The sequence below is a fragment of the Anabrus simplex genome, chromosome 1 (genome assembly GCF_040414725.1).
Source record: "Anabrus simplex isolate iqAnaSimp1 chromosome 1, ASM4041472v1, whole genome shotgun sequence".
Classification (NCBI taxonomy): domain Eukaryota; kingdom Metazoa; phylum Arthropoda; class Insecta; order Orthoptera; family Tettigoniidae; genus Anabrus; species Anabrus simplex.
In genome coordinates this window covers 429303964-429376052 of record NC_090265.1, presented here as the reverse complement: position 1 = coordinate 429376052, position 72089 = coordinate 429303964, and the positions used below count along the sequence as shown (strand labels likewise).

At 40.5% G+C, this 72089-nt stretch overlaps 1 protein-coding gene across 2 annotated transcripts; it reads left to right on the top strand.

Moving 5' to 3' along the window:
• Positions 1 to 28658: 28658 nt before the first annotated feature.
• LOC136856901 (collagen alpha-1(III) chain) lies at positions 28659 to 67592 on the top strand. 2 transcript variants are annotated; one of them, XM_068224998.1, is made up of 10 exons: positions 28659 to 28770; positions 41424 to 42569; positions 53937 to 54467; positions 56881 to 57066; positions 58661 to 59606; positions 59733 to 60280; positions 60374 to 60519; positions 63042 to 63310; positions 65198 to 65358; positions 66618 to 67592. In XM_068224998.1, the coding sequence occupies exons 2-10, from the start codon at positions 41433 to 41435 to the stop codon at positions 66882 to 66884; spliced, it is 4191 nt and encodes a 1396-aa protein (XP_068081099.1). In that variant the 5' UTR covers positions 28659 to 28770; positions 41424 to 41432; the 3' UTR covers positions 66885 to 67592. The 2 variants fall into 2 exon arrangements, with proteins under 2 accessions (XP_068081099.1, XP_066991229.2); XM_067135128.2 differs by having other exon boundaries at positions 58661 to 60280.
• The last annotated feature ends 4497 nt before the right edge of the window (positions 67593 to 72089 follow it).

Genomic DNA, 72089 nt, shown 5'->3' with positions numbered 1-72089 from the left:
GAACGGTACTAGTAGGTGAGGTAATGCCGTAATACAGCGCCCACTCAAACACCTGGAACTCGGGGTCCTTGTGTCAACTAGTGAATCATCTTTCCATTACGAAATGAGTCTACCATGAAAGGCGTTTCTTATCTTTCTCTCTTTCTCTGGGTGGAGGAGTTAGTGGTCGAGTATCTCAGGCTAGCTCTTGGTGACCTAAAAAGTTTGTCTCCAAATTCTTGGAAGTGCAACATCATTCTCTCAAATTTTCATCTTGTAACACTTCTTCAGGTTGTACTGAGGGTTTCAGAAATTCGCCGTTTATTGTGTACTTAGACGTAGAGGTTTTAATGATCTGTACAATGAATAGATGCTTTTGAACACGTTTATTTTTGCTAACGCATACATATACCTTCATGTGAGTTTTATTTTTTAATGTGAGAGGTACAATTTTTGCTTGCTTCAGTTTTGTAATTTTTTTTTTTTTTGGCTAGTTGCTTTACAGTACGTCGCACAGACACAGATAGGTCTTATGGCGACGATGGGACAGGAAAGGGCTAGGAATGGGAAGGAAGCGGCCGTGGCCTTAATTAAGGCCCCAGCATTTGCCTGGTGTGAAAATGGGAAACCACGGAAAACCATTTTCAGGGCTGCCGACAGTGGGATTCGAACCTACTATCTCCCGAATACTGGATACTGGCCGCACTTAAGCGACTGCAGCTATCGAGCTTGGTAAATTCATTTTTCATTCCTCCAATAACTATAAATTCTACTTAAATAATTGTGTGCTGAAAATACATTTATTACATTCATAAAACAATGCCCAGGATTTTTAAAAATTTAGCAATTACCTGCGTTTTAAATTAAATGTGTATAAGGCCAATAAACTTATAATGTTAACAAGAATCTGCAGGACGCACATGCTTGCTCAGCTACCGCAACGGTACTAGGGTGACCAGCCGTCCCGCATTTTAAAATATTTTGTAAATGTCCCCCGTGGGACGTCAATCATCCTGCAATTGTTTCGTTTTCTATCGGAATGAATTTTCATAATACGCAACTGTCCTACCGTCTAGCTTCTACTAAACATAGCGTAACCGTTGCCAACAGCGCGCGTCAACATACACGCCTTGTATTAATTGGAGTTCTTTAAATTTTCGTGATTTTTGAAATGGATTCGGCTTTGAATAGTGACGACTGTATTTCTACTTCGTCACAAAAAAAGAAAACCATCATTTAAACCCGAGAAGGCAAACGGGAAGAATAAACGCATGTGTTCATATAATGCAAAGTGGGAAAACACGTCATACTTATCTCCTGATCGAAGTAACGTCCACAAGGCGTTTTGTAAACTTTGCAAGAAGACGTTCGGTGTTTCTCATGGATGAAGGGTTTTCAACCCACAGAATGGAAATGAAATTGTACACTAAAGATGAGTGGTTTTTTTTATTCCTTCAGCAAGAGTACTCTTGGTCCAAAAAAGGGGTAAACTGGCAACACAATGCTTTTGAAAATGTTACATTTTTTTGTCGTTATATGGATCGACCTTATTTATAGCAACAGGGTCCACTGGTTTACATGTCATCATTATTTTGTAGTTGTCACCCAAAATTGTGGAATGTCCCCCTTATAACGACAATATGGAAGCTGAAATGAATTGCACTAAAATGCAGTAACTTGAGATTATTATTAAGAATCAGGAAGCACTCAACCGTGATTAACAAGCAAATGTTCACATTTATTATTAGTGTCGAAATCTGCCGTCTGTCGTGATGAAACGCAGGTTGACTCAGGGGTAAATTTAGCTACTTGACGCCCCTCGGAAGAGATTAATATTTCTAATAATAATAATAATAATAATAATAATAATAATAATAATAATAATAATAATAATAATAATAAAATACATGCATGTTGAATTCCCCAAACTTAATTCAGGTAACGAGAGGGCTTTTTTTCTTTTACAATAATGGCCTGTGGTTATACACCATTTGGCCAGCTGGTAGTGATAAGGATAGGGGTGATGCTATGTCTTCTCGCCATGAGGCTAGTCATGGCATTGCTACAGGGTGGGAAGGCCATGGTAGAAAGATAGTAGTTAATGGGGTGTAACAGTTAGGAGATTATCTTTATTAACCATTTCAGTTGGTGGCTTCTGCATCAGGGTTTATATAGTTAGATTGGTGTCTTGTAGAAACTGGATCAGTACTCTGTAGATTTTGTTATTGTGGTCTTGAAGAATAATGTTGACATTTGTGGGGAATGGGATATGTAATGACCGAAGCCGTGCAAGTAACTTTGTTCGTTGTTGCTCATACCTGGAACAAGAAAATACTATATGATTCAGATCCGCACCATTGTAATCGTCATGTGAGCAAACTTTCGAGGTAGTCACTCCGATGCGGTGGAGGTGTTGAGGGTGGCATCCGTGTCCAAGCCTCATCCTGATGATGGTTGTTAGATGTCTCCTTGCAATATTGTATTTCCAGAACCAGGGTGTTTGCGGTATTGTTGTTTGCAGTGTTGCGTAATGTGTTCCTCGTTGGTGGCTAGTTCTTGCCCATTCATCTTTCCACTGGGTATATGTTCTTCTTTAAACTAGCGGAATAAAGTAGCTGTATCCCTTGAAACATATCACTGATTACACTTCCTTTCGTGAGGTGATCTACAACTTCATTGTCCCTTATTCCACTGTGTCCTTTTATCCACAGAAAGTGTATTTGACTACCGGATGTTATAGCTTCTTAAATCTCTTGAAGTACCGGTAGATCATAAATGTAAGGGTTTGTGGTACTGTTTTGAGTTGGGTGCTGCAGTTTTTCCAAGACACTTCTCGCGTCAGTGAGTATGTTCTGAAAATGGTTAGAGGGACCATATTTTACGGCAGAAATGATGGCTAGAGTATCGGCGGTATACATAGATGTTTCTGTAGGAAGTTTGAGTTGGCCATATTCTTCCCTGAGTGAGCAATAAAATGCACACCCTGTTCCTTCAGAGGTTTTTGAACCGTCGGTGTAAATCTGGACATAGTTGGACCAGGTATTGTTGACAAAATGTAAAACTGCATTGTTGAGGCTTTTAACTGCTGCATATATTGTGGAAATAATAAACCGAAGGCTTCGGAAGTGTAAGGTTAGTCATATTGGAAGGTAATGTTGATTGAACAATCGTCGTCAGTGATGGCCTGTGTCAGGCTCTCCAATTTGTTCTGTAATGGGTGTTCTGACATGAAAGCTGTACGAAGTATGAAGACATCCGTAAAAACCTGACGACATAGAGCTAGAGGCATTTCTGTGGCCTCAATCAGCAAAGCGTTAAACGAGAGTTTTATGGCGTGCTTTTCTTGTTACAAATTTGTCGATCACGTTGCCATAGTCTAGTTGCTGTGTTAAGTCACAAAACATGAAGAGAACGGTAAGAATACTGACTCGATCTGCGACATGAGTGATCGTAAATAATTCTTGAGTCGTTTGAGGCGTGAGAAAGACCGCTCAGTTGAACAATTGGTTTCAGCATTTGACAAAAATATTCATAATGAAATCTTTAAATTAGGAAACATTTCTTCAAACAACACTCCATACAGTTTACTTACGGAAGATGCTTTTATTTCATAGTTCTTAATATATGCTTTAAAACGATTAACCTCATCACTCAAAAATATTTCAGAGTGGTCTTTGTAGTTTTTCAATACATTAAAATAGTTTAAAGTTGTCTTGTCTAGGCAAATTACTTAGGAACTCAAATTTTCTATAAAACTTTTCACAATTTCCTCTTTTTTATTGCCTTGTATTTCGCGAGTTTCTGATGTTGAGAATCACTAAGCTTTTACCGATGGCCACTCTTCTTAATTAAAATTAAAATATTTGCTTAACATAGGTATTAAATAACTGCATTCTTAACCGTTTCAAATTAAACTGAACTGTCAGCCAAGCGATCGGCTGCTTAAATGGTTGGTGGTATTTTCTTTGAATTTAAAGTCTGAATGGACATTATTATTTTTATTATTATTTCGTGTCAGAGAGTTGGTACAATACAAATATACATAAACATAACATACACGTTAGAATTACACAAAATACATGCACTTTACAGATATAATTTGTTCTGTCAGACAGAGCCCGTCCAATAATCAGCGACAGCAATTCCTTCTTTGGTCGCTTGAATGAGGCCATGAAGTGTACATTGGACAAGGCATATTTGACAGTTATCCACGCGTGGAGTTGTTTGTATTTTCCCGAAATCACAAAGTTCTGTCTGTTTTTTTCTAAATACCCCACCTCTTGAGGTTGTCCATAGATCCTCCAACACAACTCCTCAAACGATTAAGTGACCTCCAAGTAACCCAGCTGAGCTGATGTCCAGGAGGTGAAGGTTCATGAGGTACCATCCACTCCGAAAGGTGTTGTGTCCGATTTCGCCACAGGTCTCTGATGATGATGATGCTTGTTGTTTAAAGGGGCCTAACATCGAAGGTCATCGGCCCGCCACAGGTCTCAACGCGCTGTTGCTGCTGATTTAAAGTGGTAGAGACATTGAGGAAGCTCTTTCTTGATTTTAATCTTTTAGGAAGCGGTCGAGGACCAAATAGCGGGCGACTCTTGTTGTTCTCCGCCTTTGTTTTCTCATATCTTGCCGTGGTTGCTTTCAGACATCCTGTAACTACTCTACGTTTAAGTGCGGCCAGTATCCAGTATTCGGGATATAGTGGGTTCGAACCCCATTGTCGGCAGCCCTGAAGATGGTTTTCCGTGGTTTCCCGTTTTCACAGCAAGCAAATGCTGGGGCTGTACCTTAATTAAGGCCACGGCCGCTTCCTTTCCCACTCCTAGCCCCTTCCTGTCCTATCGTCGCCGTAAGACCTATCTGTGTCGGAGCGACGTAAAGCAACTTGTAAAACAAAGCCGCTATGTATGAGCCGAATTGAATCACACAGGGTTTTCGCATTCTGCCGCAGAGAAACTGAGAGTCAAAGCAGATGTCCTCAATACCAGGCATCGTCAATCGAGAGCGAAATGCCTTCGGAGACAGTTTGCTCCCCGCTCTAGAGGAACCAGAGCAGCTTAGCGAGCAAGTAGAGGAAGAAGTAGGGGAAGTGCATGACGTAGTATGTACTGAAGACGAGTGGCGCAAGTACAGTACGGCGACGGTATGCAACCCGCCTGACTGCTGCTCTCTTGTCACGTGACAAACACTCGTCCCGAGCGGAGCAAGTAACACCGGCTCCCTAGAGCAACTACGTGATGACGCCTGCTCAATACTGTTGGATGTGCGCCCCACTTGGTCGAACGAAGTTTACGAAAGGATATTGTTCCGAGCTGAGACCTTTTGTCAGTATTCGTACAGTGTGCCCTGTACGTTAGCGCCCTGTCCTGGGTTACTGCAAGGTATTTTGGTAAAAAGTAATGCTCCCTCCCACTCTACAATAAATTGTCTCTTAGCTTCCCGATTCCTAAGATGAAATGCACACACCTGGATCTTAGCAGGAGTTTTAATTAACCGATTTTTCTTATAATAAGATGATAGTTCTTCAAGTGAGGAAGCCATTATTCCTTCAATAGTCTGGAAATTATCACTCGGGACTGTTAAAGTCAGATCATCGGTATAAATGAAGCTTCTAGTGAGAGAGAGTCGTGGTTTGTCATTCGTATACAGTATATGTTAAGAGGATTAGGCAACAGAACACTACTACTCTGTGGAAAGCCATTCGTTTGGCCACTCCATCTACTATTCCTTCCTTGAAATTCAACAGAAAGACTGCGGTTCTGTAAGAGAGTCTCTATGATCGATGTGAAACCATAATCCTTTGTTATGTGGTACACCGTATCATATTCCTCAGTGAGGTCTACGAAAGCCACGCCAGTTACCATGCGTTTCTCGAATCCGTCCTCATTGTACTGGGTGAGATTTAGGACCTGTGATATACAGTTCCTATCCGGTCTGAAACCTGCTTGTTCAGGAATAAGACGTTGTTCTACCTTCAAAACCATGCGCTCAAACAGGATCCTCTCAAATATCTTAGAGGTGACACAACAGTGATATCGACCTATAGCTCCTGGCACTTAATGCATCTTTAAGTGGTTTTAAGATGGCTGTCACTTGGGTCTTCCTCCAAACTTTTGGTATTTGTTTACTCCTTAGGCAGTTATTGAAGAAAGAAACAACCCACTCCTTCGCCCAGGCACCGAAGTGTTTAATCTGCTCCACTCTCACATCATCCAAACTCGATGCCTTGCCTATCTTGTATTTCTTGATGGTTCCTTCTAGTTCTTTCATGGTGATGTCTTCTGTGAGGTCACTAGTCTCCATGCCGGATTATCTTTCCAACTTTGCTCTGATTATGCGCCCTCTGATTTTTCCGTTGAGCAAAAGGAGACGAGCAATATCATCTGGGGGCAAGTTGACATGCACCAAACTTATTAAGCCTCTTCAAGAGTCTCCGAGCTTTCTGACAACTCTTTGACATACACAGTTCTTTGAGGGTGGAAATCCCACGCTCTCTTTTTTCGCGGCTAATGATGTTGGCAAATCCAAACTTTTACGAATGGTTTCTTCCCCAAATGCGTCTCGATCAAATAATTCTATAAATTCACATAACAGAACTGACGTGTCTCTATTGAGTCTAGGAACATCGTTTGTACGACATCCACGAGGAGTTGGTAGCCTAGAGCTCTTCTTTACAAGTTTCCAGAAACAGATCGTAATCATCTGCGTAGTTGTCTATATCAGATACATCATCTTACAAACATTTAGTTTGAATGGGCATTGTTGAGTACTGACACTGATTACTCCTATGACGGTGTTAGCAGCATCTCCCATCACAAAGCTTATGATTGTGAGGAACGAGATTTGCTTTCCCAGTAAGTTCTTTAAGGTTATCACATAAGAAAACACAGCATTTAAAAAGAAAGTGCTAATGATCGCATTTCGACGACGTGACGTTTATTACTATAACAAAACCTGTCCTCTTCCCGGTGCCAGACCGTTATTTAAATTTGAGCTGATCGTTGCCAAAGTTAGTTCGTTTTCAAGAGTTTTGAATAAAACGTTCAAAATTGAAATAAAAATAAACAGTTACAGATTAAGAGCCGCCCCTAGGCAGCGGCATAGTACGTGTAGGCCTAAATACGCCTCTGTTTAGACGAATAGGCCGATAATTTCAGTTTCACAAGTCTCTCATTCATCTTTCAAATTGCATCTTTCACAACATTCATAATTCTTGGAAGTGTTTTCGTCTGTATTTCCGGTTTTCTGCACCCTGATGTGTTTTACGGGTATTAAATAATACGCATGCTTGATACAAAATCGATAGATTGTTGTTTAATTTCTTCTCTTCACCATAAAATACGCAAGAGTCAACTGTTTTTCATCACTATCAACATACAAAATTTGCTGCATCACAATCGCCAACACAACCAGCCGAGCGAGTTGGCTGGGTGGCATGGATTGCACAGCCGTAAGCTTGCATTCGGTACTCGGGAGATAGTGGGTTCGAACTCTACCGTCTGCAGCCCTGAAAATGGTTTTCCAAGCTTTCTCATTTTCACACCAGGCGAATACTGGGGCTGTTCCTCAACTAAGGCTACGGCCAGCTGTATTTCATTTTCAAAACAATTCGAGGTTGGGGGCTCGGGGGGGGGGCGGGAGGCATATATAAAAATAATAGGCTAATATAGGCAAAATATCGAATTTGCCATATAAGGATGAAACAAAACTCAATTTAATTCTCTTGACGCAAAGAACAAAACTCGGTAAGCCCTACGGGCTCGAAAACCATGTTTTAAGGCCCTAAAACCAACCGTTACGGAGATATTGGCACCACACTACCCCTGCTCTAGGAATCGGATAAAAGAAATGAACTGCCGTAACCATGGTAACGTTAGCTCCAGGATTCTAGAGCAGTGAGATTATGCATGTACGTTTAGGCATAACTGCCAACCAAAATTGGTACACATAAGACTTACTATCTGGAAAAAATATATCTGTAAGGCACTCATAGGACTCCTTTGGGCGGGAATGGAAAGGGGGTGAAATATAAAAGTCTTACTATATATAAAAATGGATGTGTGTGTGTGTGTGTGTGTGTGTGTAAATGACACATCTCCTCGTAAACCACTGGAGCAATTTCAACCAAATTTGGTACACGTCACTATCGGGAGACGAGCACTGTGGGGGTAAGCCATCTCTAGCTCCCTTAAGGGAGGGGGGTCAGGGAGAGTTAGTTATAAAACATCATCGAGGATAGTGTCGAATTCATAGTTTTCGGGGTTGCTGAGTTGAAAAGTAATACTCCAGAATTTTCAAAAGTCGGGGAGCGAAGGAGGGGTGAGATATAGAAATAATTAAAAACAGTTTCGAATCCATAGATTTCAGGGTCTCTGAGATGAATAGTACGGATTTTTTCAAGTCCAAGTGGGGGCGAAGGGGGAGAGATATAAAAATTATCGAAAAACTATATATAAAAATATCTTCTTCTTACTATATACAAAAATGGATGTATGTGTGTGCGTGGGCGGGTGTGTGTGTGGGTGTGTAAATGACACATCTCCTCCTAAACTACTGGAGCAATTTCACCAAATTTGGTACATTTATCACTTAGTATCAGGAGACAAACGGCATGGGGGTAAGACACCCCTAGCACGCTTATGGGCAGGGGGCGAGGGAGGTGGTATAAAAATAATCTAGAATAGTATCGAATCCATAGTTTTCGTGGTCGCTGAAATGAATAGTGACACTCCGAACTTTTTAAAGTTCATGTTCAGCACCCTCTGGAGTGAGGGTGAGGGGGGAGTGAGATATAAAAAAAAATCGAAAACAGTGTCGAATCTACAGTTTTCGGGGTCACTGAGATGAATGGTGACAATCCAGATTTTTTTATCTCTTATGGGTGGGGGGCGAGAGGGGGACAGTCTCATTGACAGTTGAAATCCTGCACATCGTATCTATAGTGCGACGGCTAAATACATAGTTATCACTTATTGATTTTTGACAGGATCAAATACTTCCCAGTCAATTCGAGCTTCCATAAGGACGAAGTTTCACTCGAAAATTAAACAATCTAAAACCTGAAATCAGACACATCCAAATAATTCTAAAACTACATAATAGAACGTAACACATCAATCTGCAAGTCAAAAAGGAATTCTGTAAAAATTCACTTCACACGTAACTAACTGGTAATGCAAATCTCAAAGGTAAATATTCAGAAACCATCCGGGCAACGCCGGGTACTACAGTTTGTCAATATTAAAGATAGGAAAAAGCGAAAATTAAAGATTTTAGACCTGACAAACCAAATACTGTCGAGATCGAAAGATAACAAGAGTTGTCCTAAGCCTTTCAAATAGCAAAGATGAAATTTAGGAGCCTGACACAAGCAAGTGGAAGTTACAGTCCGTGGGGACTACGCTAAGGCTCCCAAGTTGCGAATCCCTACGGGGGCTGATCAATTTATGTAGAAGACATTTCTTAAATATAATTGCCGTAGAAGAAAATCAAACCATGAGTTTACACGTCAGTAGACAGGCCAGTGGGCTAATTCATTCGTGGGATTCAACGATGCTATTAGAATAACAAAAAAGTTTAGGAGAACAAAGAAGTTATGGTCAATTTATTCTCATCCTACTACAATAACAAAAAAACAAAAAAATCAGCATGACTCCAAGCTCACGATGCAGCAACTGTGGAACGAATCAAAAGATAAACAATAGGTCCAAGTGGGCGTTGACTTCAGGGGATCCACCTCTTTCTTGGTGATCTGAGCTGTAGTGATACATATTCTTATCTTGTATGAGTAAGGGACATCGCGATCAGCAATCCCATGTACCTGATAGGGTAAAGCACAGCATTTTTTCAAATACATAGGCCCTATTGAACCTTCATGCCATATAAATATTAAAAGGTACATTGATTTCCTCTCTTCGAAGCTGTAATGCGAAATGTTCTTCGTTCGAGACTCGCGGTTCCAGTCAGTCCGTCAGTATATGTCTGAGATGAGGATAGGTTTTGTAGGTGGTATTGGTGGTGGTGATAATTGTTTTAAGAGGAAGTACAACTAGGCAACCATCCTCTATATAACACTAATCAGAGAGAAAAAATGGAAGGGGTCCGACACTGCGAAAAATGAAGGTATCGGCCAAAGGAAGTCAAGGGCCTCGAAGGGCGTGAAAATGAAACACTCCCTAGGCTTCCATACGTAATACCGTCGGGGTCTGAAAAGAACAACAGTTGACCAAGGGAGGTCGGATAGGATAGATGAAAGTGAGGAGCCTGGCACAAGTAAGTGGAAGCAATGCCAGGACTCAGATGAGGGCCCCGTGATCACAACCCACGCTCCAAAGTTCAGAGCTCCTGAGGCCCCTTTTAGTAGCCTCTTACGACAGGCAGGGGTTACCGTGGGTGTTATTCTACCGCCCCCACCCACAGGGGGTTAGGTTTTGTAGCTGATACTCGTATAGAGGAAAATACGATGACACAATTTTAGATGTTTTAATCGAATGTGATATCGATACTTTTCTACGGGTGTGAGATGTGGAAGGTGACTGGAGATTTAACAAATTAAGTCCAGACTTTTAACAACAAATATTAAGGAATCATTCTAGAAATGTTATGACCTGCCGTTATTTCGAATCTAGAATTGTGGAAGCGCACTCAACAATGGATGTCTGAATCCAGATAAAAGAACGTAAGTAGAAATAGATACGTCACACACTGCGCCGAGGTCCTGACAACATGTCGAAACAGACTATTCATTGAAATTTCCTAGGAGATAGAAGAAGAGAAGAGGGAGATGAGGTACAATGCGTCGTCCGACAGTGGAAGGAAAGGTGGCGGCGGTTGAGAAGTCCTGGAAGAACACCATAACAGTGACAGCACCGAGAGGGATTGAGAGCTCTTGTATGTGCCCTATGCTCCACCTACGAGTGACAGGAATTAAGATGAGTAACAGGGAAAATATTGATATCAACTGTTGTATAAGAAAAGTGAGTTAAAATACATAAATTACTTTACGCCCGACAGATGCCACAAAATAATTAAACAATCGTAGTCCATTGGAAATCTATCCCTTAATAAAGCAAATTAATCTTCGCACAGGTCATGAAGTCCCTTCGAGGAGTGGAAGGTGAAAGCTCCCACTATCCGCAACCTCGGCGCTAAGTGAGGTAAAGTAGTCAGTTCCATGCACAGCCGCCTTTGCCTGTAGGAATTAACCTGGTCCAAACAGGTGTAGGCTGAGTGAAGTTCAGGCCATGTGCCTCTCCAGAAGGAGAGACTTCGTTTCTAAATTTCCCGACTTTCTGAAAGGTAATAGAACTCACATCCTTCCGGGTGAACCCAGTACGTCTTTACCGCCCCGACTAGGCAGCCCCTAGCCTGTCCCTTAGGTTCGTGACAACTTATTGATACATTTGTTAACAAGTTCTTGACATCTCTTCACCACTTCACCATTTGAGAGAGCTGAAGACTCATCCCTTTCCATAAAAACTAGCCTAGTGATTGGAGGATTTTACCACTTGATGAAGTTACATTGCTGTACACTAAAAACTACAATAGCTGAGAACCAGGCATTGGTTGCTTCTGATTTTATGGCTTGATTTGGTGGAAATGTATCCTCGTAAAGAAACATGCCCAATATTGTCCTTGTCAAGTTCCTATTTGTACGAAATAGCTATAATAGCCAAGACGTCTGCTGCCCAAATAGATTGCCTGCAGATATTGGAGTGTCCGTAGCTTCCCGTATCAGACAGCTTCTCACGAGGCTGAGTGAAACCCCGTTCTAGCTTCTATCCAGAATTATAATACCTGGACTGGTCGGGATGCGAACCCGGCGCATCCAGGCAAGAAGCAGGCTCGCTGCCCTACACCACTGGACTGGCAAGAAGTAGCTACTGTGACAATAAAATCCACGAAGAAACAGAGTCGGTGAGATATGTCACAGTTACATGATAGTGTTTAGATAACAATGTACTGTATTGACGGTGTCGCTGTAAAAGACAGTATTTGTATGGAGTTGAGGGCAATGTTCGATGCAAATATGCGATTTATAGAACCAAGTAGGATGAAGTTTACATGATATTCCAATTAATTTGTAAGTACTTTGTGAGTCGTAATCTTGGCTCGTATCTAGTAGAGCGCAGATCCTCACGATTATGCTTGTGATGCTTGCTTGTTGTTTTACGGGGCCTAACATCGAAGGTCATCGGCCCTCACGATTATGACCACACCCAGCAGAATCTTTCTGTTCCCTCTGTACCGGTGTAATTTTTGAAACAATGACCCACACCTCCCATCTACATTATGAACATAAACAGCGCTGCGAACCGGGTGAGTCACTGCAGTTAATGCAAAGTCATCTCCGAACAGACCATGGAGGGCCTTAGGAAAGTGGAAGATAATGGCTTCCCTGTTCGTAACCTTGGTATTTGAAGGTGCTCAAATACATCAGCCTCGTGTCGGTAGATTTACTGACACGTTAAAAAACTCCTGTGGGACAACATTCAGGCACCTCACTGTCTCCGAATACCATATGTATCTTTTTCCGACCACAATTCTGACGTCGTGTTTCGTGGCCACGTGTAGTAGGAGTAAATCACTGCTTGTAGACACGTAGAACAGTCCGTTGTGAAACACCAAATATCCAGCAACTTCACGCACCGTATGGCCATGGGCACGGATTGCCCCTTTTTGCCACTCTGTCACATTCTTACATGTACACTGTCCACTTGAAACATCAATATCTCACTGATTGCTGCTGCCTTATGTTCACGTAGAGGCAGTGTTTAACGATCCATCTGTGATTGCATACTAAGGTGACTAATGTTTTGTCCGGTGAGCTTATTAAACACTTCATCCAGCATACGGTAGGTCTACAACCATGGAGTGCGGAATCTAATCGTTCCCACAGGTCGAGAATGAATTAACTTCGATGAAATGTCGTATGGCTTTTAGTGCCGGGATATCCCAGGACGGGTTCGGCTCCCCAGGTGCAGGTCTTTCTATTTGACTCCCGTAGGCGACCTGCGCGTAATGATGAGGATGAAATGAAATGATGATGAAGACCCTCTGAACCGAAGGCCAGTACGCTGACCGTTCAGCCAACGAGTCGGACAATTAACTTCGATCTCACACACTTTCAACTGAGGTTCTTCAAGATTCTGGACTACGAACCCATTGGAGTAAATAGCATAACAAACTGAAATTCAGGCTTACCGAGTTTGTTTCTGACATTCAGATCAATATTTTACATGTGAAACTAAACACACAGTACAATCATAGCATCCCTGAATACGGTACTCGACATTGGGTCCAAAAGAAATTTACTTTATTTAAATAAACCTTCACAGATGCCTATAAGTCCGCCTCTGTGGTGTAGTGGTTAGTGTGATTAGCTGTCACCCTCAGAGGTCCGGGTTCGATTCTCGGCTCTGCCACGAAATTTGAAAAGTGGTATGAGGGCTGGAATCGGGTCCACTCAGCTTCGGGTGGTCAACTGAGTAGATTCCCTCCTTAACCATCCTGGAAGTGATTTTCCGTGGTTTCCCACTTCTCCTCCAGGCAAATGCCGGGATGGTACCTAACTTAAGGCCACGGTCGCTTCCTTCCCTCTTCCTTGTCTATCCCTTCCAAACTTCCCATCCCCCCACAAGGCCCCTGTTCAGCATAGCAGATGAGGCCGCCTGGGCGAGGTACTGGTCATCCTCCTCAGTTGTATTCCCCGACCCAGAGTCTGAAGCTCCAGGACACTGCTCTTGAGGCGGTAGAGGTGGGATCCCTCGCTGAGTCCGAGGGAAAAAAACCGATCCTGGAGTGTAAACAGATTACGAAGATGCCTATAAACATTATCAGTTTTAAAATTTCTAACTACCGGGCGAGTTGGCTGTGCGTGTAGAAGCGCGCGGCTGTGAGCTTGCATCCGGAAGATAGTAGGTTCGAATCCCACTATCGGCAGCCCTGAAGATGGTTTTCCGTGGTTTCCCATTTTCACACCAGGCAAATGCTGGGGCTGTACCTTAATTAAGGCCACGGCCGCTTTCTATCTGTGTCGGTGCGACGTAAAGCCCCTAGCGAAAAAAAATTTCTAACTAGCTGAAACCCGTCAAGAAATGAAGGTCAATGGGGTAAATATTTATTGAAGGATTTCCTTATATGCAACATTACTCGTACTTCATATTTTTACAATTTTCTTTGCGTCACGCCGAAACATGTAAGTCTTATGGCGACGATGGGATAGGAAATAGCTAGACGTGGGAAGGAATTGACCATGGCCTTTATTAACGTATAGCTGTAGCCAGCATTTTGCCTAGTGTGAAAATGGGAAACCATCTTCCGGACTGCCGTCAGTGGGGTTTGAACTCGCTATCTCCCGAATGCAAGCTGATCGCTATGTGACCCAAACTACGCAGCCCCTTTTTCGGTGCATTCCTTGTATCTTTCGCCACTATTGCAACTTGACATTACGACATTTAACGGGCCATGGCTCAAAACTAGAGCCTCCGTGGCTCAGGCGACAGCTCGCCGGCCTCTCACCGCTGGGTTCCGTGGTTCAAATCCCTGTCACTCCATGTGAGACTTGTGCTGGACAAAGCGGAGGTGGGACAGATTTTTCTCCGGGTACTTCGGTTTTCCCTGTCTTCTTTCATTCCAGAAACACTCTCCGCTATCATTTCATTTCATCTATCAGTCATTAATCATTGCCCCAGAGGAGTGCGACAGGCTTCGGCAGCCGGCACAATTCCTATCCTCGCCGCTAGATGGGGCTTCATTCATTCCATTCCTGACCCGGTCGAATGACTGGAAACAGGCTGTGGATTTTCATTTTATGGCTGAAAACTGGCTGAGGTAAACAAGGACCTTAACGTCCCTTGAGTTTACTGATCGTGATACAAAATGCCAAGTGAATTGGAAATTAATGTCTCTTGAAAGAAAGTAGAAGTGTTTTTTTCAGATATTGTTAAGTCAATTGGAGGGATCAGAGCTCTCTGCCCTGCTTTATCTTAACGTATTATTTCCAACTCTAAACAATTTACGTTCATAATTATTAGAATTAGGCCCTAATCTGGTTTCGTTTATGAGCCGTTGGGAAACGTTCCGTCTTTTAAGGAGCATACCTACGGCTCCAATGTTTAGAATAAGAATATGTGGGGGCAAACAATTAATTCCAAGGAATTCAAGAATTATGTAGGAATTGAAGGATTTCATCTTAAGTATTAATTTGTTGACGGTAGAGTACGGTTTTGAATTACCAATGACTTTCAAATTAATTAAATAATAATGGCAACTTTCGAGAAAATTATATTTATCTCAGAAGTGAACGTTTTGCTATAAATTTCAGTTACGATATCATTAAAGCCCGGATGTTTATGCAGTAACAGGTTAGATTGCAAAAGTAGTTTGGTTAGTAGGTAGTGTCGGTCACCCGCTCTTCAATAATGTAGCAAGAGTAACATAAATTATAGGGATTCTGATGAACCGTATCCCTAATGTTTATGCAAACCCCAAGCACAGTCGTTGTGAAGGTAGACTATACTTGCTACTCGCTGCAGTAAGTTTACATTCTAACCTATTAATGCATAAAAATCCGGGCTCTAGATATCATCATGTGCTAGAATTCTAGCTGGTAGATGAAAACATTTGATCCGCCACCTTCTACAGAGGGGCAGTCACCGTTACCGATTTCTTGCAAAAAAGAAAGTCTTCTTACAAAATTGTAAAAAAAACCCTATTTTAATCCTCATAGTCAATACTATATATTTTACGTCTAATTAAGACGAAACTTCACACATAAATAGACATGTTTCGACCCGGCATTGGGTCATCCTCAGTAACATATGTATGATGAATTAAAAAGGAGACATAAAAAAGTGAAATGTTAGATAAAAAGTTTTAAAAAAGCATGATGATATTTAAAAACTGTGAAATGTTGATCGTTAAAACAGTCTTGAGCTGGAGGCCTTTCTGTTTCAATGTTTTTGTTGTCCTTTGGTGTGGTTCAACTGGTATCTGTATCCTGTTGGCTTAGTTGTTGTGTTCCGACATGGGCTGATACACATAAGTATTATTGAAGTTGAACCGTGTTCTCTGACTACGGAGTACAGCTCAAGCGGGCCTCGTAACACTAAAAATCAGACGGTTCAACTTCGATAATACTTATGTATATCAGCACATGTCGGAACACAACAACTAAGCCAACAGGATACAGATACCAATTGAACCACACCAAAGGACAACAAAAACATTGAAACACAAAGGCCTCCAGCTCAAGACTGTTTTATCAACATTTGACAGTTTTTTAACTGTCACCATGCTTTTTAAAAACCTTTTTAACTAACATTTCATTTTTTGTGTTTCCTATGTTTTTAATTCATCATACATATCTTACTGAGGATGACCCAATGCCGGGTCGAAACATGTCTATTTATGTGTGAAGTTTCGTCTTCACTGGACGTAAAATATATGGTATTGACTAGGATTATTAAAATAGTTTTGTTCAGTTTTGCAATAAGTTCAACCGTCAATATGGATTTAACATGAGATTCTTAGCCTGTAATAAAAAGAAATTCAGTGAACTCCATTTATTTATTTTTTTAGTTTTCCCCGCATATTTTATGTAAATTAAGTGGCGTATTTTGAAAAAGGTTCAGAGAGGATATTATTTAATACAAGTATAAATAACTTAATTGTGTGACGGTAAGCATGTAGCAAAACAGACCAAATCTTTACGAAATTTCTCCCAAGAACAATAATTGTCCCACCAGGAATGGAAAGTCGTTACCTATAATAATTTTTAGAAGACGATCCACACACATTATTGAATGACTATTTACTACTGGGGCTTTATTCCATATTGAGCCGTGCTAATCGAATATTGCCAGCTGTTTTGGAATCTAATTTTAAACCAGTGAATCTAATGTGCACTGTTCAACAGCTGGGTAACAAAACAGCCTTTATTCTTATCCACGAAGTACAGTACAGCTGACCAGTAAGACAGTGATTGTGCATGCATGCCTACTCCCCTTCCGCCTCCCCTATCGTGCCTGCTGCTCTGCGCTCTCACGGTTCAGGTGAGCTTGAATTACTGGCGAACGCATTAGCCAATCAGAAGGCAACATTTTCCTTTAATAATTTTAAAATATACGGAAAGACATTTTATGCTTTTAAAGACGCTCTGCAAATCTACTGGCCAATAGCTTTCGTTGGAATGCTTTACGATGTGCAGTCGGTTCAGCCGTTCTCTCAAAATCGATGTAACAAATATCAGTCTAGTGTTTTAAATATATAGTTTTCTCCCAAACCTACAAATTATAGCAAGGAGACATGAAAACAGCATTGGCTATATCACGAAACACGGCAATATTTCAAGTGAAGAGACTGTGATACCGAAAAAAGAAATGAGGATTACATTGGGATGATCAGGGAAAAACTTTTTCTCTCCTACGCACATATGCATTCAGAACTGTAAGAATCTAACTGAAAGTTGAACTACGGTAGCTTAGAGCATTATAGCATTATTCACCGTAGGAAATATCCATAAAATAAATTAGGTTTGAATCTCTCATTGGCCATCCTTGAAATTAATCTCAGTGATTTCTTCATTTTAAGTTCCAACAAAAACTGTAGAACAGTAGATCCGTCTTTCCCATTCGTAATCCTAAGTAATATAAGTGAATATACCAGAAGAGGATCAGATAGAATTCACTCACATAGTAAGTACACAAAGTTGATTACTTGAATGTTTTTGTTTCTTTTTACAAGTTGCTTTACGTCGCACCGACACAGGTAGGTCTTATAGTGACGATGGAATAGGAAAGGCCTAGGAATGGAAATGAAGGGAAGGAAGCGGTCGTTGCTTTAATTAAGGTATATCCTGGTGTGAACATGTGAAACAACGGAAAACCATCTTCAGGGCTGCAGACAGTAGGGTTCAAACCCACTATCTCCCGAATGCAAGTTCACAGCTCCGTGCCCCTAACCACACGGCCAACTCGCTCGGTTTTGTCTTAATTACCGTACCTAAACTTAAAAGGGGATGAGAACAACGCACTAATATATAGGATCACCAGATTTTCAAAGTGAAAATAAGAAGTACTTTGAAGGCATCTGTTCAGTGTCCCAAGATATCACATCCGAGCGCAATTCTTGTGAGGAGTATATATCCGTGTGGTAATGGAAGAATCAACGTATAAGCATCAACAAGTTGAAATAAGTACGGCATAAACGAGTAGCTGTCAGATGAAAAACAACGCCGAACTACCGCACGTTGAGTAACAAGTCCAGAGATCTCTATTGAGGATGGAGGTGGAGGAAAGGCAGACTAAATTAATTTACGCAAATGACTGGAGTTAATAAGTGCCGTATCTTAAAACTAACTTTAAATAAGTGGCACTCACCATAAGATCGCTGAATAGATTATATTGTTTTAAATATGAACAAATACTACTTTTTCACCTGATAGTTTAATTATGTGTCCGCCTCTGTGGTGTAGTGGTTAGCGCGATTAGCTGCCATATCCGGAGGGCCTGGGTTGGATTTCCGGCTCTGCCACGAAATTTGAAAAGTGGTACGAGGGCTGGAACGGAGTCCACTCAGCCTCGGGAGGTCAAGTGAGTAGAGGTGGGTTCGATTCCCACCTCAGCCATACTCGAAGTGGTTTTCCGTGGTTTCCCACTTCTCCTCTAGGCAAATGCGGGGATGGTACCTAACTTAAGGCCACGGCCGCTTCGTTCCCCCTTCCTTGCTTGTCCCTTCCAATCTTCCCATCCCTCCACAAGGCCCCTGTTCAGCATAGGAGGTGAGGCCGTCTGGGCGAGGTACTGGTCATTCTCCCCAGTTGTATCCTCGACCCAAAATCTGAAGCTCTAGGACACTGCCCTTGAGGCGGTAGAGGTGGGATCCCTCACTGAGTCCGAGGGAAAAACCGACCCTGGAGGGTAAGCAGATTAAGAAGAAGTTTAATGATGTAAAATTTCAGAATACTTGTACAAGATGAGATCAAAGTCTATAATAGGGAAACTAAACTAAGATTTACCTCAATAGGTTTTAATTTACATCCATCGTTTTATTCTGTTCATGGTGGTTTAACTTCGCAACAACACATGCAGGTTCTTCGCGCCAATGAGGTGGGAAATAAAGCGGCTGTGGTCTTGGTTAAGGTACAGCACTGGCATTTGGCTTGTCTATCCGATGTAGTACATACGCACTCGGTTCACCGGAAAGGACTTGAGTTCGATTCTCGTCGAGAAGTCATAACGGTTAGAAAAAGATATCCCCTTCTGGAGAGGTAAATGTCTCTGAAGTTCATTCAGCCTACAGAAAAAATGAATACCAGGTTAATTCCTGGGAGTAAAGGTGACCGAGCATAAAGCTATCACTCTGTCCCACTTAGTTCTGAGGTTATGGGAAATGGAAGTCATTACCACCCATTCCTTCAAGATCTTCCATGAACTGGTGCGGAGTACGCTTTGCTTCACTTTGAAAACAGGAAACGATGGAAAACCATCTTCAGAGCTACCGTCGGCGGGACTCAGATCCACTATTTCCCTCATGCAGGCTTACAGTATAGCTTCACGTCAAATATCGTGTGGCCAAACACATGTTCCTTTCACTGGCTATATTTTGAAACGAAGGATAGAATAGTATTTGCACTAGCCGCCAGTGTCTTGGAAAGGTGTGGCATCCAACGAACGAGCCCACTGCTACACTCGGGCGAAACGCTGATACTGTAATTATTTCACGATTGAAAAGTTGGAATTCAAGATGGCAGATTGGGACAAATACTCATTTACTGGAAGATTAATTAGAGAATGGGATCATTTATCAAGGGATAACTTTCCAAGTTATTTGAATCACTTAAGAAAAAAACTAGGTGAACAATTATTGATGGGAAATCTGCCGCCTGGGTAAAAATTAAATAGCGTAGGCCTATGGCTTTTAATGCCTGGAGTGTCCGAGGACATTTCGGCTCGCCAGGTGCAGGTCTTTCAATTTGACTCCCGTAGGCGACCTGCGCGTCGTGATGAGGATGAAATGATGATGAAGACAACACATACACCCAGCAACGAAATTAACAAATGATGGTTAAAATTCCTGACCCTGCCGGGAATCGAACCCGGGACCCCCTGTGACCAAAGGCCAGCACGCTAACCATTTCGCCATGGAGCTGGACTGCCGCCTGGTTAAGAGCACTAAATGCAGATCAGTGACGAATGATGATTGACTGAAGGTCTAAATAGCTTGAAAGTTTTTAACCACTCGGAAGTTGATAAAATTTTGATCGTTGACGCGTTTCCTTTAGACTACAATAATAATTACGATGAAAAACCCAATTTATATATAAGTAGGAACTTTTATTCACCAATCCCAGTTGGAAGCTGAAGCAGGAGCATCCTTCAGATGCCTACTTTAGAGGAAGGAACCTTTGGTAAACAAACTCATTAGCTAACTATGTGTTTGACGTCTCATTCCTGCTATCTCATAGGAAGTCAAAAACAATTTACTGTGTATCTGACACAAAAAGCATCTTATTGTACTATTAGACCCTAAAATGCTAAATTTGACTGTAGCTTTAAAATCACACATTCTTTGACCTCTTATTCCTCGTGTTTTCAATACCTACCATATTGTTTCCTTAATCCTTCCACTGCGGAATGATCGACATAGAGTATTGTATTTTCTAATACATAGGCCCATGTATATGCATGCATGTCCATATTCATTGTAGACATGTGTGCTTTACACTGTTCATTCTACACCTGTCTACATTCACACTGGACTCCTCTGCTCCCATGGTTCTTGTCAAATCTAACTACGCTTTCCTATATGTCACCATAGTTCTCTTACCTGCTATAGTGATTTACTGACTTCGGTGGCTAATAAAATAATAATAATAATAAGAAAAGAATAATTTAGTTCCCACTAACTACTAGTGCGGTTTTCGAAGACGCTGACGTGACGGAATGTTATTGCGCAGGCGCAGGATCATATTTTGCAAGTTTCCAAAAATGTTATTCAAGTGAGGCTCACCGTGTACGATTCCACCAATATACACTGAGTGGCAAAAAGTTACGAGGGAAAGAGTGTCCCATTAGAAAATGTGCCGTGTATGACCGCTGGGAGTTCGGCTAGCTGCGGTGCCGGCGTAGCTGAGCAATCTGTCACAGATACCATTGTCGTGAAGATAGCAACACGTCGCGAGTTAACCGACTTTGCACGTGGGATGATCATCTGCGCACGGCTCATGGGTCATAGCATTGGGGAGATTACACGCGAATTCGGGTTTCCGAGGTCAGCAGTGTCGATGGTGGATCTTCAGTATCACAGAGCGAATGTTATCACCTGCGTAAACAGCCGCACGGCAAGACCACTGTTGTTTAACGGACATTACGTCGCCTCCGCTGAACTATACTGGGCACTCGACGGGCTACTGTGAGTCAGATCACCGCCCAGTTGAATGTTGGGAGTCAGGAGCCCATTTCTACGAGGACTGTAAGGAAACAACTGCACCGCATAGGCTTCACTAGCCGACGACCAACTCTTGTCCCTTTGCTGACACCTCGACACAGAGCTCAGCGACGTGCATGGGCCCGCGTTCATCGGCAATGGAACATGGAACAGTGGCGTGTGGTATGGTCCGATGAATCCCGGTTCCAGTTGTATCGAGCTGATGGGCACGTGAGAGTGTGGCGTATGCCACATGAAGCTATGGATTTTGCCCGTCAACAAGGTTGTGTCCAGGTGGGAGGTGGCACAGTTCTGGTCTGGGCGGCGTTCTCATGGTCTCAACTAGGCCCCATTATCCCGCTGCAGGGAGCGCTGACAGGTACACGTTATGTGGACATTCTTTTAGACCATCTGCATCCCTTTCTGGCCCTAGTGTACCCTGTTGGAGATGCCATGTTTCAACAAGGCAATGCGCCATGTCACCGCTCTGTTGTGGCACGCAGGTGGCTGGAGGAGCACTCCAGTGAAGTTACGACCATGGATTGACCCTCCAGATCCCCCGATCTTAATCCAATCGAGCATTTATGGGACCAATTGTCGGTAACAGTGCAAGATGCGTGAGTCCAGATCCCTCCAGAACGATTCCAACGTCTTGTAGAGTAGATGCCTCGCCGTATTACTGCGTTTGAGGGCTCGCGGAGGAGCAACTCGCTATTAATACAACATTCAGTGTCTTCCGATGACTTTTGTTCACTCAGATTATTGCAGATACGTTAGATTCAGGAGGTCAAATGGGCTGTATCGCTATTGACCCATCCAAGGTTTCTGATAGGGTACATTATGGGAGATTACTGACGGAAATTAGGGTTATTGGACCAGATAAAAGAGTGGTTGAATGAGGCGCTGCATTTCTAGAAAATAGAAATCAGAGAATCAGAGTAGGTGAAGCTTTATCTGATCCTGCAATGATTAAGAGGGGAATTCCTCAAGGCAGTATTATTGAACTTTTATGTTTTCACAGTGGCGTGCACTGAACCCCATCTACCCCAGCGCTGCTGGGGTAAATAATTTTGTATTTAGATTTTCTTTATTCCTTAGAACGATTTTTATAAATTTTAAAAACTGCGAACATCTAAGCCAAACCAAGTACAGCTGTTTCGACAATCCGCTCGCACTACCGCAGTTCAGCTTCTCCAGCGAGCTGGGTTTCCTTGTCGGCGCAAAAGAGAGCTCCCCCAACGAATTTTTTTTTTTTGCTAGGGGCTTTACGTCGCACCGACACAGACAGGTCTTATGGCGACGATGGGATAGGCAAGGCCTAGGAATTGGAAGGAAGCGGCCGTGGCCTTAATTAAGGTACAGCCCCAGCATTTGCCTGGTGTGAAAATGGGAAACCACGGAAAACCATCTTCAGGGCTGCCGATAGTGGGATTCGAACCTACTATCTCCCGGATGCAAGCTCACAGCCGCGCGCCTCAACGCGCACGGCCAACTCGCCCGGTCCAACGAAATTTAAGTCGTTTGGTTGACGCATGCACTTGAAGCTTACTTGTCCTGGAAGCGGGGCGGGGCTGTGGGCCCTCCCACGACAGGCCAGGTAGCTTAGGTAAGGGATGCTAGTTTTAATACTTGACGCTCGAAATGTTCTGCGCCACACACTAATGACTACAAGAAAAATATCAACATGTTAACAGTATAGCCAATTGCACATCGTCTTGCTAATAAAAGTAGAAACAGTTCATGAAATCAATTGTAATATAGAAGAATATATTTTATTCTTGGATTTGGGCATGTTTAAGTTATTTCAAGCAATTCATTGATGACAAATGTAGAGAATGTTTTCCGATAGCCGCAGAAAAATATTTAGGTTGCCCAGCATGCACACAGAGCTAAGCGCGAAATAAAATAATTTTGTATAGTAGTATATAGTGACGTTTTGTAGTGTTCCTCTTGGATTATAGGTGAAGTTTTCGTGAGTTCTGTGCAATTCTTCATTAATATATCCTGTGTTATACGTCGTGACGAACATTTTCCCTCGTTTGTCGTTGATGCACGTAGGCCTACACACAGTAAGCGAGTGAAACTATAGAACTTCGGCGACGGTAAAATTCCAGTTAACTTTTGCTGATTCAGTTTAGGTTAGGCTTTTTAAGTTAAAAAAATATTTAGTACCAGAACATTTTTGTGAAAACAATGACTGTACTATCACGAAGCGTCACCAGATGAAACTGTAAGTACATTGTATAAAATCTGCTCTAGATTAAGTTATGATAGTCTCGTCACTGCCGTGAATATCAATTTGGAAATATGTGCGTGTGGTTGAAAATATTCTTGAAATACCTTTCTGAGGTAGACCTTTCCACGAAAAACGCAGCCTTATAAAATGGTAATGTTGACTTTAGGGAGTGTAGTGGGGCTACGATTGTTTATATTTAAAAACATTTTTGCAGCTGGGGTAACGAATATGTTCTCCGCACGCCACTATGTTTCATATATATACAGGTGTCAATATTCAGGGATATGACAGGATCGATCATCTGAAGCAAAAAATATTTCATATGGACACATGCCCTATTCCGAACGGTTTGATACAGGGTAGATCATGGGAGACTGTTGACGAAAATGAAACCTATAGGACTAGATAAAATAGTGGTTGAATAGGTGGCTAAATGTCTAAAAAAACAGAAAGAGAATTAGAGTACGTTAAGTATTATCTGCTATTCCCGTGGTGTAAGGGTAGCGTGCCTGCCTTTCGCCCGGAGGCCCCGGGTTCGATTCCCGGCCAGGTCAGAGATTTTTCTCTCGGCCTGAGAGTTGGTTCGACGTCCACTCAGCCTACGTGATTAGAATTGAAGAGCTATCTGACGGTGAGATGGCAACCCCGGTCTCGAAAGCCCAGAATTACGGCCGAGAGGATGCGTCGAGCTGACCACACGGCCCCTCGTAATCAGCAGGCCTTCGGGCTGAGCAGCGGTCGCTGGGCAGGCCAAGGCCCTTTCAAGAGCGTTAAGTGTCATGGGGTTTGGTAAGTATTATCTGATCCTGTATAACGATTAATGGGGGTGAGAGGGGGTACCGCAAGGAAATATCATTGGACCCTTATGTTTTCTTCTGTATATAATTGATACAAGTAAAAAAACTGCGATCACAGATAAGGCTTCTTACATATCATATTATACTGTAGGCCTATAGAACAGTAAGTTACAGGATTGTGAGCAACTGCACAAAGACCTGGACAATGGTATGATGGTAAACCGGATGAAAAGTCAGGTTGTAAGTTTCACCAACACCAGAAGTCCTCTCAGTTTAAATTACTGTGTTGATGGGGTGGTAGTACCTCGTGGAGATCACTGTAAGTACTTAGGTGTATGGGGTAATCACATTAATGAGGTTGTACATAAAGGTTAGAGATCTCTTCGTATGGTTATGACGGTATTTAGGGGTTGATGTAAGGATGTAAAGAAGAGGGTGTATAAGTCTGTGGTAAGACAAAACTTCACTATGGTTCTAGTGTATGGGACCCGTGCCTGGATTTCTTGATGCGATAACTGACCTTTTTCTTTACAGCTTTGTTTACGTCGCACTGACTCAGATAGGTCTTATGGTGAGGATGGGATAGGAAAGGTGTAGGGGTCAGAAGAAAGTGGCCGTGGCCTTAATTAAAGTACATCCCCTGCATGTGCCTGTTGTGAAAATGGGAAACCACGGAAAACCATCTTCAGGGCTGCTGACAGTGGGGTTCGAGCCCACTATCTCCAGGATGCAAGCCCACAGCTGCATGTCCTAACCCCACAGCCAAGTAACCCGGTACGAGAACTGAAAAAGATCCAAAGGAAAGCGGCACGATTTGTTATGGAGACTTCCGACGAAAGAGTAGTGTTTCAAAAATGTTGAAACTTTGAGGTGGGAAGACTTGAGAGTAAGGAGACGAGCTGCTTGGCTTAGTGGTATGTTCCGAGCTGTCAGTGGAGAGATAGCGTGGAATGGCATTATTAAACGAATAAGCTTGAGGGGAGTTTCTAAAGGGAGGGAAGTTCATAATATGAACACAAAGTTGGGATTCAAGAGGACAAATTGGGAAATAGGAAGATGAATTTGGGATTGGAATAATTTATCAAGGGTTCTTTGAAATCGTTTATGAAAAGACTACGTAAACAACATATGAAATCTGATTGATTGATTGATTGATTGATTGATTGATTGATTGATTGATTGATTGATTGATTGATTGATTGATTGATTGATTGATTGATTGATTGATTGATTTATGGATTGATTGATTAATTGATTTATTGATTGATTGATTTTACATGACGGTACATGTACCGACACGTGGTTGGCGTATTTGAGCACCTTCAAAATACCATAGGAATGAGGCGAGATCGAACCTGCCAACTTGCGCTTAGAATTTCAGTGTTCTGCCTGAGGCATTCATCCCGGCGTTTTCGGTAACTTGCCACTCTCTGTTTTCATCACATAGTCCCGATGTTGAAAACTATTTATATGCACAGCTTGAGCCTACTTGTCTGTTCCAGACTTGTCTGTTTTAGCATTAATTAATGTTCGAATTCGCGAAAAAGATGCAATTTTTCGCGTTATTTCGCGAAATAGGACTGACCCCGTCGCTTTAATTTCGCTTTAACTCTTTCCTAAAGTTATCCAAAAAAAAAGTTTAATTCGTGAGATTTGTGAATGATTTATGTGAAAGATAGATAAACAAGTACTGTAATATTGATGAATCATTCGTTATTTCACGATTAGAACTACCATACAGCCCTAATCAATACTATATAAAAAATCTTTCAATCTGTAGGTCCTATGGCCATGTCATTAAGAGATTTTATAAAATATGAATACGAAGATATACATCTGTCGAAATGAGAAATTCTTATCCTGTCTTCTGTTTCCCTTCACACACGTGATATTGGAATACAATTTCAGGATCATTATTTTCATGAATTTCGTTGCATTTTCGCACTTATCGCAAAATAAGTAAATTTCGCTTTAAAGAGGCCTTGTCGCTTTAATTCGCTGCAATTCGCGAAAACAAAATCACTGATTTCTTAACCCTCAAACACACGCGTATGGGGTGGAATCCACCCCAGGTCATTTTATTTCCTAGTGAGATGTACAAATAACTCTCCTGTGCTCTCCCCGCTCTTATATCTTTCTGGCTGGATCCCCGCAGACAGAGTCATTCTTATATAATCTTAAAATCTCCAAATAATACAGTAATTGATATTTTACAATACAATTATATGTGGGGTGGAAAGCACCCCCACGCGTGTGTCTGCGTCCTAAAATTTGGCGCGTGTGCTTGAGGGTTAACCAGAATCATATGAATCGTTAAGATATCTCAAAATATTCTTTGTCGCGCTTATCGTTAATGCGAAAAATCCATGCCCCTACCCATTCCTAACTCAGCCTTTGGCTTCTCATCAAGAATATCGTCGTTCCGTTATTCCCATCTTTCCGTTCCACAATCACTGTCGCTAATTTCATTCCTCTTACCAAAATTAAAATTTTTGAGTAACGTAACTTGAGCTTCATGGACTGCTGTGCCACCGAGCGAATCGGCCGTGCGGTTAGGGTCACGCAACTGTGAGCTTGCATTCGGGAGATAATGGATTCGAAGAGCACTGTCGGAAACCCTGAAGATCCTTTTCCATGGTTTCCTAATTTCACACCAGGCAAATGCTGGGGCTGTACCTTAAGGCGACCACCGCTTCCTTTCCACTCCTATCCCGTTCATATACCATCGTTGCCAAGGATTTTCCTTTGTTTGTTTGTTTGTTTGTTTGTTTGTTTGTTTGTTTGTTTGTTTGTTTGTTTGTTTGTTGAACATTTATCTTGGAAAGTCTGGCATTAGACGCCTGCTGTAATTTCGTATTACATACCTAGCATTCACGTCACCTTTCTACGTTTATATGAGGTTGGTGGAGCACCCAGGCTTAACTTAGAATTTGGCTAGCGGTTTCTTACGTACAGATCTTAGAGAAAACCCAACTGGAAGCCAACAGGATTCGAACCCGTAGCATTTAAGTTGGGAGTCGAGTAACAAATCCCTCGCCGCTTGACTAATATTACAAAACTACGAACCTGCGGTGCAACAGCACATTAGGACCTTAAAGACGACTGCTGCCCAGCCAGATGATCTGGAGATACTGGAGTGCTACGAGGTCAGTACGATGACATTCTTAGCCTTATTGTTTGGTTTCTAAGATCAGGTCGTCTGCATCTCGTATCAGATACCTAACCTAACGCGGGTGAGTTAATCCCGTTTCAGACCTCAGTCAGAACAATAATCCCTGGAATGATCCGGAATCGAACTCAAGACCTCCGGGAAAGAGACAAGCAAGCTACCCACCAGGCTTAACTAATATTCACTGAGCGAGTCGGCTACACGATTTGGTTACGTAGCTGTTAGTTTGCATTCGGGAGGTAGTGGGTTCGAGCCCTACTATCGACAGCACTGAATATGGTTTTCCGTAGTTTACCATTTTCACACCAGGCAAATGCCGGCTGGGGCTGTACATTAATTAAGGCCACGGTCACCTTCTTCCCAATCCTAGCACTTTCCTATCCTGTAGTCATTATAATGCATGTCTATGGTGTTCGGCTCCATGGCTAAATGGTTAGCGTGCTGGCAGGCGTCCCGGGTTCCATTCCCGACAGGGTTGGGAATTTTAACCATAATTGGTTAATTCCGCCGGCACGGGGGCTGGGTTTATATGTCATCCTCATCATCATTTCATCATCATCATGACGCGCAGGTCACCTACGGGTGTCAAATCAAAAGACATGCATCTGGCGAGCCGAACTTGTCCTCGGACACTCGCGGCACTAAAAGCTATCTGTGGTAGTGTGACGTAAGACAAATAGCAAAAATACAAAAACAAAAGCTCAGTATATTTTCCAAAATTAATTTGCTTATCTGTGGCCGTTGTAGATATTAAAAGTTTCAGAAGATGTTGTGTATATATTATGCTGAAACATTCCAGGTATTTTCTTTACTTGTATTGGTGAAAAGAACAAGGGCACTGATTCACAGAGCTAAGTTGAGAAATATGAAATTAGTAATACATAGCAATGAAAGCGTAAGCCTTGCTGCCTGTGACATTCAACCTACACACTGAGCAGAGAAGATTCCCAAGGTCTTCGGGAGGAACCCACCAGGTATAAGTCAGCAGCGTCGTCGCCAGGCAACAAGCCACGCCCCCGTCAGCCAGGATGTGCTTGGTATAAAACAGGCACATCTCGTACGTATCGTCACAATATAGGTGTGAGTGGTTCAGTGCTTGTATCGTAGGGGTGATTAGACTATAACCTCATCGCTGGTGGCTTAATAAGATATTAAAGGTACGTCAAATCCATTCAATTGATATCGTGAAATTATTTCATGTTTTTCTGCTCGCAAATTATTCTGCCGGTTAAATGTATACGTTTTCAATAACATTATCAAACCATATTCCATGTTGTCATTTTTTAAACATTTCTGACCTATTCTAGTGTCCACATAATACCTAGTTAATATCGATAATACACCTACCTCCTCCCCCCTGCCTCCAAAGAAGCATTCTAACTATTGTCATCTCCTGCCTTTGTTCACTGAAGTAATAGCCGTGTTATTTGAGCGACTGCTTTAGTTATCGGAACATATTTGCTTTTTTTTTTTTTTTTTTTTTTTTTTTTTTGCTAGTAGCTTTGCGTCGCACCGACACGGATAGATCTATGGCGACGATGGGACAGGGAAGAGCTAGGAGTTGGAAGGAAGCGGCCGTGGCCTTAATTAAGGTACAGTCCCAGCATTTGCCTGGTGTGAAAATGGGGAAACCACGGAAAACCACTTCAGGGCTGCCGACAGTGGGGTTCGAACCTACTATCTCCCGAATACTGGATACTGGCCGCACTTAAGCGACTGCAGCTATCGAGCTCGGTGGAACATATTTGGGAGGGGGGATTTTTCGGTCAAAATCCTTGTTCTTGATGTAGTCGTACCTTAGCGATCATTGATTAGACTATAATATGTTCTGAGGTAACCCGGATATGTCATTATTGTTATTATTATTATTAATAATAATAATAGTATTATAGGCTTTACGTCCCACTAACTACCTTTACGGGTTTTAGAAGAAGCTAGGGTGTCAGAATTTTGTCTCATAGAAGTACCTTTACGTGCCAATAATTCTACCGACGCGTATTTGAGCACCTTCATAAACCACCAGATTGAACTGGGATCGAACCGACCATTTTGAACTCAGAAGGCCAGCGCTGAGATTCTCAGACCGGCTATTATTATTATTATTAGTAGTAGTAGTACAGTAGTAGTAGTAGTAGTAGTTGTTGAGCCTCCGTGGCTCAGGCGGAAGCGTGCCGGCCTCTCGCCACTGGATACCGTGGTTCAAATCCCGGTCACTCCATGTGAGACTTGTGCTGGACAAAGCGGAGGTGGGACAGATTTTTCTCCGGGTACTCCGGTTTTCCCTGTCTTCATTCACTCCAGCAACACTCTCCATTAACATCTCATCTGTCAGTTATTTATCACTGCCCCAGAGGAGTGCGACAGGCTTCGGCAGCCGGCACATTTCCTATCCTCGCCGCTAGATGGGGGCTTCATTCATTCCATTCCTGATCCGGTCGGATGACTGGAAACAGGTTGTGGATTTTCATTTTCAGTAGTAGCAACTGTTATTATTTTACAATTGTATTGATTTTACTTTCCACTAACTAATTTTACGGTTTTTCGAAACGTCGTGGTGCCGAATTGGTTTCCGCAAGAGTTACTTTAAGCGACAGAAAACCTGCCTACATGAGGCTGGTGTATTTGAGTACCTTCAAATGCTACCGGACTGAGCCGGGATCGAACCCGAAACCTTCTGAATCAAACACCTTGACGCTGACCATTAAGCCAGACAACCCGTACACCTGAGCGGTGGATTGAAAAGAAGAGTGGGGAAAACTCAGAATCGACATAAAACTTCCATCATTGTCAACTTTCAAATTCAGAACTGCTAATTCTTGTTTTTGATTACTCTCGAAAATAAGATGAAGCGTCTTACTGAAGCATAAGTTAAATGAATTTGTTATAAACAGTGGCACAAACCGTAAGGTACCAGAAGAGAAACATGCAGTTGTAATGTTGAGGAAACTGTCGTATGAGCTCATAAGCTAACAGTGACGGCATGGTCAACCTACGCTTCAGATGTGCTTGGACTTCTAATAGGCAAGAGATCAGCTGTTCTTGTCTCGGATTCTGAGGAAATTAGTAATTGCTTGCTATCGCACGCAACCAATTATTTCAATACCGGTATTTAAAAACAGAATTCTTGTTACTAGCACCTTAGCTCATCAGAAAATAAGACAAATAATCTTGCTACTGATGTTCAATTTTCGTTAGAACTACACATTAGGTTAACTAACCTAACGGCAAGCGTTAATGTCGTTTGAAGAACAAGCACACCTTCTCTGTCTGCTCTTCACTTCTAGCGTGATTGTAGGTATAAAACAAAGAAATAAACAAACTCCATGGTGCTAAAGCCCTGATGTATCTTGGCCTACCAAGCGACCGCTGCTCATCCCGCAAGTCTACAGATTACGAGGTGACACGTAATCAGCGCTACGAATCCTCATGGACGTTATTCTTGGCTCTCTAGATAGGTGCCACTATCTATCTGTCAGAGAGCTTCTCAAATGTTCTCACGTAGCCTGAGTTGACGTCGAAGCATTAACAGTTCCAGGTAAAACAACCCTTGACTTGGCTGGGAATCGAACTCGAAGCGTCCGGGTAAGAGGCGGGCTCGCAACCTCTAAACCACGATGCCGGTTAGTTGTAGTATACGTACATTCTCATAATAGACTGTTACGCCTTTCGGCGTTCAGTCTGCAACCCTCTGTGAATTCACTAAACGTCTCCAAAATCCCCCATTCACAACTAGCTCTATGACCTCGTTCAGGTCCATACCTCTTATCCTTAAATCATTAGAAACTGAATATAAACATCGTAGTTTTGGTCCCCTCTGCTTCTCTTACCCTCCATGACCGAGTCCATTATTCTCCTAGGTAGCCTATCGTCCTCCATTCGCCTCACATGAACCCACCACGGAATCCGATTAATCCGTATTTTATCCATCGAGTTCATTCCTTACATAGTTTTTATATCCTCATTCCGAGCACCCTCCTGCCACTGTTCCCACCTGTTTGTACCAGCGATCATTCTCGTTACCTTCATGTCTGTTACTTCTAACTTTTGAATAAGAACTTGAGTCCACCCAGCTTTCATTCTAGAACATCAAAGTTGGTCTGAAAACAGACCAGTGCAAAGGTAGTTTCGTTCCTGTGCTGACTTGATCGCAGCTGCTAGTTCACTGCATTAGCTTTGCTGCACCTTGATTCAATCTCACTTATTATACTACCATCCTCAGAGAATATACTGTACATCTTAAATACTTGAAATGATCGATCTGTTCTAGTTGTGTATTTCCAACCTAACATTCAATTCTCTTACGCTTCTTCTCTAATGCCATTTATTTGGTTTTGGAAAGGCTAATTTTCATATAATACTCGCTACACCCATTTTCAAGTTCCAAGCTATCACATTGAAGGGTTTCATCACAGCGTGCCGTTAAGACTAATTCGTCGGAATGGGCCAAACTACGTACTACATTTCAATCTAAATGAATCCCTCCATACCACTTTATACGTTCCCTATTTCATATAAAAAATGACAGCCTTGTCTAACCTTTGCAAGTACCTTGAGCCAAGAACTCATTCTACTATCAATTCTCACTGTAACACAATTTTTAACATAAATGCCTCTGATTGCTTTTAATAATAGACCCTTGAAAGTCACTCAGTACGGCTGTCATCTTTTTTCCTCGTTCCTCTGTCATATGCCTTCTCTAGATCTACAAAAGGTAAACATAACTATATATTCCTCTTGTAGCATTTTTTTGTTACCTGGCACATACTGAAAATCTGATCCTGAGAGCCCCTCTGCGTTCTGAATCCACACTGGTTTTTGTCCAACTTACTTTCAACCACTGATCACGCCCTCCCTCCCTAAATGCCAGTGAACACCTTGCCTGGTACACTGATCAATAAAATACCTCGATAGTTGTTGCATTCTTTCCTTTCCGTTGCTTATAGATGAATCCAATTACCGCTTTCGTCCAATCAGAAGGGACCTTACGAACATTCTTTGCTAATCGTATTACTCTGTGAAGTCATTTCATCCCTGCCTACCCACTATATTTCACCATTTCAGGTCTAATTTCATCTTTTCCTGCTGCTTTATGACAATGGGGTTTATTTGCCATCCTTTCCACTTCCTCAAGCATAATTTCACTAATATCGTCCTCTTCTGTATGAGCTCGGTTGTTTGCGATGTCAACAGAAATATTTCCTTTTACGTTGGGAACATTAAAAAAATATTCCTTCCACCTGTCCAGTATACAATAACTTCGTGTGGTTATTGCTAGCCTGGTGCAACTCACCGACCAGGATGGACGGCATTCGTCGTGTATGGAAAATTCCTTGTTATTGTGGTGGTGGGCAGTGTTGTGTGTGGTGTGTGAATTACAGGGATGTTGGGGGCAGCACAAACTTCCAGACCCCCGGAATTAACTGTTTAAGGTTAAAATCTCCGGCCTGGAATCGAAACCGGAGCCCTCTGAACTGAAGGCAACTATGGTGCCATTGAGCCAAGTAGCCGGACTATATATTTAGCCATTCCGTGGTATCTACATGAGTTCACCTTATTTACCCAAAATTTCCTTTCCTCCTACCTCTCTAAAATTCTTTATTACTATCCAGAAAATAAGCCTCCGTGGCTCAGGCGGCAGCGCGCCGGCCTCTTACCACTGGGTTCCGCGGTTCAAATCCCGGTCACTCCATGTGAGATTTGTGCTGGATAAAGCGAAGGCGAGACGGGTTTTTCTCCCAGTACTCCGGTTTTCCCTGTCTTCTTTCATTCCAGCAACACACTCCAATATCAGTTAAATTCATCTGTCAGTCATTAATCATTGCCCAAGAGGAGTGCGACAAGCTTCGGCAGCCGGCACAATTCATATCCTCGCCGCTAGATGGGGCTTCATTCATTCCATTCTTGACCGAGTCAAATGACTGGAAACAGGCTGTGGATGTTTCACTATCCAGAAAGGTTTCCCTGCCGTTTGACCAAGGCTATCTGGTTCATGATGTGATTTACTGTAGTCACGTCCTAGTTCCTAGTTCGTGAACCATGAGGGGCATAGTAAGTGGTCCTGAGAATCGGGATACAAGTGGGCATCTGGGACATAGTTTGAGCCATGGTCCACCTTATGCTCAGGAGGCTAGGACTAGTACAATCCACTGTTGGTCCCTAACCCACTAGGGGTCCCTAACCCACTAGGGGCGGGATTCTCACTGGGACCATCTGTAAATAGGGTAGCATCCTGTTTCACAGAATTTACCGATCTCAAAATATGTTTGACCTAGTAGAGTAGGCTTTGGCTGAAAAGGGGTTAGTTTGACTAGCATTGCGGCTCTACATTAGGGAAGCGGAGGGGCTGGTTTCCGCCCGTCGGCTGTCCTGAGAATGGTTTTCCGTGGGTTTCTATTCTCCTGCACTACGGCGAATGCCGGGACAGTTTCACGGCCGCACACACCTCACCTTCTCCGCAATTCACACCTCCTAAACAAATCTCCCTGGCCTGAGAGACGGCGGCACCGTCTAGGAATGAACACTTTTGTAGTAGTAGTAGTAGTAGTAGTAGTAGTAGTAGTAGTAGTAGTAGTAGTATATTTTAAGCAAGCCTCAAACTTGTTTGACCAATTTGATAGGCGAGGGATTCCTTGGAAACAACTTGGCGAATGGAATAGATTTCGATTGGGAGCTATCAATATCAGTGGGGTTATAGGAACGTGTCAAAAATGTAGATCAGCTAATCTTGAAACATTATACTTTATCCTGGGGAGATCCTATGGTTCTTATCACGGTATCAACAGTCATGTAATCTTACAATTTTGCTTTGCTTCTACATTGTGTACGTTGCCTAAAAAGTGGGTAGATAGCGTAGCTTATTATTTGCAGTTAGTTTGAACTGGAATACTTTCCGCTCTTTTTAGTTTGACTGAAAATTCCATTATGCCTCCCCTTTCCTATTGTTGTTTATGTTTGGGTCAACAGTTCACAGACTTCGATGCAGCTCTCCTCTATGCCACCCTATTTTGAACTACCTTTCGATTTCTACGTAAACACTATATCCTACAGTACCCTATATCTTCTCTTCTCTGACAGTCATGGCTTTATCTACCAGACCCCTTCTTCCCCTACTCTTCGATTAAATCCTATGGGCCGATTGCAGAAACGGCATTTAGATGATGACTACGGTTAAACAATGCCTAAATATGGCTGCCGTATTGCAGAGACGTTATTTATCACTTAGACACTGTCTAAAACCGATGTTCAGCCGGTTATGTTTAAACACTGCCGAGAGCACTGTTTAACCTCAAATGACAGGAGTGAATCACGATCAGAGGTTATGTACCGTGAAATATGTAATTTGTATTATCATGTTGAGACGATTCCGGGAAGAAAGGTTAGTCCGACGGCCTCTCTGTGGGTCGCCCGCTGCTAAATCGTAGCAATTCGTTTGACATGCACGGGGAGATAATCATAAAATAAGGTTTCGCTTTACGAGAGACTTGTTTCTTGAGACTGACAAAGTGACAGTCCGGTAACTGTCAACTTGAATACAATTCTTGGCAATCGATATATTTTATTCCTACATGGGGTAATTTCCATGGAATTATAGGTCACTTCGACTACATACATTGAGAGAAAGTAAATCAATATGTTTGTGAAATGTTGGTTTCTGTTTTAAGATCTCACAATAGTGCATCTTTCCAGTCCTGTCGGCATTTAATTTGAACGTATGAGTAGTACAGCTGTTTAGCCATGTTGTTTACGTCACCTTCTCAGTGTAGGACTTGGCAGGGAGTTTTATGGCCGGATGCCCTTATTACTCCATGACAAATCTCACCCGAGGTCACCCGGTTTCGAATGCGCCTCCCTGCCATCTAACCACAAGGGTCTACCTAAATATAGGAGAGATTTTAAATACATTGATTTTCTCAGGGCCCCACAACTTGTAAAATGTATGTTTTTCCTGTTATATTTTCGTTCATCATTTATCAAACCATAACAATTTAAATATACCTTGAAAGTACAAAACTCAGTACTGACGGCATCCTTGAGATCTAGAAATAACAAAGAAGGAAGTGTAACATTCTGCAGTATCTCTCATAGATCATATTTATTCAGTTTATAACTTTCAACCACACCGTTGTTGTGTTATTTCACATCATGAGGGTTCTGACTGTGTGGTATTCTAGTTAACTGTACCGTAAGTGAAGTCCGTCTGATAACCTGTGTGACAATAGTCCCTGTACTGTACTGTGCTGTATGGCACAATTTGAATACATTATACAGTCTAGGTTCATTTTATATGCTATATTATATTCTGCGAAATTTATTTAATCTTTCTATTTTTATTGGTCTTAAGATGTGCCAAAGACCCGGTGTTCTTTAATGTGACAGCAAAGCTACGGACATGGATTTATTTTAAATGCAACCGTCTGCACCAGCGGTTTGAATACGAAACCTTGAATTCAGAAAGCGAGCAATAACCAACTGGACTACACTGGTATTGTTTATTCCTACATAGAAGTATATAAATATAAATAGAATCATTCCTGATATTATTTAGGACTTGAAGTAGATATTTGTCAAGATTAAATGTGACAGAAACAGGGAATAATACACGCACAAAATTACTTTTCTATTACAGACATTTCTATGTATCAATTGTCCAGCTCCGTGGCCGAGTGATAAGTGTCTTCGCCTTCGAGCCTGGGGGTTCTGGGTTAAATTCCCAGCTAGTTCGTGGTATATTTTTGTCGTAAACGGTTAATTCTCTTGACTCAGGGACTAAGTATTTTCCTACCCCGCATGCCTGTAATTCAAGTACCCCTCACAACACTATCCTTCACGACAATAACACGTAGTTTCCCATACACAGCAGACACCACTCACCCTTATCGAAGGGACTGCCTTAAAAGGTTGGCATCCAGCTGTAATAGCCCTACGAAATTATTACTTATACGTCACTTTAGAAACACAAAGTCTGACTCCTTAACTAAATGGTCAGCATTGAGGCCTTCGCCTCACACGTCCCGGGTTCGATTCCCGGCCGGGTCGGAGATTTTAATCGCGGTTGATTAATTCCTCTGGCTCAGAGAATGGGTGTTTGTGTTTATCCCAACACTCTCGTCTTCATATTCACACAACACAACACATCAGACTGCCAACAACCACAGAAACACGCAATAGTGACTACATCCCTCCACACAGGATTGGCGTCAGGAAGGGCATTCGGCCGTAAAACAGGGTGAAATCCACATGTTCGACACAGTTCACCGCCGCGATCCCACAGGTGATGGAAAAGCGGTAGAAGAATAATAATTTAGAGACACGAAAGCCAGCGATATGACAAAAGTCATTCTTAAGAAATGTTTGAATGTATTTTAAAATGGATTTAGTAATGTGGTAGCAGTATTATACTTCGAGATTAGTTACTAAATGTTTCTATTAATATTTCAAATTGTTAAAATAACGCGCTCCATATTGAATTCATGACAATATTGAAGATGCCATTGTCTCCGACAGTTCCTTGAAACTCTGAAGGAAACTATCATACAACCGGTCCCTAGGGATGAGTTATTATAATGATTAATCAACTCAGTCAAAGAGCATTATATGTGAAAATAAATTAGTTCACAGGAGCTCTTTCTTTATTTTACTACTAACGCTAACGTACGAACTTGTAAGCTAAAGCAGTCACGTAAACAAGTCCGTAAGCACACAGCGCATACTTCAATAAAGCTTCGGATTTAGTAAATCAAGTATAAATATTGCACTTACGATTCTAGATGTCTTGTGAATCAGTAATTTAGAGAAGTTTACAGTGATTCTATCAGGTCATCCCATCACTCGCTTTCCACGCGACTGACACCCAGGCACTACATACAGCTTCCCGCAATTAAGTGAAGAGCAGATATAATCTTGACGCTTCCCACATAGTGGACGGTGTGCACTACGCCGTCTGGCTAAGAACCAACACTTGATTTGTATTACACACAAACAGTTACATTACTTAGCGAGGTAAGAGAAACTCATCACCTCGTCCGGAAGTGGTGCAGGTTTTTTTTTTCTTTCAGACACACCCCCAATGGAGGTGAGCACTTACTGAGATTAACAAGTGCCATAAATAAGACACTGCAAGACTGTCTTTTATTTTAGAACAGGATTGGATGAAACTTGCCGGTACCGTGCTAGTTCCATTTCCATGACTACAAGGAAACCGTGGTGGAACAGTCCTTTAGGACTTTGGCCTGCCAAGGCGACTGCTGCTCAGACCGACGGCTTACAGATACTGGAGTGCCACGTGGTCAGCCTTATTGATTGGCTTTTGAGACCGGCTCCGCTGCATCTTGTATTAGATAGCTTCTCAATTGGTTTAACGAGACTGGCGTATTTTAGCACCTTCAAGCAGCACCAGAGCAAGCGCGGATGGAACCCGCCAACTTGAACTCTCTGCCATCCGAGCCACTCAGCCCGATTGACAGAGACAGATTGATATAAAAGTTTCTCGTTCCAGTGAGCTGCTTTAACAGTAACAGTTGTACTGTTTTCGGAAGCCGTATGGTGGGCTGAAGAATCATTGCTGTCTCTTGGAGTGGTTCATCTCCAATGTCTCGACTCAGTAAATACGATATATTTTAGTAAGGAGTGAAAGTCACGCTATATAGTTGAAGGAAAGGAGAAGGTGGTAGTGTTTCACGTTGGTACCAATAACATAAGGGAAGTAGGTATAGGTACCAACATAGTTAGGGACGTGTGGGATCTGGTAAATGCAGCACAGATGCAGTTTAAGGAAGCGTAGACTGTTACCTGATGACGGGTTAACCGATGCTGGCATGGCTACTAGGAGGGCAGTAAAAGGCCCTCTTGAAGACAGATCTTACTCTCAGTCTTCTTACGACTGTTCACTCACTAATATTGACGGTACGCACCTTCTTTAGTCCGTCCGCTCTCGCTAACGCCTCACAGCTCGGTGCACACTTGTGGCGGGTGATGTTACTAGCATATTCGCAACATAACGGAAGCTAGGTACATCATCAATTTGTGCTACAGATTTTGCAACATCTTACGTATGATATAGATGTTGATTCCCGTAGGGAACCTGATGGCCTGGCAGGCAACAATTTTTGAGAACGAGACAAAGTCTCTCATAGTGCATTGGCACTGCCGGTGGCTCCAAGTAGTCTACGCAGTGGCCTCCGTGGTATATGCACTGGGCATGTGTCTTGGTAGGTGTGCTATTTACCAACTGATGAGCCCAAGTTAGCACAATGGGGCGAAACGCTGGCAACCAGGAATGAGTTATACGGAAAATTTATAATGTCCTATAACGGACCGGTTATATTGGTATTACATCTTACGTACTTAAAGTCACCTTGAAAGCAACTCTCAGTCACAGAACCTCATATAACACTAAATGAAAAGTTTGCAGAGCCTTTAAAAACACCGCCAGACACGAGCTCAAAAAAGAGGGGGGGGGGGGCGAATAGGTATATCGAAAAAATGTAAAGCTCCTTCGGGTTTAATTTGTTTTCGTATTGTGAGCATTAAGGTTGTTGCCTCAGCCAAGGTGTAATGAATTATACTTTCAAAAATTATGGAGATATACACACCAACAAACGTGTGTCACGTAACTGTATTGTTATCTTACCGGGCGAGTTAGCCGTGCGGTTAGAGACGCGCGGTTGTGAACTTGCATCCAGGAGATAGTGGGTTCGAATCCCACTGTCGGCATCCCTGAAGATGGTTTTCCATTTTCACCAGGCAAATGCTGGGGCTGTACCTTAATTAAGGCCACGGCCGCTTCCTTCCACCTCCCAGGCCTTTCCTATCCCATCGTCGCCATAAGACCTATCCGTGTCGGTGCGACGTAAAGCCACTAGCAAAAAAAAAGAAAGAAAAGTATTGGTATCTTGGCCTGTCCCACTGTATATAGACCGGAAAGGCGATCCTTAGGACGTTTGTCAACATATTCACAACTGCACGTACCCCCAACCCACAGACAGAACGCCACGCTCAAATGGAAGGCAGTATTTCAGTTGAAGTTGAAGTTGTAGTAGTAGTAGTAGTAGTAGTAGTAGTAGTGCGGAAGCATTAGAGGCTTGTTCTAATCAATGTAGTCTAGGATGACACGACGTGGAATGTTGACAGGTGAATGCGTACGTATACTCATATTAACTTACATCAAAAAGGATGGTCGTCAAGGGGAGTTGCTCGACGTGTGGACCGTAATCGAAGTGATGTGGATCAAACCTGGAAACGTTACAGGGGGATAAGAACTGATGATAACTTACCTCACACAGGTCATCCAAGGGTTATGATTGCAGTCAATAAACATTACCTTCGAATTTTAGCTCGAAGGAACCCTGAATGCAATGTCAGCATGCTTGATATTCAGGCAGCCTCAGGTCACAGCCATTCTTACGGTCAAACCGCAAGAAACAGGCTGTACGAGGCACAACTTCACACCTGACGCCCATGACGAGACCCAGTTTTCAAAACTAGGCATCATGGGACGCGTTACGGCTGTATGGTACAGGGAGGACATCCTCCGACCCATAGTGACACCGTATCGCCAGCTTTTTGGAGGATAATTTGTCTTAATTGACGATAATGCGCACATCCATCGTGATCACGTTATCGCTCAACTAGAGCATCTTACTCGGACATGAACCCTTTCGAACATGGCTGGGATAAATTAAAGAAGACTATTTATGGACGTCACGTCCCACTAACCACTCTGCGATATCTATGCCGAATCATCATTGAGGAGTAGGACAATTCCGACCAACTAGTGGATAGTATGCCAAGACGAATTCAGGCACTCATCAATGCAAGGGGGCGTGTTGCCCGGTGCTAAAGATACCGGAGGGTGCTGTGTTCAGTAATTCAAACTGAAAATTCAAAGCTATATTGTTTTAGAGGCTCTCATTTATTGTTTTTGTGACAATAATCAATAACGCTGATACGGTACATCTGTATAAAACTTATTTTGATGTTTATTTTGCAAGGACCCTTTTAGTGCATTAAATTGCATTTCTCCGAATAATCCAGGTATTGCGCTTTTTTCGCAACTTAATGTATTTGCCTAATAATATCATGTACTTATTATATTAAGCTAACTACTCCGTCCCAGCACAGTCTTCCTGACCACAACTTGCAAGTTTTAATAATAAAATAATATTAAGGAACGTTATGACGGAATGCCTTATGTTACTGTTACTGGTTACTGTTCCTTCTTTTATTAAATAATGTCCCATTCTTTTTCTGTTATTCAATGACACAATTTAATCAGTTCATAAAAGTCCTCAGACCATTAAAAAGAGCAGACCATAGTATTCGAAGGTACATCTTTTGCTTTACAATTGTGTAGTATTTGTTACGATACAATAGCATTGTTATATATTAAGGTTTTCTTGTGGATAAAACATAATTTGATACCAAATCCCAGAGCAAGTTTTTTTTTTTCTTCATTTATTTGTACTACATTTCAACTGAGATTTGGCTTGATCATATGACAAATTTATAGCAAGTACCCTTCTAAACGAATAATTAATAGATTACTGAATATGCAGACAGCTGGTGAGCCTGTATGTGGGACAGTGAAAAAATTGAAAATTTGATCAAAGCGTCAAAATTCGATCTAACTTACATCCTTTTAAAACAGAATTTGTTCGATCAAACATGACCGTTAATAACAAAGCATTAATGTATAAATAGTTTTTAACGAGATTGTGTACCGGTACTAGACGTCATCTTTTCTCTTTCACATATTCTTTTGAAACTGCACGAACCACTTAAGTGAAATATCGTTGCTTTCTCTGTGTTGCAGGCCGAGACAATGTCTCCTCCCTTCTTCTTGTCGGCACTCTTGGTGCTGGCTGCTATTACAGCTCCCATCGCTGCCCAGGGCTACGGGCCACCACGCAAACACAAGAAGCCTACCAGCTCGACGCCCGCTCCTGGCTCAGACGACCATTTAATACACATTAGCGGTACTCCTTTGCCCGATAACAGCATCATTGGCTCCAGTACATTCCCCAGCATCAGTAGTAGCACCCCGCTACCTGACAACAGCCTGGGAACGGGTTCAAGCAGTTTCTCTGGTAGTTTCTCAAGTAGTAGCGGACAGGGCTTTGGAGGCTCAACGAATGGAGGAAACTACTGGTGGCAAACCGGCAAAGGTTCGCCCTTCAGCAGTGGCAGTTCTGCTGTGTACCCAGGTCCTAGCAAACCTGCGGGATGTGGGGGTGTCAAAGGTGGCAGCACTAGTTGTGGTGACACTGGTACCGTAGATTTGTCCGGAAATCCATTCCTCGGTGGAGTACGCCCTGGCAGTCCGGGAAGTCCAGGAACACCTGGAAGCCCTGGTGGTCCTGGATACCCTGGTGGTACGGGATATCCCGGAAGTCCTGGTACTCCTGGCTCTCCCGGTAGCCCTGGATATCCAGGAGGTTCTGGCACCCCTGGGTACCCCGGTAGTCCTGGATACCCCGCAGGTCCTGGTAGCCCAGGAAGTCCTGGATATCCCGGAGGTCCTGGTAGTCCTGGTACCCCTGGAAGCCCTGGATACCCCGGAGGTCCTGGTACCCCTGGAAGTCCTGGATATCCCGGAGGTCCTGGTAGTCCTGGTACCCCTGGAAGCCCTGGATACCCCGGAGGTCCTGGTAGTCCCGGAAGCCCTGGATATCCCGGAGGTCCTGGTAGTCCTGGTACCCCTGGAAGCCCTGGATACCCCGGAGGTCCTGGTACCCCTGGAAGTCCTGGATACCCTGGAGGTCCTGGAAGCCCTGTAAGTCCTGCAGGACCTAGTGCTCCTGGAACAAGTTATCCCAGCAACCCCTTCTTGAGTGGTTCGAAGCCCTCAGGACAAGTCGTCACTTGCTCTGGACCAGGAGCCGTGTGCGTGGCCAAACATCTGTGCCGCAATGGAGAGGTGCTGCAGTCTGGTCAAGGACAGATTCAGGCTCGAAGTGGCGTAAGTAATGACTCAAATATTCCTTTTTTAAATATATATTTATTCATATAATTTCAGACTGTGTAGATGTAGTTATAGGATCTTTTTAAACCTGAGAATTTAACCTGTTTTGATATGAATGGAAAATTACTTTGTGGCGAGTTTTAGGACCCAAAAATGATATTCACCTGACACATTCACCTTATATGAGAGTTGTAATATTAAAAATGGAGTGGCCATAGTCTACATGTTGGGTGACATCCAGACATTCGCATGGTAGTGAAGTGGAAAAATCATGGAAAACTACTTAAGGATAGCCTAGAGAAAATTGGAAGCTACTTCTCTTCTCTCAGAACATTTCCTCATGACAACTATCAGAAGTGACTTTTGAATAAACTTTGCTGAAAACGCCGTTTGTGAGTGTCCTCTCTTTCATAAAATTATATTTGTTTTAATTAAGATCATCGTGGTAAATAGCTCCGTATAGTGTGTGAATTCTGACTGATGACATATTATGTGCCCATACAAGTGTTTTTTGTTATGAATTGGGGTGTAGGATGAGGAACAATGAAGGGTGGCTGCCCTATTTATGCTACTGTACGTATCATACCGGTATTCATCTGAAATTGAATAGGAAAATACAGTAATAGAAATATACTTAAAGATGCCCTAGAATGGAATTTGATTCCATTTCCCTTCTCAGTTGAACATAAACCTATACTGCGTTAAGTTCAGTGATGTCTTAAAAAATGAAACAATTCAAATATCTTCCTTTATTTCCTTGGTTGAAATCCACCTTTCCAGTCATTTTACATTATTATATGCATGTAGAACAGAAATGACGTGGAAATGAAGGAATCGTCCAAGTGCTTTTTGATATATTGGTAATTATCAAAATTAATGATTTCCTATTGTATGGATTTTGCTGAGACTGAACAAGCTAGTGAAAGTTGGATGGCGTAATGTCCGGTCAATGAGATGGGTGTAGTCGGTGTAGTAAAACAACCCAGTCAAAATAACGCAACTTTCTGCAGGTAATCAGGGACACGTAGACCTTTCTTCTGTTCGATATTTCCGGCGCCACCTAATTTAACTGGCTGCATTTCACGGCAGGATGCGTTTCTGAGGAGTAGGTCCCGGAGTTTTATGTAATTACATATTCCATTTTTTTACTTGTTGACAAATGGGAATGAAAAATGTCGGCGAATGATTGTCCTGATACGTTTATACCTGTTTCATTTTACATATCTGTACATATTATTGGTAATATTACATATTATATGAAGAATGTAACATTTTTGTACATTTCTAGGTAATTGATCAAAAAATTGTGCCAGTTCGATTAATTTTCAGACTATAGACCTAGTAAAACAATAGGCAAATTTCTTCGCATTTCAATTACTTAAGTTGGCTTTAAAATTCTTTTAAAATTGGGATTTTTAACCCTTTGTCTATGAAACACAATAAGTCCAAGTCCTTCAACTGCATACATCAGCACTAATCCTTTCTCAGAATTTGGGATAGCTAGCTGTCTTTCATTGGTCAGAGTTTCTAACAAACACAGTCTTGAAACGCAATCTAGGTTATTCAAGCTCTCCATCTGTTTGTGAGATCATTAGTGGCGAACAAGAAGAGCTCCAGGAAGATATTTCATCCAGCTAGTTTTATCTTTCAAAATATGCACCGGTGATTTCCTGCGATGTTGAACGTTCCTTCTCGGCCTACAAGAGAATTTTATCGGATCAGCGCCAAAACATCACAATAGAAAACATGGAGAAGTACTTGGTGACACAATACGTATCACGATAAAAAAAAAGTTACCGTACTATTTGTGTTACTTAATAGGGGTTTGAAGACAGTTTCTATATTAACTTCATCTAGTAACATGTCCGACTCGTTGGCTGAATGGTCAGCGTTCTGGCCTTCAGTTCAGAGGCTCCCGGGTTCGATTCCCGGCTGGGTCGGGGATTTTAACCTTCATTGGTTAATTCCAGTGGCCCGGGGGCTGGGCGTTTGTGCTATCCCCAACATCCCTGCAACTCACACACCACACATAACACTACCCTCCACCACAATAACACGCATTTACCTACATATGGCAGATGCCGTCCACCCTCATCGGAGGGTCTGCCTTACAAGGGCTGCACTCGGCTAGAAATAGCCACACGAAATTTAAAAAATCTAGTAACATTTATTTGTATCATTTTCAGGGCATGACGGTAACAGGAAATTAGCTACAAAATACATTATGTAATATACTCCACGATTTACAGCGCATAAACATTATTTTTAAATATTTGAAGTATTTTGATTATGCCTTTTGATTATTTAATAGTGTCAAAATGAGAAAGTAGTAGACTATATAAATTATCAAACGCAACAACGATGACTTTGCCATAAAATATGGGGCCGATGACCTCGATGTTAGGCCCCTTTAAACAACAACGATATCATCATCAGCCATAAAATATGGAGGTACCTATATGAAACAAATTGTATTGTCTCACATCATAACCATACGTCATAATAAAAGGAATATACGAACATTTTTGTAAATTTAGTGCATTAATACCAATACATATTTTATGAATATTAGATATTTCGCAGTTCGATATTGCGTAAAAATCTGGGCCTTACTGATAGGGTAGATGCAATATTTTATAAGACATCAGGTAAATTTTCGGCATCTAGTTCAAAAGGATAGCGAACCCATGTATTTTGTCCTACCCTCTGAGTTGTGTCGTCAAGTTTAAGGGTCAGTATCCTTGTCTTTCTTTTTTTTTTTTTAAGAAAACGAACTATTTTCATTTTCTGTCAAAAGATATGGTCTTGGAAAATAATAAATTGCTTTCCCCCCCCCCCCCCACTTTTCTCTTCGATAAGTAGTCTTTTTCTTCCTGCCTCCCTAACAAATATGTGATCGATCTTACTTTGAGATAGTCTTCTCATCTATTCTCAGAAAATTGGGCCAATTTAACTACTCATTCTTCATTCTCGAAATGTCAATACCGAGCTCGATAGCTCCAGTCGCTTAAGTGCGGCCAAAAACCAAACTAAACCCCATGGCACTACAGCCCTTGAAGGGCCTTGGCCTACCAAGCAACCGCTCCTCAGCCCGAAGGCCTGCAGATTACGAGGTGTTGTGTGGTCAGCGCGACGAATCCTCTCGGCCGTTATTCTTGGCTTTCTAGACCGGGCCACTATCTCACCGGCAGATAGCTCCTCAATTCTAATCACGTAGGCTGAGTAGACTTCGAACCAGCCCTCAGGTCCAGGTAAAAATCCCTGACCTGACCGGGAATCGAACCCGGGGCCTCCGGGTAAGAAGCAGGCACGCTACCCCAACACCACAGGGCCAGCTCTTAAGTGCGGCCAGTATCCAGTACTCGGGAGATTGTGGGTTCGACCACTGTCGGCAGCCCTGAAGGTGGTTTTCCGTGGTTTCCCATTTTCACACCAGGCTGTACCTTAATTAAGGCCACGGCCGCTTCCTTCACACTCCTTGCCCTTTCCTGTCCTATAGTCGCCGTATCGGTGCGACGTAAAGCAAGTTGTAAAAAAAACCTGAATTAATCCTATCTGATTATCTGATATTATAATCCTTCCCATTGTACTGTGTGACTACTACAATGTTACAAATACTGATCCGATTCATCAACAGGCCTAGGCCTAGGCCAAGGCTTTACCGCACACAATCAATGAGACTAGAGCTCTCATACTCTAGTGTTGAGAACTACATTTATTTATTTATTTATTTATTTATTTATTTATTTATTTATTTATTTATTTATTTATTTATTTATGTTCACATCTAAACTTAAAATTAGAAAATGCGTCCTTGAAAACAGGGTTTCTTTTAATGTATACCAGATTGGGCTGATGTTTTTAGTTTAACTATCATTCTTTTGAATATCTCATAAACGAGTAATCGACGTCACAATATTATGTAAAAGAATCGACGAGTGAGAGGGATAGGGTGAAACAGTCGTTTCTGAATAAGATGGATAGAAACAGAGTTCATAAACACTCGGTTTTCGTTCAGTCTGTCCGTATCTTATCAATTTTACCAGTCTGTAAGTTCGACAACTCATCATGGTTAAATGTTGATACCAAAGTACAAAGTAATTCTTGATATTATCTAGTCTAATGCATAATGCTCTCTTCGGTCTGTTTTTCCTACGTCAAGAACGTAAGCAGCGAATTGAATTTTACCGTATATTTGGCGCTGTTCCTATGATTCATTTAACAGATAAAATCTCATAAACCAGACTTTTTATTAGATACTGTAAGTTTATGATAAGTGGCCTTCTAGTCGAGATTCCAGTCAGGAAATTGAGTTCAAGAACGGGATGTTCACTTCTGGAGAGGCATATGGCCTTCCTACAAAAACAAAAACAAAACAAAAAATTGAGTACCGGTACCTTCTTAATTCCTTAGAGCAAAGGGGGCCGGGCATAGAACTAATCACTCTATCCCATTTAACGCTTATTATATGAGTAATGTACATACTTGGCATCGTTTGGTAGTATAACGAGTCTGCTAGCGTAGGCAGCTGATAATTTTTGGCGATTAGGTCTGAACGGTGCCCCGGTTTGTGAAATAGGACTCCGAGGAGATTCCTGGAGTAAATGGCAGCAAAGGAAGAGGAGAGAAGTGACGAACGGACTGGCTTTTCACCAAGATGCCCAAGGTTCGAGTTACGGCTATTGACGCCCACGTCCACGTGGTTCACATTCTACGTAGAAGTGGAAGCCAACAGTCATAAAAATTACATACTGTACCGTAACCGTACATAAAATACAATTTATAAAGTTCTCCATCGCTATTCACTGATTACCTTCTTGACCTAGGAGAAACAGTCCGAAGAGAACATTAAGCATTAGACTAAATGTTAAAGATACTATTCGATAATTAATGAAAATAAAATAGCTTCATCCGAACAGAATATGAAAATTCTATACTATACAGATAACATTAGAATTAATGCACTAAAGGTTAAGAAGAAGATAGGAGTAACAAATGGAAAGTCCTGTGAATCCCTGTTGTTTGAAGCCGTGAAATCTTCATTCGGTATAAGGCTCAAGTTATAATTTTTCAGTTTTATTTAATCTAGCTTGGTACGTTCTAATTTAGACAAAATTTTTACTTAAGCCAAACATAATTAAGTGTATTCTCGAAAAATCCTATTGTTCTTTTCTTTAGAGGTTTTATCAATTAAATTGGCTGCTTAAGTAACAGAGGAAGTCCTCATATACGCCTCTGTCTGGTATTCAAGAGTCTGATAAGGACTAAAAGAATGATAGGAAGACACAATGGTGCTTCCTAGAACGTTCCAGGGTCAACTTCACTCGATGCCTGTTAATGACGAGCAATGCTCAATGAAGGCTTTGATGTTTCCTGCACCAAGGATACATGGATTACATTCAAATAAACTAGTGGCTCTTCAGTGCAAATAATTATTGCTGAGGATAGCATTTCGAAATTAACTAAAGGTGCACCAGTGAGATAGTTGATCAAAAACAGCGACGAAGTCTTCGTTATCCATCGTTAGTTCCATAATAGCCTACTTTCAGCATAGGCTATATGGGATTGGTCCCGAATGTTTCATCAGTAAACTTGTAATAATAATAATAATAATAATAATAATAATAATAATAATAATAATAATAATAATAATAGGGTCTAATAATAATCAGTAGCTCCATAAAGCAATGTGTAGATCATAATATGAAGTAACACACTCCGGTGACTTGTGGATAAATTTCGACGTTCTGTTTCCACCGGGTACAGCTGCAGAAAAACTAAAATTGTAGGAACTCCAGCTGAACGAGATCATATAGGCGAGAAAGATTTTAGCGGACTCGAACGACAGTGAGGCAGATAGATCCCCATGAATTTAATTACCGGTACTCCAAGAATAACCTACTTCCTCCGTTAGTTTCCAGTTCACCATGTGCGGAAAGTGAAAATTAAGGAAAATGAGTGAAATTTTATTTTCAACTTTCTCTATCGGAGTGGGTGTCTGTGAATGTATTGCTGATTATTTAGCAGACCTTGACTTGGCATGCTCTCGCAGAGCCGTATTAAAGAATCTTGACCTTGGCTGGGGAATACGCTAGGCACGCGAGCTTACGCATGGCTCATTATCATCCATTAAGCACTTCGACTCCATCGAGAGGTCCAGCAATACCGGTACCTAATCTAATTTTCTACAAGAGATGCCGAAAAAGACTGGCGTAGGATGTTGCGATTGATGTTAACATAAATAGGTCTAAGTTTTTGGGCTGGGGTTCTATCTAGAATTAACGTGGACAGTTTTGCGTCGACTATTTTCCGATGCCACGGCAACAATGGCAACCACCTATGTACCGGTATACTAGCTTCTATGCTCCTCCGTCTATCGGAGGAATTGAAGACGTAAGCCTCATCGAAGAATCAAGATTATTGGGTTAAGAAAGAGAACGTCTGCAAAATACTCCTGAGGACTCGTAAACCTATTCGGAAGAAAACAATAGTTTGTCAATGTAGGTCGGACAAGAAAAATCTATTGAGAGGAACCTTGTACGAGAAGGCCCCAAGTGGAAGAAATACCAAATTCAATAGACGATCTGTAGACATCACTCATTTCTATCCATTTTGGTACTGGTATTACAAAAAGAAAACCCTGATTGAAATACAATCATTGTCACCCACATCGATTAGGAAAATAGACCTATGGTAATGACGTAGAGCCCGGATTTTCATGCACTATCAAATCTCAAAATATGCATGCATTAATGTCCTATCATATGGCAAAATATGCACAATAAACTGGAAAATATGCACGATCAAAATTAAGTTCCTTTTGAAACATTGTACAAAATCTAATTTCTGCAAATTGTCTTCACTTAAACTCATTCTTTCATATGTCAGTACATTTTAAAGCACAGAAAATGATCTTTCTGAGTCACAAGAAGTGACAGGTGTACACTTAAATGAGGTCAAATTGTACGTCTTTGCATTTTTCATCACAATACGTCTTTTATAAGCTTGGCGAATTCAAAATCAGGATTTGAACGAATCATTGTTCAGCTACTTCTCCGTGCGATGATTGCATATGATGATCTCTTCAAAAGCTGCTAAAGATTGAAGCTGCTATAACTAAGACATGTGATGAGCGAGAGTTTCGGGTAGGAAATTACAGGATGACAACGGAAGGTTCAGTGCAAAACCAAGGTTTGTAAGCTGCTATCTCAGTAACGCGGCCTCACAGAGACAGAAATGTAGTACTGTACAAGTTTTGTTTATTTCGTCCAATATGGAAAAGAAAATGAGCCGTCATTTAGTAACGTTCAATTTATAGCAATTTATATTTGGGACACCTTATTCCTAAGAATTACAGAGATCGATGTGGGGCCTTCCGGCTTACGTCAACGTTTACTCAAGCGACAGATAAGAAAGTGCTTGGTTAATTGGTTTATGGGATCTCTACCATATTTTGTTGTCAGATAGGACGCCAGGAATACATTCTCTCTCTCAATAACAGACATACTGTAAAACATAGAAAAACAGTCCCAAATCCCGCAAACCACCATTCATAAAAGGCACTTTCATGCAAGTTAATATTATATATGCGCCAAAGTCAGAAGAAGTCATATTATGCAGTATAAACGTCCAAATATTCGCTGTTAAATCCAAAATATTCAAAATATGCACTGTACATGAATTTCCTCCTTAAAAGGTCAAAACATGCAAACATGCAGGGATAAAGAACGGTTATTTGGAATCATTAAGCCATAAAACGAATATTTGCCAAGTTTGTGAAGTGTACCAGTAACTAGCTTATTTAAAAACATGCATTTGCATGGAAATCCGGGCTCTAATTTGAGCAATTTATAGCCTACACATTATACATGCTTAGGAACTATGTCATTAACCCATGAGTAGGGAAAAAGTGTTTACCTATTGGGAATAATAATAATAATAATAATAATAATAATAATAATAATAATAATAATAATAATAATAATAATAATAATGACACCATTAAAAGAAATACAAAATACTAAAATAAAAATGATAACACAATTCAAATATCTAGGTGACTAAATAACAAATAATTTAAATGAAAAACCTTCAGTTCAGATAAGGGCAAACAAGTAATCTAAGGCACAAAAATTAACATGGGAAACTTACAAAAAGAAATGCTTATCCATTAATGCAAAAATCAAACATTACAATACAGTCATAAAACCAGAAGCCACATATGGTGCAGAAACATTATTCCATCTAAATGAACAATCAAAACTGACAGATTACAGAAGATTGAAAGATAAATTGGAAAAACTTGTACAGTATCAATAAAAGCTATCAAAAAGACAGGCAATGGTGAATGGTACCTAACAATGCTGTATATCAGAAATTAGAATTCATTACTGATACCATGCACAAGAAAAGACTAGGGTACTTTGGCCACATCCCGAGAATGCCAGATTCGCAACTTCTGAAGCAGCTAGTGCAGTACCATCTTGCTTCAAAAAATACTACAACTGGATGCAGATGTACAAAATAAATTAGGGAGGATTTGAAAGGAATTGGCCTTATACCCGATGACACTGTGGATAAGAAAAAAGTAAACACAACACTTAAAAATGTGATTTTCCACTTTACACTAACAAAGAAGAAAATCCCAACTTGAATATTCTCTACAAGAAAGGGCAAAAATATCAACACGTATGAAGAAGTACTGGAAGGACCGCATGGCTTGGACAGTTCCTACCAAGAAATCAACAAATTAAGGGGTTGATTAAAGTGATCTAATGTGGTGTCAAAATAATAATACTAATAATAATAATAATAATAATAATAATAATAATATGTTTGTTTTTAACATCCCTTTAAATGCTGCAGGTTTTAAGCGACCCTGTAGTGCAAGTGTTTTGCCCTGAAGAAGGGTTCTCTAATGTAAGTACCAGTTACCAGTGATCTACTGACTTTTAGGCCCTTTTAAAGGCAAGTCACTTGCCATAATAGAGTGCCATAGCACACAAATTTTGTTCTATATGGGAGTAACTAATGCATTCACAATCTTTAAAGTAAGAAACCCTTAACATAGATTTAAAAATTGGTTCTAAATCTTTGATTTTGGGGGCCCTTAGTATGCTTCCAAAAAGTTTGAAATCCTTTTGAATGCAGTTTTCAAGAATTTTTCCAGTCTGTTCATGCCTGAATCAGATTTTGAAATGGTAGTGGTTAATTAATTTCAAGAAATTTGAACATCGTAGTCTTCAGTTCCATGCAATGGTATATATATTTATATATTTAGTAGTAGGTTTTTTTTCAAGTTGTTTTATGTTGCACCGACACAAGTAGGTCTTAAGGCAACAATGGACAGGAAAGTGCTAGGAGTGGGAAGGAAGCGTTCGTGGCCTTAATTAAGGTACAGCCCCAGCATTTGCCTGGTGTGAAAATGGGAAACCACGGAAAACCATCTTCAGGGCTGCTGACAGTGGGGTTCAAACCCACTATCTCCCGAATACTAGACACTGGCTGCACTTAAGCGACTGCAGCTATAGAGCTCGGTTTTAGTAGTAGTAGTAGTAGTTTAATGTGACTGTTGATATCATGTTCATAGCCATGGGAACTCCAGACTTATGTTGAATTTCAATCAGTGAGATGTGACGTTTCATTTCAAAAATCTCACATGCATTGTTTAGAATATCAAGCAAACCGACTTTGGTGAGAAGCAAGAGACAATGCCACTCGGCTGTCATGCCGCCCCATACATTTAACCTTACATGTTTTTAATTCACTGTAGCATAGGGCTACTTTGACAATGACTAACAATCAATTCTTGCAGGTGATTCTAATTGTGTAAAGCAAAGTGTGGACTAATGGAGAGAGGAACAAATAAAATTTATCTTAATGCAAAAAAGTAGAATACCAATACCTATGAAACAAACTGCTTCAGAAATGTTAAAATCTTGTATACATTGTTCGCTTCCAGGATCAATATTGGCTATTTTTGTAAGTTCCTTGTTTAATTTAGTTCGGTACTGTTATATAAAAACTTTCACCCTATTAATTCACTATATGAAAGACCACAAATGTGGGCAATGAATATTTCATTTACCTTGCAGATTATAGAAGTTTTAAGAACAACAGGCTGTAAAATACTTTCAGTGCTTCTCAGCTTTGGTATTTCTCAGAGAACAGATGCAAGTGTAACGTCCCCTCCTGTGCTACTACTGTCTATGACACACTCCTTTTGGACATACCTGGTTCACTGATTCTCCCAGCCTCCCAGTCAATACACAACTAATTAGGTTTTCTTTTGTTTTTGAGCCACCAAATTTGTTTTGAACATAGATTTTCAGAGGATGAATACAAAATCGAATACACATGACACCAAAGTAGAAAATTAATACCAAGAGAAAGCGAACCTGAATGGGAAAAGGATAGGGATGAGGAAAAGTGAAAAGAGGACGCGCAACTCAACCCGCAAGGGAAAAGAAAAAAGAAAAAAACTAAGGGAGAAAACACTAAGGAAGGATAGAACGTTCCACAGAGTCAGTCACTGCATTTTCAGCCACTCAAAATCTTCATATCTGAACACTGTTTGCCATGGCACAAACAAAAGAATAGTAAGTTTAAAATGGCCAGGCGAAAATTCCAAGAAGCCCTGAAGGGCTGCCGAAAGGATATTAAAATTTGGCTAACATTTTTAGCTCACCATCTGCCTTGTAGAAAAAGTTCCAGTTAAAACCAGCATGACCAGCAAGCTGCGAAGAAAGCAAGGGTGAGCCTTCACACAGCAGCACAGTTGAATCCCGGACTGATGAATCAAGGAAAAATACAAGCTTATATAGGAGAGAAAGTTGGCGTGTGGAAGGTACTGGTAATATCACGAGATGTAGATTAGCAGGTGTGACGTTGTGATGTGACATAACCGGCGACCCAGAGCAAGTTGAAGCTCACCAGTACAGCAGCTGATGCCGAGAAGAGAAGGTGTGGAGAACCGGTGAACCAGGTATGTCCAAAATGAGTGTGTCATAGACAGTAGCAGCATGGGAGGGGACGTTACACAAGGTAAAGTCATTAAAAAAAAGGTGGGCTAAAGGAAGCAAGGGCGAGCCTTCACACACCAGCACAGTCGAATCCCGGACTGATGAGTCAGGGTAAAATGCAATCTTATATAGGAGAGAAAGTTGGCGTGTTCTGACCACTGTCCGTATGACATCCCTTCTGTCCATATACCATCAGTCTCATATACATGTATGAATATCCTTATTGTGTTCATAATTAGTACCTGGACAAAGATAGTATTTTGAAATTTCTAATCATAGTATATAGCCTTAATGACAGTATGATACTTGAGTATTACTGATATTGTTTCATTTTTTGTTGCAGCAACAGACTTGCGATCTAAGCTATCAGATCTGCTGCCGTCTTCCTGCAGGTTCTATCCCGAGTAATACTCCAGGTGGCTGTAGTGGCAGTGGTACCAATGTTGTCTGTGGTGGAGGCAAAACCCCTGGTGCTTCACAGCCTGGTCTAATCCATATTGCACCTGGTAGTCAACAACCAGGATTGATTCATGTTCCTCCAACAGACAAAGGATCTGGGCTAATTCACATCTCACCAGGAGGAGCAACCAATAACTTCCCTACGTATACATATGGACAACAACAACCTGGAGGAATCAGACCACCTATTGGAACCCCAGGGCAATTACCAAATCGTGGTACCTATGGAGGCAACCAATATCCTACAGCAGCCCCACAACAGCCATATACCGGACCACTCAACACCACACCCTATCCTGGCTGTGCAGCAGCCCTTAAATGTGTTGATGAAATCTACTGCACAGCAGAAGGTGTCATGTCCAACACACCTGTGACTCTCACTAGGGAAGAGGCAGAAATGAGGGTACCACTTGCGGTAAGAATAATAAATTAATATTTACAATGGTGTACCGCACTCATTAAGTATCTCTGTATCTACCTTCATAGCTATGTAGACTATATTATACAAGAGGATAAGAAGCCAAAGTTATAATGAATAAGAATAATTAGTTTGCATTCATTCATTTAAGCTATATGATAAATCGTGATATTCTGCACATATGAATTCTTATTTCCAAAATTATAAAACAAACACCCATTTCAAAAAAATTAGACTTCACAGAATAATTATATCCATTGCTAGAAATTAAAGTCATTAATTCCTATACAGTCTCATCATGTTCCATATCTAAACCAAGGTCTTTATCAATAAAGGGGTTTTACTTTACTTTTACTTTATTATAAGAGATATTTGTTTCCAACGAATATAAACACAGCATATCAATTGGTGGTATGAAAGTATTACTGGCACCTCTTGTGTGTACATCTCTGGCTGGAAGAGAACTTACCATAAAAAATTAAGTCCCAGAGCAACTATCCCAATCAGAAAAAAACCCATATTTTAACTGTAAGATAAAAACAAAACAAAGGTACTACCGGTATATGAGTTCCAGACAAATACATAGGAATGATTGATGAGATAATAGACTGATATTTAGATTAAAAGGTCTAACTGCATGGTATTGGCTCTTGTAGAGCTCATCTTAGAAGAGGAACAACATAGGTTTAGGGCTGGCAGGAGTACAACAAATTTGTTACTTGCCTGAGGATGCTGGCAGAAAAATATACCTTGAATAGTTTGACACAACTGAGGGAGTACAACAAGCAAGTGTCCTCTCACCTCTTCTATTCATAGCAGTTATGGATACCGGTACCATCCCGGAGTAGGAAATGGAGAATCACAGGCTTTGGTGTTTACAGGTGATGTAGTAATATGGGATAAAACAAAGGAGGGAGTACAAAGCAAACTTAACATGTGGGGGATTGTAAATAAAGGGTACAGATCTCTGCACATGGTTATGAGTGTGTTTAGGGGTTGTAATAAGGATGTAAAGGAGAGGTCATATAAGTCTCTGGTAAGACCCCAACTAGAGTATGGTTCCAGTGTATGGGACCCTCACCAGGATTACTTGATTCATGAACTGGAAAAAATACAATGAAAAGCAGTTCGATTAGTTCTGGGTGATTTCTGACAAAAGAGTAGCGTTACAAAAATGTTGCAACGTTTGGGCTGGGAAGACTTGGAAGAAAGAAGACGAGCTGCTCGACTAAGTGGTATGTAATACCAATATAAATAGTCCGTTATTGGGCATAATACATTTTACAGCTAACTCATTCCTGGTTGCCAGCCTTTTGCCTCAACACTTGGTAAATAGCACACCCACCAAGATGCATGGCTAGTGCATACTGTGGAGGCCATTGCATAGGCTAGTTGGAGCCACCAGCAGTGCCAGTGAACTATGAGAGACTTAGTCTCATTACCAAAAAATGATGCCTGCCTAGCCATGAGATTATATCGATGTTGATTCCCATAGGGAACCTGAAATATTTGTCCTGAATGAGTAAATTTATAATACTGATATAAATGGTCCATTATTGGACATTATAAATTTTCCAGCTAACTCATTCCTGGTTGCCAGCATTTCGCCCCAGTGTGCTAAGTTGGGCTCGTCAGTTGGTAAATAGCACTCACTCACTCACTCACTCACTCACTCACTCACTCACTCACTCACTCACTCACTCACTCACTCACTCACTCACTCACTCACTCACTCACTCACTCACTCACTCACTCACTCACACGGGAGGATAGATGTTTCTTGATGCTCAGTTCATTCAGAATGGAAACATCAGTTCTTTTTTCCATCCAGGGTACACGTAGCATTTTCCGCCAGTGAGATACTATTATGTATTATCTTCATATCAAATATATTGACATGGCAATAACCCAAAAGACTATCATGTCTGTACTGAGGCAGTTTCTGTTGTGGAACTTAGCTGTTCATTAGTTTCTGTCTTAGTGACACCTCAGCAGTTCTCAGCGGTACTAACTACCAGTACCATATTAAAAAATATTAGCTCGAATAGATTTCTAGAGAGACAACCTACTTTTCTGTCCATGCCAGAGTTGGACTCAGTCATAGTATCTTCATCACTGTGATGGTTATATAATAAAATAATTAATTATTTTATGTAGCACAAATGAATTTTGATTTTAGTAGGAAGTAAACAAATTTTGATGTTAAAATTTTACACTAATTATTTCCCTCTGGAACAATTTCAAAATGTCATGAATGATGGTTAACTTTTTTTTCCCCACCTTTTTTTGTTTCTTTTTTGGCCCTTGTTTATCTATACTTGCCTGGAGCAATAAAAGTTTTATTCCACAGGCCCTAATCAATACACCACACTGTTTGAAAGAAGTTGACAATGTCATATTGGTGTTACAGGAATGTGCAGATCCAGACACAGGTGCCCTTGGCAAGTGTTGTCGTGACCCCAACTACAAGGATCCTTGGCCTGGTGGTATGATGATGAAGAATATGTCAGCTCTGGGGCCTGATGGGTGTGGACCTTCAGCCACTTGCTTACATTCACACAAATGTAGTGACCAAAACAAAATACAACCTCATCAGGTAAATATCAGTCACTAGACTTGTTAACAAGACTTTAAATATCTAATGTTAAGGAGCAGGAAATTAAATCTGATCTGATTATACACCATTTTGTGAGATGTATAACATTAAAAATAACATAAGAAATGGAGATGCATTTAAAGTACTGGGTGCTAACAGTTTATGAACCCTAGAGTTGTAATATTGTGATTGTGGTATTAGGATAGAAAATCATTGGACTTTCATAATTTCTGTGTAACATGATGCATTTAGATTTGAAAAAATGTAACTGTGTTCATAACTGAAAATGACCAAAAGTTGGACTTGTGCTGTTTCTCAAACAATTGATTCAATTAGAAGGAAGGTCCATGAATTTTACATGATCAGGAAGTAAGTTACTATGGTGAGAAAATTACTTCCCTTTAATTTTGAAGAAAGCAGAGAAACTTTGAGAGAGATATTGTAAGAAATGTGTTTTAGTTTAAAAAAGATATAATTTTAGAGACATTCTAAGGAAAAAGAATATACCACTGCTTGGAGAAACCACTGGTGTGAAAATGTGACACTAACGAAAGCCATCTTCAGAGCTGCTGACAGGAGGGTTCAAACCCACCGTCTCTTAAATGCAAGCTAACAGCTACACAGCTAACTCGCTTCGTAAATGCATTGTGTATCTACCCCTGCTGTGTGGGGACAGACCTGACCGTGGTCTGGAAGGTCTGCAGGTGACAGATATGAAGGAAATATACCATTTCAACATGGAAAGCTGATGAATAAGCAGCCTGGGAAGTACAGAAGCAGTGTTATCAGGGAGTGAGAGTGTACCAAAGTGAAACTTCACTCGTTCTAACCATGTGAGCTATAATGCTAAGATACTTGGAATTCAATAAAAATAATATTCTACTGTCAGAAACATATTGCTGGCCAAAAGAAACATTTTAATAATAAAAGTAATTAGTATAAAAATACTATTTGATAATAAAATCATATCGTCTTAGCATGTCATCCTGCTACAAGAAGGGTGCTGTCAGTAGGTTAAAGACATCAGTGAAAAGGAAAGCATATGGATAGCCAAGCTATGGCACTGCTACAGGACTTATAATCTGCTGGGCACACAGTTCATAAGCTCTGGAAGGATAACTTTCAAACAAAGATGAGACAACAGATGTAAGAAGTGGTTTACAAATTTAAATATTAAAAATCAAATGGAAATAAAGAAGATTAAACAAAATTAACCAAGCTATACTATATTTTATTACTGCTCCAGCACTACATAACTGATATCAGTATTCAGAAGTTATATATTACTTAGGTCCTTTTCTTATTTTATTCTGTAAAATTATTAAATTTAAATATTTGTAAGTATTAATATATGCTAGCTACCATCCATTCAATTATTTTAATTAATATTATTTGAACTGCTATGGAGTTTAGACTTACAGGACCATTTCTGGCAACTAACAAATTAAACTTAGTATGAAAATTATTTTTACAAATGCCCAATATCTATTGGAATCACTCCTGGGATATAAAGTTGATGCATGTGTTTTAGGATACATGCAAAAGCTCTACTCTGTACAATATGTATTGCTAAAATAATTTTAATCTGTTTCAGGTCTGTTCAGTTCCATTAGATGGTGCATCTGGTGTTTGCTGTAGTTTCGATCAATCACCATTTCCCAGTGGTGGACAACCCAGTAGCTTCTTTCCATCTACTACCCCATTACCACCAACAAAATATCAACCAGGCATACCAGGCCAACCAGGATTCCCAGGATCATACCAGCCTGGACAGCCAGGCATCCCTGGTCAACCTGGATTCCCAGGACAACCAGGTCAACAAGGCTTCCCAGGCCAGACAGGATACCAACCAGGACAACCAGGAAAACCTGGGCAACCAGGCTATCCAGGTCAACCAGGAACTCCAGGACAACCAGGCATTCCTGGTCAGCCGGGTTACCCTAGTCAACCAGGATACCAGCCAGGATCTCCAGGACAGCCAGGACAACCTGGTTTCCCTGGTCAGCCAGGATACCAACCAGGTTATCCAAGTCAACCAGGATACCAGCCAGGAAGACCTGCAACACCAGGACAACCAGGATCTCCAGGACAGTCAGGTATTCCAGGTCAGCCTGGTAAACCTGGTCAACCAGGCCTCCCAGGACAGCCTGGTCAGCCAGGCTACCCAAGCCAACCAGGATACCAGCCAGGACAACCAGGAACACCCGGGCAACCAGGTCAGCCAGGTTATCCAAGCCAACCAGGATATCAGCCAGGGCAACCAGGAACTCCAGGACAGCCAGGAACACCTGGGCAACCAGGCCAGCCAGGTTATCCAAGCCAACCAGGAACTCCAGGACAGCCAGGAACACCTGGGCAACCAGGTCAGCCAGGTTATCCAAGCCAACCAGGATATCAACCAGGACGACCAGGAATGCCAGGACAGCCAGGAACACCTGGGCAACCAGGCCAGCCAGGTTATCCAAGCCAACCAGGATATCAGCCAGGACGACCAGGAACGCCAGGACAGCCAGGAACACCTGGGCAACCAGGCCAGCCAGGTTATCCAAGCCAACCAGGAACTCCAGGACAGCCAGGAATACCTGGGCAACCAGGCCAGCCAGGTTATCCAAGCCAACCAGGAACTCCAGGGCAGCCAGGAACACCTGGGCAACCAGGTCAGCCAGGTTATCCAAGCCAACCAGGATATCAGCCAGGACGACCAGGAACTCCAGGACAGCCAGGAACACCTGGGCAACAAGGCCAGCCAGGTTATCCAAGCCAACCAGGATATCAGCCCGGACGACCAGGAACTCCAGGACAGCCAGGAATACCTGGGCAACCAGGCCAGCCAGGTTATCCAAGCCAACCAGGATATCAGCCAGGACAACCAGGAACTCCAGGACAGCCAGGAAAACCTGGGCAACCAGGCCAGCCAAGTTATCCAATCCAACCAGGATATCAGCCAGGACAACCAGGAACTCCTGGACAACCAGGCATTCCAGGACAACCAGGGCAGCCAGGTTATCCAAGTCAGCCAGGAAGACCAGGAACACCAGGAGTTCCTGGAATTCCTGGTCAACCAGGATACTACAACCCTGACCAAATACCAGGACAAACACTTCAACCACCTTATGGAGGATTCCCAGGAAATCAACAAATACCATCATCTTTTGAACCTATAAGCCCCAATAATCCTGGAGGACCAAACTGTGGAGTCAGAGGTTCAATCCTAGTAAGTCAACAGATACTGATATAAATAATACAATAAAATAGGTGTATCATAGTCATATCTCTGTACAATAATACTCTTTCCGTTTCCCAACAGACACCAGGATTAAGTCCAATAGATGCTGGCTTTGGTGAATTCCCATGGCAAGCTCTGATATTTTCTGAATCTAGCCAAAGCTCTCTTTGCAGTGGAGCTATCATCTCTGACCATGCTGTAGTCACTGCTGCACATTGTCTGGAGGAGTAAGTAATTTTACTGTGTTATTGGATTTACCACAAATGTTACTGAAGAATGGGCCTATATTAAACTCTCATGCATTTTACTGAATGTAGATACAGACTAACACAGATTATCTACATGTATTTTTTCACATGGCATTTTTAGAGGAAAGAAATGTTGTGGTACTGAGTAATATGGATGTAAGTAGGTTTGTATCATAGAAATTTTTGACATTAAGAGTTAATAATGAGCCCCTACCTGGCTACAGCTGGACAGAGGGAAATGATGATGATGCTGATGAGTAAATAATGAACAATAAATTTTCCCATTAGCCAACCTCAGTGATACAGTCCATTAGTCATCCTTCTATCTCTAAGAGGTAGCGAGTTTGATTACAGTTCAGGTTGGTTTTTTTAAATACCGGTACAAGAAATGTGCACAGTTGTGCATACAAATGTAGCTAAGATTTACAAAGTTGGCTAATTGAGATTCTTCTCTTTGAGCACTTAATGGCATGGTACCTGTCACAGTATTCACTGCATATCACACACACACATTCACGACTTGGTTCATAGAATGTCTTAGTCCTACATATTTTGTGATGTAAAGCTAAACCTATGATCATGTATCAAAGTGGTTGGTTAGGTTGCATCCACATTTGGTCCATCATTGCACTTGTGGCATACAGGTAGAATTATGGCCATATTTCTTCTCTCTTCTGTTTCCTTTCTTCCTGTAATTTTGACCAGTTTACTATTGATGGGATTGAGAATCTTAGTCGTAGGTCCTCCATTAGATAGGTTTCCCTTGTGAATTCATATACAAGCCTCGATGGGACAAAGTTTCATAGTCCAAGTGTCATTTTCAAAAATTGTGATTTCACTCTGTCCAGTGTCCTGAGATCTGATAATCTGAGGCTTTCCCAGGTCAGTTCTATGCCATAACACAATACTGGAATAATTTTGACTTCTAGAAGTTTTATAGTGGTGCTTAAACTTAATTGTCCGATATTTTTAATATCAAATATTGCCTTGGTCACCGCTACAGTGCTCTCCTTAGTATTTATATGGAATGATTTAGATATTGGTTGTAGGGTCATTCCTAGGTATCTGAAAGCATTGAAAATTTTCAAAGATTCTTTTTCAAAGAGAATAGTGTCATTCTCTGTAGTTCTTCCACCTTTCCTGAATACCATCTGGACTGTTTTCTCTAGATTTATGTTCATTTTGTTTCGTGTGGCCCAATTGATTAAGATATTGAATGAATCTTGAAGGGTGTTTTTTTTTGTTAATCCTAAATCCATATCATCAGCATAGATGAATAGAGATGTCCCTGGAAGACATATTTTTGTGATGTCAGCAGTGGCAATGTTGAAGAGGATGAGGACTTAAAGGATCTCCCTGTAACACTCCTCTGGTTTGTCTTATTTCCTCTGATGTTGACAATGAACCATCTATCCTAATGATGTTATAGGATAATATATTTTGAGAAGTGTTGCAGTATTTTGTTCATTCCAATTGTATCTAGCTTTTCAGAGAGCATTTCTGTGTCCAAACTGTCAAATGCTTTACTATAATCAATGAAAATTGTACAGTATTTCTGTCCTGGTATGCGAATATTGTCATGGATGACACTCCTTATATCCTCCATTGCCTGTAAACAGGAGCGTCCTGTCCTGAAACCATATTGCTCTTGTGCCGTTTGTTTAAGATAGTTGTTAGTAGGTTGGCTTTATGCAAAGATGTTTAAATGTGACATTTTGTCTTGTTGCCATCAGGTTTGTTAAAGGACTTCTACAGGTCAAAATTCCAACTCTCTGGTATCTCTTAAAATCTGTAGCAATTGAAGATGTTAAAGGAATTGTTGTTGCTGTTGCTGCTGTTGCTGTTATTGTTGTTGTTGTTGTCGTCATCAGCAGCATCATCGAGCAGAGTAGCCATGCATGTTAACGCTCTATGGCTATGAGGCCAAGCTCTGCATTCGGGAGATGAATGGGTTTGAACCCCTGTCTTGAAATCTGTGCTTTCCCATTTTCACTTCCAAGCAAATGGCGGGACAGTTCCTATTCATAGGCCACAGGCGATTCCTTCCAACTCCTTACCCAATTTCATTCACCATCATTCATTTCGTCTTCATTAGCTGCTCAACTGAGGTTAGCATCAGGAAGATCATCCAGCCATAAATCATACCATATAATTTCATCTCACCTCAAACCCAACCCCAAGTCAGGAAATGGGAATAAGGGGTAGACGTACATACATTATTGTTATTTAAATTATCATCATCATCACGATAGTCATCATTATTATTATTCAGCAATTAAAATTAGAAGTATTGTAATCAGCCAAACCTGAATGATATGTACAAATTTACATAGCATATAAGTGCAGAAGCTGACAAAGATTATGTTCAGTCCAGTTTTAAAGTGTACAGTATTCAGTCATTGCTTGTGACTAAGGTAATTAGTAGTAGTGATAATTCATTAATATACTGATAAGGAAAATGAAACATCATAGCAAATCATTTGTTGACTCTTCTCTTTCAGTAAGGAGTCATCAGACTTGTTTGTGAGACTTGGTGAATGGAAACTGAACAGTCAACAGCCAAGGCCAACGCAACAAATACAAGTGGTTGCTATAGCACGTCATCCAGAGTTTGATGCTCGCTCCCTGTTCAATGACCTAGCTGTTCTCATTTTAGAACAAACTATCGTCTTTAATGGCTATATCAACAGTATCTGCTTACCACCACCATCAGATACATCATATCAGAGATTTTGCACAGCTTCTGGCTGGGGAAAGAATGCTCTTCAAGGTAAATTAAAAGAAAAATAATTTTCATGATTTGACAATAAAATCAATATGTTAATTATAGAATCAGACTAATTCAAATAGGATAATCCCCAACATTATGATGATGCTCGATATTATGAGCATAAATATCTTGGTCTATAGACTCAAGAGCCAACTTATGATGTAGGCGTAATGTGCCCACCTCCTATAACGAGGCTCCAGGTTTGATTTCCAGCACATCCAGGGACTTTAATTCTGGACTGAGAACTGGAACAGGGTTCACTCAGCCTCGTGAGACGAACTGATTTCTGATATGAGAGGCAGCGAACCCAGTTAAGAAAGCCAAGTAATACTGCTAAGGATGTTGTCATGCTGACAATGTAGTACTCCTATAGACTTAACTAGGCATACATGCGTACCATACACTGTATAAGTTGTAAGCCTCTGGAGGCATTTTTGAAAGAAGAAAGTAGATGAAAGAGATATTTTAGTCACTATGTCTTAGTTATAGGAGAAAATGGCCATTTACATCAAATGTGCCACCCATTATAGAAATTAGTACAGTAGTATGCAATGTTAATTGTACCATATACAATAGATACCATGTACAGATAGTTGACCCACTCTCATGTATGCAACTACCATATAATTTTCACTGAAAATGGCATTTGCAATCACTTATTTACACTTATTACTCATGTTATTTAAGAAAATATATTTTAAAATTTTTGAAATTAAAACTCAGTACCGGTACTGGTAGCAAATATATCTAAAAATAAGATCTGCATTGACAGCTTACAAAATGTGCCATCTTGTCTATTTGTTACAATATATCATCTCCCAAACTCTGCCTTTTTGTCCTCATAAATACATAACATAGTATTAGAAGGAGTAAAATTTAAAAAGTAATAACAAATTTTATTTCCAACCAGTTAAACAAGAAACAGAAGCATCAATTAGAAGTATGTGGACTGTCTTTGTCAGTAAATATATTCCATCTGCTTATTTAATTGCATAATGCTGTTCCTCGGCTAGCCTTTTCAAATTTATTCACTCATTGTTCTATTTAATCCAAATTTTAAAAGTTGAGTGGTGGTGATTTTTGTTTTAAGAGGGAAAAACGAGGTAATCATCCTCACCTTTGTTACCCTTCATCGCAGCACATGCTACACATTGCTGCGTGGCTTTCCACTACTTGCTGTGGTGCTGTACAAATCAGTTAGCCATGACGAATGATATTTTGTACGCACTTCTGCTAGATAATTTTCTTAATAATTAAAGAAATAAAAGAAAAAATAGATGATAAGGCAATAGGATTTGTATATATTGCCTTTTTAAAAAAATAATTCCTAGCCCTAATCACCACCACTGAAGAGAAGATATCCTTTAAGCCTTTTCTCAGTCATCAGACCTTGATAGCAATCTTAAATTAATACTAAAAGAAATCTACTGTTTTGAAATATATCATATCATAGAACAGTTCCACCTTAATATTTAATACTGAGTTTTATTATGTTAAATTCTCACCATGAAGGCTTGAAATCCCCCAAATTTCTCATTTTATAACTTTTATGTAGCTTAATTTTATTCTCTTTTGTGAGGAATTATTGTAATCTTTTTTTGATAGCTGATTAAATGCACTGGGGAATACTAAATAGAATCTGCTGCTTTGAAACATGTCATGTCATATAGAATAGCTCCACATTAATATTTGATACTTAGAGGGAGTATTATGTTTAAATCCTCAACCTGGAGGCCTGAAATCCCAAAAAATTCTGCTTTTATAATTTTTAGTGAGGAATTATTGTCATCTCTTTTTGGTAGCTGATTAAATGTAATGGGAAAGAAAATGGGTTATTGGTATCAAATACATATACCTAAAAATATATTGTAAATTTTCTTTTTACAGGTAATATCCAAGGTAGTCCACTTCATAAGGTTAATGTTAAATTTGTACCTCGTGACACATGTCAGCAGACACTGAGGCAGACACATCTTGGAAAATACTTCTTGCTCAACAGGAGCTGTCAGTGTGCTGTGCCTACTGAGCCAAACCAAGATCTGTGCCAGGTATGTACTCTTGTCTTCTGTAATAATATAAAGTTTATAGTTGTGGAACTAGTAATGAGCTAAGGTATATAGGAGAACAAGAAAATATTTATACTATTTGTAGCAATTATGGCTCTTATTTCATTGATTAAGAGCTATGAAATTTTTGTTAGTCAACCAACCTCGATAACCAAACAACCAACTGAAGAACAGATGCAATGGTAGCTGTCAGATTGTACAGATTCTACAGATTGTAAATGCAGTTAGATCTCTTCCAGTAAGATATTCAGATGATTCTTCTATCAAAAATCAGTAAAATTGGTTCTTCTGTATGATGGAACAAATAGTTTGAGAATCTTATAAATAAATAACACAGCATGAATACCGGTGTCAATTTTACAGAAATAACTACACTCTTCATTATATTTTTAGAAACAATAACTCCTCATTGATATAATATGGTGTACAGCTAAATTAATTATATGCTCTTCCTACTGAACTTATCCAATAACAAGTGATATTAGTGATGACCTTACAATTTTGTCAGTATCACATTGCTATCATTAATGCTATATCACACAGTCATCCCCTTTATTTTAAGATAAAAAGAAATTGGAAATAATAATAATAATAATAATAATAATAATAATAATAATAATAATAATAATAATAATAATAATAATAATAATAATAATAATAATAATAATAATAAATTAAAATACAGTACCAATAATGTTAATAGTAAATAATTTTAATAATACCCTCCCACCACCACCACAAAACAAAATTCTGTGTACACCACTCGAGTGAAGTATATATATCTCTCCCAAAAATGAGACATTATATTTTCCTGAATAAAGGCTCTTACTACATAGTTATTCAATTGAGGTTTTCAGATATGGTATTCTTAATATAAGTACCATTAATCATATCATGGCACTTATGATACAAGTGGGCCTAAGTAATTTTCACTTCAGGTGAGAAAGAGTTATGGAATAATGTTCCTCTCCTGGAATTCTGAGTTTGATATTTTTATTGAAATAGTGGAAACACTCCAACGAAGCATAATCATTTGCCCTGACCATTTGCAAAAGAACAACCAGAATAAAAAAAATTAATTATATAAAGCCTTGTATTTAAAATCACTGAAAAGAGCATTATTTCCACCCTCTTTCTACAACCAGCCCTTCATTTAATTTCACTATAATTATAGTTATTAAGAATAATGAATGGAAATCTTAGGTACAAACACTTCTTATTTCTTATTCTTATTTCACCAGATTGATGTTGGAGGACCGATTGGCTGCGACCGAGGTGATGGCCGTCATTTCCTTGGAGGAGTATACAGCTGGGATGTGGGATGTAATATTCCTACCAATCCTGCTGTTCTCAGTGATATTGATGTAACTTGGATTAAGAGTGTCCTGTCTAAACCCACCAAGCAACTAGTTCAAGAGGAACTTGATGAAGCACTCAAGAAGCAGGAAGCTGAACAAGCATTAGATGCTGATACTAAGCCTGGATTCTCTCAAGGTTATGGCAAATAAAAAATTATAAAAAGATATTGTGCACCTGTGACGGAAACTGGGGAAAGGGACACTAAAAATAATGCATTCTTGATGGTTGTGAGTATTAAAAAATAGAAATGTAACATACTGCTGATATGTTATTTTGAAAAATTACTTCTAGCATCAAATATCAGTGCTACGTATTATTGAATGTTTCAGGAGTATCTTGAAGAGATAATAATATTTAAAAAAAATGTATTTGTGAAAGTGTCCCTCTGCCCATTATTTTCGTCATTTATGAAAGCAGCTGGTAATAAATTAATCTATACCAGCTTCAAAAATTGCAACTAAAAGAACAATTGCCTTCCAGAGACAAAGAATATGCTGCTGAAGACATTAATTTTGCTACAAAAATAGTTGTATAACCATCTTATACATTTTAAACTCTACCTTAAATATAAACAAACAGATTTCTGTGATGAATAGTTCCTTGTAAAACAAATCATTTTAAAAATTCTGTGATCAAACAGTAAACAGCATTGCCATTTTGTGGTAATATTGTTAGGTACTTAAAACTCATTTGGTCTCTTATGGCTGACCATTAAATCATCCCAAAAATTCCAACAAGTCACTCAACATTTTCGTGCTACATGTAATGGTGCTATAAATGTTATAAACTGAAATATACTTTTGTACAAGTATACCACTTAAAAACAATTAAAAAAACATTTTTATGTATATAAGGTATATTCAGTAGCATGATTATTCCCTAACTTCCTGCTTCCTCAAAAGTTTGTATGCTGGTACATACTTTTATATTTTGATTAAATGAATAGTGAAAGATAATCACATACCATATCTAATAATCCTTCAAAGGTGCATGATAATGTGTTCTATTTCACTCCCATTCCAAAAATTCCAAGTATTCCAAGCATTCCAAGCATAAGCATAACAACAGAATGTACTCTTGATTTCACTATTCAACCCTGGAGTGATAAATCAGTTTTTATATTGATGATTTGTGATATATTCTACCGGGCGAGTTGGCCATGCGGTTAGGGGTGTGCAGCTGTGAGCTTGCATCCGGGAGATAGCAGGTTTGAACCCCACTGTCGGCAGCCCTGAAGATGGTTTTCCTTGGTTTCCCATTTTCATACCAGGCAAATGCTGGAGCTGTTCTTTAATTAAGGCCATAGCCACTTCCTTCCCACTCTTAGCCCTTTCCTATCCCATCATCGCCATAAGACCTATCTGTATTGGTGTGATGTAAAGTAAACCATAGGGGGGGGGGAAGAAAAGTGGGATATTCTCATATTTTAGAAAGACAAGCTAACTAAACTTGTAGATACGGAAGATAGATACCTTATGCAGTAGGTTATAGACAAATGATCCTAGGCAATGATACGATCTTTCAAGACTGGCATCTGAGGCAATCTATCTATCTATCTATCTATCTATCTATCTATCTATCTATCTATCTATCTATCTATCTATCTATCTATCACCTCTGACCTGCATTTAAGGCTGTCGTTCAGGTGGTAGATATTCGCTATCCATTATTTACCAAGATCCTGTAAGAGCTAATAAGGTCTGTGGCAAGTTACATATCTTGTATAGTACAAAGAGTTGCAGTATTTTACAAGAATTTTTTGGTGTCTAACATAAAATAGTGCTTAAATTATCAGATACACATTGACTTGCTTTACATCCATGAGTTGTTCATCTGTTGGAAAACTGGGATGTATCGACTCATTCCTTCCAATTTTGGTTTTCTTCAATAGTTTTAACACTCAAATCAAGAAAATATTAATTCACAAACCTTCAAAGGATTCTTTGTGCTTATTGCAAAACATAGGTCAGAATTTTCTAAAACCTCCAAGGCTCACTAAAATTCAGAAGATACCTATAGTTTCAACCATGCTGTTATCTCTCATTAGAATCAGTGTATCTCAGAACTAAGTGTGAACAGTTGTTACAAACTCTCCCAAGAGAATGTAAAAAGGATGTTCATCATGTTAGACTTAAATGCCTTGAATTCTACATCACAGCAACTGAGGAACTGATGAAATATCTGAGCCTAGTATTGCATCAAGAGCTGATGGAAGATCACAGATAAAGGATGTATTGTGTGTGACATCAAAATTTGGAGTGTTTGATCTCAATCCCCCAGCAGTTGAATGGTGAAGTCTTGACGTGCCTGAGAATAAGTAAAAGGAACTTTCAGATATGGCTTTCGATTGTATGTGGAGTGAAATTTCTAAGCAAAAGACTTTCAGTATGAGCTGTGTTTTTAAAATATTAGTAAACTTGCTAATTTGGTCATTTCCCTCCCATATTTTAATGCAGAAGGCAAATATCTATCTATCGTATGTGATGTAAGAACAAGAAAACAGAACAGAATTGGAGGTGAGAACTTAAATTCCATATGTGTTGTGAGATCTGTGTATGACTCCTGCATTTTGAAGAGAGTTGTCAGGTCTGTTTTTTCATCTCACACTTTGAAGTAAAAAAAAAAAAAGAAAATCTCTTTATCCCTTTACCAAAAATATTTCTCAATGTTCCAAAATATGGGACAAATCCTACAGTTGGTAACACTGCATGCAACTACTGCAGAACGTCCAAGAGATAGATTGCTGCCACCAATACTGAGTATAAGTTTGTCAAAAAAGTCATAAAAATATACAAGGAGCTGAGCTGAGATGGGAATGAAACCAGTAAGTTTCTACCTTACAGTTCACAAACAAAGGAATATAATATATTAGATAAACTAGAGTATTTTATAACCGAAGTGATTTGACAACTTCATTGCAGAAAATTAAATACATTCATATATCAGTCTCCACCTAGGAGTTGCATGAACTTGATGCGGTGGTGGGCCTTGCATGTTTCAAAGATCCGCTAAGATATGCTGGCAGTAACGTAGCTTCCGGTAGGGCCTCCCTTGCTGAACAGGTTGGTGGTGAGGAACCAGACTAAGAAGCAATTTAAATGGGAAAAGGTATCTCACAGCCGCAGTTGGGCAGTCCCTCTATGGCGAGGATATGCCCAAAAAAGAAGTCCACTGGTCCTCCAGGTTGGAGGTTCTCCTGCAGGCCAACGCCCTGTACAGGTAAAAAGGAACTGCTACATATCACAGAAAGAAAGAAACTGATGGTTCTCATGGAAAACAACAATGGCTTCAAAAAATATTTGAATTGGAGCATGGGACATACAGGGCCTGAGCAATATTCCAAGAGAAACAGCAAGCAGATATTCTAGTTTTAATAGAAATTAAAAAGAAAGGTAGAGGAAATAAAAATCTTGGCAAATAACAGCATATATGGAGTGGTGGTGACAAGAGTACACAGGCTAAAGCTGGGGTGCCCATTTTGGTCAGAATAGATGGAAGAGAAAAATAAAGAATTGGGAAGGGATTAATGAGAGGTTCTTGAAGCTGGTGAGTGAAATGCTTGTTAGTGAAGTGACTATAATAGCAATGTATGTTCCTTGTGAGGATGCTGCTGTGGCTAATAAAGACGAATATTTTGACTCTCTTAGGGATATTAACAACAGTGGCAAGCATTGCGAGTAGTTTAGGTATTCGGTGCCTACCTAGCAAAGGAATAAATTGAACCTAATTAAATTGGTATGTAAAGTAATAGTACTTAATAAAATTCTCAAATATATTTATCAATTTCAATAAAATGAAAATAGTTGGGGATGTGTGGGACCTGGTAAATGCAACACGGGTGGAGTTTAAGGAAGCGGAGATTGTTATCAGTGGAATACTGTGTAGGAGGGATACTCACTGGAAGGTGATTGGGGATTTAAATGAGACTATGGAGTGGCTATGTGGGAAACTGGGAGTGAAATTTCTAGATCCTAATGGGTGGGTAGGAGATAGGATCTGCGCTCAGATGGCCTTCACTTAAACCGCAGTGGTACATATAAGTTAGGAAATTTGTTTAGAAGGGTTATAGGGAGGTACATTCAGGGAAACAGGGTGGCCTAGGGAGCGGTGTTAAGGGAACAGGGAACAGTAAATCAAGTACGGATGACATAAAACTGTTAGTGCTAAACTGTAGAAGTATTGTAAAGAAAGGAATAGAATTAAGTAATTTAATAGATATATACTTACAAGATATTGTAATAGGAGTTGAATCAGGGCTGAGAAATGATATAATGGATGCAGAAATTTTCTCACGGAACTGAATGGTGTATCATAGAGATAGGATAGGAATGGTAGGAGGGGGAGTATTCATTCTCGTAAAAGAAGAATTTGTAAGCTACGAAAAAGTTAAAGATGATAAACACGAAATTCTAGGGGTAAGGCTCATCTCTAAAGATAATAGGCAACTTGATGTCTTTGGAGTATACAGACCAGGAAAGGGTAGCGCAGATGCTGATTCAGAATTATTTGATAAAATAATCAGCTATGTGGGAAACAATAAAGAAAGGAACGTGATTGTAGCGGGTGATCTCAATTTACCAAATGTCAATTGGGAAGGTAATGCGAACGACAGGAAGCATGACCAACAAATGGCAAATAAGTTAATATGGGAATATCAGAAAGTGATGGAACCAACTAGAGGGAAGAATATTCTGGATGTGGTGCTGGTAAAACCAGTTGAGCTCTATAGAGAAACTGAAGTAATAGATGGTATTAGTGATCACGAAGCTGTTTTTGTGGTAATTTTAAAAAAATGTGAAAGAAAGGAAGAGATTAAAATTAGGACTGTTAGGCAGTACCATATGGCTGATAAAACAGGCATGAGGGAGTTTTTAATAAGTAACTATGATCGATGGAAAACGGTAAATAAAAATGTAAACAGACTCTGGGATGGGTTTAAAGCAATTGTTGAGGAATGTGAAAATAGGTTTGTACTTTTAAAGGTGGTAAGGAATGGCAAAGATCCACTATATTATAACAGGGAAGTAAAGAGACTAAGAAGGAGGTGCAGGTTGGAAAGAAATAGAAATGGTTGTGGAAGTAAGGAGAAATTGAAGGAACTTACTAGGAAATTGAATGTAGCAAAGAAGTCAGCTAAGGATAACATGATGGCAAGCATAATTGGTGGATATACTAATTTTAGTGAAAAATTGAAGAGTATGTATAGGTACTTTAAGGCAGAAACAGGTTCCAAGAAGGACATTCCAGGAATCATTAATGAACAAGGGGAGTATGTATACGAGGATCTTCAAAAGGCAGAAGTATTCAGTCAGCAGTATGTAAAGATTGTTGGTTCCAAGGATAATGTCCAGATA

What these genes read in the sequence shown, in the direction of transcription:
- LOC136856901 (XM_067135128.2), top strand. Translation starts at nt 41,433, where the DNA reads ATGTCTCCTCCCTTCTTCTTGTCGGCACTCTTGGTGCTGGCTGCTATT. An exon ending in AAATGAGGGTACCACTTGCG is followed by an intron (nt 54,468 to 56,880) that starts GTAAGAATAATA and finishes TTGGTGTTACAG; the next exon opens with GAATGTGCAGATCCAGACAC. An exon ending in GCTGCACATTGTCTGGAGGA is followed by an intron (nt 60,520 to 63,041) that starts GTAAGTAATTTT and finishes CTTCTCTTTCAG; the next exon opens with TAAGGAGTCATCAGACTTGT.